Genomic DNA, 72089 nt, shown 5'->3' with positions numbered 1-72089 from the left:
GAAACCTGTTCTCTGCCATTCATAGGTTACAGGCTTGAGTAAAGAGAAAGAATACACTAAAATGAAGTCCCTAGTCAATAACAAATTCATTTAATGAATGTATGAAAACATCTGGCACAGCCTAACTTTGCATGAAGAAATGACAGCATGTGGTGAAACAGATCTGAGTTAGAAGATTGTGTACTTAAAGAAACAGAATGAGCAAGGCAACACAAAAACTTCATTTCTGTCAGAATGAGAATATCAATGTGATGGGCTATAACTAAAACATCAAGGTCTTCAGGTCACAAAAATATTCACTTCTTACAATTTTAGTTTGCAAAAATGAAGTTCAGTGATAACCCTATGACTGCAGCACTTAGTGAGAATAAATGTATTGTTTCAGTGTCCAAGCCTGGTGGCTGCAGTTTAATTCAGTCTTGGAGAAAGAAAATCCCCAAATCTGAAATGCAGACACTCCTACAATAATAATTTAAATAAACTGATAATGTAAAAGAAGTAGAGTAATCACACAAAGACTAAAGGAAAATGTTCTGCAAGAAAGGTGTTTCTATACCACACAAGACAGAGCACAATGAGAGAGACCATCTGAGAACTCAGAATTAGTTTCATTGTAGTAGCCTGATGTTAGCACTTAACCTGGACTTTCAGTGAGACACCATCCAGATGCTAGCCACAGTATTCTCTTCCTCTGAAAAAGTATTTTGGATATTCCTCAACTGTGGTTGCCAGTGATGTTAGAGGGTATGTAACAGAATCTTAAGAAGAGCAAAAGAGACAAAATAATAATCTATTTCAGTATCCTTCCTCCAACAGCACCCAAAAGCTGATATCTGGAGAGGACTGAAAGGAGCCAGCAAATGTATACTTGTCTAGAGCAGTGCTGTGGTCCCAGCCTCACTCCCAGCCTTTGGTCTTTTTTCCTGTAGGAAAGGTTTTTTGTTTAGCCTCTTTGCAGTCCATGCTACTTGACTCTCCCTGACAGTTCCCAGCCAGATGCTGGGATTTCTTGGATGCTTTTGAAATAACGAACCAAAGCAATTCCCAGCTTACCATATCAAGCCACTGCCAATTTCAGTTTCCCTAGGATGTTAGATTGTTTACTGTAGCAACTCAAAAGATATTGCCTGAGCAGCTTAGTGAAATCTGTCCAATCGATATCTGGACCCCATAGTTTAGGATTAATTGCCAACATAGTGTGGGTTACACATGTCCCACTGTGGAACTTCTTCATTTCATAAAGGGAAACAACTATGCTGCTATATCAGATGGCAGTATTGACACATAGATGCATGATGATTAAAAAAAAGAAAAAAAAAATACAATAACAGATAATAGCATTGATTTGCTACATCATTTTTAATGAAATATTAAGGATGTGATAATGTCTTGTGAGTGTGGTAGTTCAGCAAGAGCAATTCTGTGTGACAGACATAAAAATTAATATTTTATCAGCTATACACCAGCAAGAGTTTGAGATATTGCTCCTGGTTGCAGCTAAGAACTTTCCTTTACAATAAGGTATCATTGATACTGGCTGTGGAATACACTGTGGTGAAGGGAACATCATTTATTGTATGCAGTGGTGTTATATCATTTAAAAGGATTGTGATTGCTAGCAGGAGTAAAGACACCATTGAAATATTGCAAAAAAAATAATATCCATTAAAGTATTATAAAAAAAAAATCACAAAATTCCATAATCTTTGCCTTAGAAAAAAAATGCACATCTTTAAAAGAAATATATGGGTACTTACATAAACTTATTTTTCATTTTACCAATGAAATAAAAATATATCTAATAATATTATGATATCTAATAAAAAAATGACATAATAGAAACTTATCTAAGTAAAAAATGAGAATTTATTTAAGAGCATGCATAAATATCAAACTCTATTTAAGATGTTTTAAATTGTTTTTTGTATTCCTACTACCTAAATTTGCAATATGGTCACAGTCCATCTGGCCATGGGCAGCGCTGTCTCTGAAAACAGCAGTTGCCTCAGAAAGTAGTTCTCACCTCCTTACCCCAGGGTGAAGTATTTGCTCTCACATTATATTATTGAAAAGCCAGCTGGTCAAATTAAACAGGTGACAAATCACTTTTAGCAGAACAAATAAATCAATAAACAGAAGCAAAAATTTGATGAAGAATCAGTTTGATGAATAAAGCCAGTTTAGGAAGTTAAAGGGCACATAAATCACAAAATTGCTGCTGTTGGAAGGGACCTCAATAGATCATTGTGTCCAACCCCTCTGATAAAACAGGTACCTTACAATAGGTCACACAGGTAAGTGTGCAGACTGGTATTGAATAACTCCATAGAAGGAGACTCCACAACCTCTCTGGACAACCTGTTCCAGTTCTCCATCATCCTCACTGTAAAGAAGTTATTCTGCATGTTAGTACAGAACTTCCTATGTACAAGTTTTAGGTCATAGCTCTTTGTCCTATTGCTGTTCACTATCAAGAAGAGCCTGGCCTCATCCATTCATCTCCCATCTCCCTTTATATTTTTATCAACACTAACCAGATCTCCCCTCAGTCTTCATTTCTCCAGGCTGAATAGACCCTGATTACTCAGCTTTTCCTCACAAAGGAGATGCTCCAGGCCCTTTATCATCTCTGTGGCCCTCCACTGGACCCCTAGGAGACCCTTGCTTTTTTTGAACTGGGAAGCCCTCTGTAATGTCTTCAGAAAACATATTTTAGAACAACACTTCTCTGTACTTTAGTAAATTCTGCTTTAATTTATGGTAATAAAGATTCATAAGCGAATATCTTAAAACTGATATTTGAACTTATGAGTAGTGACAATTTTCTTTCTCAAAAGACAAACCACTGTTTCTCCCTTGACTTAATAATTGGTAATAATAAAATACTTTATAAGGACAAGAATCTGCATGAGACTGTCAGTAAAATAACTCATCTTCTCTCTTGACTCAACTGTGCATTTAAAAGTAGGTGTTTTTTCTTCATTTTTGTGCAGAATATCCTGTTACTTTCTATTATTTGATGTCACATACTGACAATATTAATTTCATATGGCTAAGGGAAAAGTGTTATGTCTGTGCAGTCAAAACAAACATCTGCTGTTATTTTATAAAATGTCCAACAGCCTGTGCCATTGTGTTATTTTATATAACAGTATTCTACTTTACCACTATGCTTTCATCACCATGATTCTCAGAATTTCCATTCTCATACACATGACCTTTGCAACTCACTCAAGAGAAAGCCGTGAATGAAAAAGTACTTTAATAAAAGGATAGCAGGATTACTCAGCAATTGTGTGGATGGTGTCATTTACCCTTTGGAGCAATGGCTATGAACTAAGAAGCAGAAATGAAGACTGACCTTCCTTAGGTGATTTTTTGATTATGAATCCAGAAGATGCAGTGCTTTTAATTCAGGATCTCAACAGGTGAAAACAGTCAGATAGTAGGAGACAGAAAAAGAGACTGAGCTGTTCTAAGGGTGGGTAAATAAATTATACAAATGGAATTAATATAGCTATTACTTTTTTTCTTACAAGCATCTTTAGCAAAACAGGCATCGCTTTGCACTTCTGCTTTCTCAAATGTAAAAAGTGAGAATTTGAGCTATTGTCAGTATTTTAGAATGCAGTCGGTAGAGTTATCTGGTCATGTGTAGTTTTCCTGCAGATGGAAAGGAGGAAAACTATCTGAGATGAAGTACTTCCCCAGATTGTCTGCGTAAATATTATTTACAAATTACTGACAAAAAACAGTGGGAGAATATTAAAAATATTAGGAAATACTGAACTGAAAATTGAAGCTCAATTCCTTCATACTGGAAAACTGATTTGCAGTAGTAGACAAAATGCCGATTTTTCTGGGGTCTTTTAAATATTGGGTATTAGCAAGATTACTTGTATTTTAAAAACAGCCATTATCTGCTTTAAACAGTAGAGAGATTAAATTTTGTTCTTATCTACATGTATTTTCCTTTAATGTTTTCGTTTTTAAAGATGCCAAGAAGTAAAAGAATCTACTGTGCGTCAGGCAAATTTCAGATAGATACCTATGATAACATAGATATATGTTATCTACTTACTCCATAGATTCCATCAGTGTTAAAACTTAAGATGCTTCTGTAATAGCATGTAATCAAAATAACATTATAATTACATTATTTAAGATATTTCTGAACATGTCAGTGAAATCTTAAAATTATGCTAAATCCAACATGATAAAAATACCTCTTTCATGACAGACTTTATAAATCTGCTTCCCAACAAGGCTTTCCAGATCCCCAGATAACAAAGTCTTTTGTAGCTGTAGTTGAGATATTCAGATTCAAGATCAAATGAAGGAATCAACCATTCCGAATGGCTGATTAATATTTTTCTGGTCCACACCTCAAACATCTCAAGTGTCAGGCTGAAGAGTCATACAACTATTCTCTTATCTAATGTGCAACCTTTCTCCTGCTCATACAAATGGTTTTGGCACTCCTAATGTACCTGAACAATACCACCCTTAATAAAAGCAAGGGTGTTTGGAGTTATGGTGGTTGCTTCCCTGCTGAACAGGTTCTCCACACCAACTGAAACAGTACATAATAGAGTACATGACTGACTAAAGAGGACATTCACATATTGGAAGTCTTAACTGGAAGCATTAAAAATAATTGATTGCTTAAATCCTGACATTTGCTTGGAATTTTCTTATCAAAATTATATGGTTAGTGATATTGCAAACTCTTGTAATTTGAAATGGAAATTACCTTGTAAAAAGGGCAGTGATAAGCAGGGTTTTTTGTTTGTTTGTTTGTTTATTTTGTTTTTATTAATGTTGATAGATATAGGCAGTGGATTATTTTTCTCTTTCTCGAATGTACCTGCAAAAATTAATTAGAAGGAAAATATCATCAAACACAGCCTAAAAACATTGGGGGAAAAAAAACAAAACAAATCCAAACAGAAAAAGCACAACACCTCAAGTACTGAAATACCAACTGAGGAGAATAAATAAATGTCTCATTGTGTGGCATTGAAGAAAATAATACTCTTCTCTTACTCAAAATATCCTTTATTCTAAGCTTATTCTAATATTCAGATCAGAGCTGGTTTTGACAGTCACAGAAAAATGGTGAATGAGATGGAATGAGTAAATGAAGAGGATGATGACTTTAACTGTTAAACAGAGATAGCAGTGGCATAATTACTGAACACCATGGGGGGAAAATATTAAATAGTGATAACAGAATGTTCATTCAAATTCAACTATAAAATAGTTTTAACAATTAAAAAAAAATAATCTTTATTTAAAAAAAAAAAAAAAGTCCTCTTTAAGCTGTCAGCACGATTATGAATTCTCTATCTAGTTGATCAGATAAAACTATCACATTATTGACAGTATTTTTTTTGCCTTTCTTACTGCAGTTATTTGAGCATACAGAATAAATCTTAGTTACAGAGAAGAAAAATAGATTTGGAATGTGTCAGACTGTTCTCTGAAAATAACACTAATTTACACATTTCTGCACCCCTTCATGAAATGAAGAAATAGAAAGCTTGGCTTTCTATTTTTTGTCATGATCAGTATCTACTCATGTTTCTTTGTTTTAGTAACAGGATGCTACTGGAACATTAATGTTCCTGAGATTGTATGGAGAAGCCATCCACAGTACAGAATTTAGATCCAAAAGCTATAAAATGAGTTTGCACTTCCTATATTGTACAGAAAAATATTCCCTTATATACATTTTCAGCAGAGATATATAATATAAATTATGCTTTGGACATTGAATTATTTGTCTACCATTCTCATATACAGGTTGAAATGACTTAGGTCTGCTGGTAACCTATGCTTTTATTCTAGGAGGAATGAAATCAGTATTTCTGAATGTGGTCCTGACTCAAAAACATAAAACACTGTAGAACTGCTTAACAATATATTTCATGATTATGTGCATTTTCTTTAAAGATTTTTACAGGGATTTATATAGCAGAAAAGAGGGTTTTTTTGTTGTTTAATATATCAGAAAGTGCCCTGGATTACTTTGCCTCCTCTTAGGTTTGTCAGAGCCATAACTGCTTCTACATTTCACTCTCTGATTACTTCAGTTGTTCCTGTTAGGTCTCCCACACAGAACTGTATAATGAGCAATAGACTAGACTTTATAATTTTACATTAAAAAACAGACAAACAACCAAACCAAACAACCAAACCAACCAAACAAAATGGTTCCAGCTAGGAATTACAGTACTCGCATCAGAGATGCATAAATGAATTACATGCAATTTTATTTATTTGTTTGTTTGTTTATTTATTTATTTTGTGAAATGTTATTCTTCTTAAATATAATCAGATATACATTAACCCCTACCAAAATCTATTGCTTGTATTAATTTTAACTATTGAAGCTGGTTGTGTTTTCTGGGCCTTGGTCACTTTGCACACCTTGTTAGCTTGAAGAACTCTTAAACTGAGCATGAGTCAAATGAGTTCAGTTAAGACTCCTTTAACATTATCCATAGATGGAATAAGTCTTTGTTAACTTGATATTTCACATGTATGTGAAACTCATTAAAGGATACTAAATTCAAAGATTTTTAGTCACTATAATATCACCATAATCCTTTCATTTTATGATCTGCTGATTACTTGCATTATGAGAAAAGAAAAAAAAATCCAGTGTTCTGGGCTCAGAAGATCAAGGCAAAACTTAATTAAAGTTGAATGGAGACTTGTAAAGAAAACATGTGAAGGAAATCTAGGAAAAAAAAAAAAAAAAAAGGAATATGTTGTTTCTTAATTATTCTTTGAGCAGTGTTTCCCTTTAAAGCTAAGCAAATCTGCTCTGTCTGTGTGAGTACTGGTGTGCTATAACTGGGTTAGAGGTAGCACACGCTAGGCAGTATAGCACTGTTTGATTTCAGATTATCATTGGCTGTATCCTAGTATAGAAATCACTCAGAATAAGAAAATGAGTGTACAAGTGTATGTATGTAAATCTGTGTGTAAACAGAGGAAGAGACCACAACAGGAGACTCACTGCTTGAGGCAGGTGAATCATAGCAATTGCTCCATTCATTCATGGTATGATTACCTGCAGATATCATGTAGCGGACAACTGTGGGCATGCTGATGTTCATGCAGACCACTGTGCTGCCATGAGTCATGCTGCAATATGCAAAATCATATAAGGTCACAAGGAAGAAAAGTATGCTTCTTGTCTGATCCAATGATGCATGCTTTAAGTAAAAGGTAAGTATTTAGGTTAAAAATTCTCTAGTTAAGATTTACTTTATCTGCACTTCTACATTTTATAACCTTCTCCCTCTGACAAAGACATAACAACTCATAAAATTCTACTAGTCACCAGAAATACCAACAGCAAAAAGTATATTCATCATTTGCTTCCTACTGGTCTGCAGTGCTTGAAGTATTTTGAAGCAGATCTCTAAAGAATTCATTTATTGATCCCAAATTTCTGTTACTAATGGAAATCTTTTTCATACACTATCTTTGCATGCTTGTAGTAACTGTACAGTTACTTAGCATTGTTAATGTCCTGATATGACTCTCAGATGAGAAAAATAAAAAGCAGAATTTATATACACTGTTAAACCACAGTGTCAAAACTTCCAGATGACATGGTATTTTTTTCTAGTTCTCAGATCTCTCCTTTTCTTTAAGCCCCTTGAAAACTACAAATTCAGTTCTAGAGACATTTTTGGCATTTTTTTCTTAGCATGTATTTAAGTTAGCAGAATGTGTTATTAATCATTTTTAATTGAACTTTTCTTAGATTTCACAGATCAGGTTAGAGAAGAGGTTGTATATTGTATCTATCAAACACCATGTTGTGTAATAAGCAGAGAAAAAGAATGAAAAAGAGTGAAATAGAAGGAGCAGGCATCCATGTGGCTTTCTGTCAGTACTAATGGAGCTGTGTCAGAAACCAGTTCACTCTTGCTAGTAAAATGCACAGCATCAGCCAAGAGTAAACAAACTTTCTGTTATGGCAAGAGGAAGCAAATGGCTGAATTGAATCAGATGGGAGGGGAAAAAAGTAAAGACAAAAACCTCTTTCAGCCAGGCTAAGACATGCAGTGTAGCATGTGATGTTACCCTGAACTTTGAACATAATGAAGTAATCCTAAGGAGTTGTTACAGCAGGAAAAGCAATCAATCAATCAATCAATCAAACAAACAAACAAACAAAAACACACACAAAAAAAAACCTCAATAAGATATTTTGATGCGCTTTGAGATATTTCACAAAAGGTTAAAACTGTTGAACATGACGTGAAGTATTTTAATAAATTGGAGTTTCAATGAAACACGTTTCAGCTGAAAGTTCAGACAAAAAAGTAACTGCTTCACATTACTCCTTATATGTTCTTATTGTCTTCTTTCTGTAAGAAACACTCCTTTACTTCGTATTTATTCATATATGAAAATATCTTGTATTTTGCCTCTTCTATTTCAGCACTGACTGTCTGGTAATAGATTCAAATATCTTCATTTCTTCTTGTTATCTGCATGCATAGCAATTAGATAGGAGCTCTTTCCTACCTCTGCATGTATTTAGATGTCTGCATGTTTTCAAGGCAAAGAATATACATACCCTTACTTAAATTTTGAATGTATTTTAGGCAACAAAATTTTTCTGATTTATTTTATTTTATTTTATTTTATTTTATTTATTTTATTTTATTTTCAGGCTCAATTAGATGTGATACAAAACATTTCATATTTGCTTGTGAAGTGTAATCTTCCACCGTCATAAAATACACTTTGAAACTGATGGATTTCATTTTTTTATTTGTGGATTGGTATCGTTAGAAAAACCTTTTTTTTTCTGAAAAAACAAACAAACAAACAAAAACAAATGGCTTGATTTAGAATCGTAGAGTCATACAACTGCTCAAGTTGGAAAAGACCTCAAAGATCATCAAGTCCAACCATGACCTAACCAGACCACCCTAACTCTAACAGCCCTCTGGAAAATCTCATCCCCGAGTACCACATCCAAATGGTTTTTAAACACATCCAGGGATGATGACTCACACCTCCCTGTGGAGCCTATTCCAGTGCTTAACTACCCTTTCTGCAAAGAAGTGTTTCCTGATATCCAACCTAAACTTACCTTGGTGCAACTTGAGGTTGGTCTTCATCCTGTCACCAGTGAGAAGACCAACCGCATTCTCTCTGTAAGCACCTTTCAGATATTGGAGGAGAGCACTAAGGTCTCCCCTCAGCCTCATCTTCCCCAGACTAAACAGCCCCAGTTCTCTCAGACCTCCTCATAGGCATATTCTCAAAGCCCTTCACAAGTCTTGTTGCTCTTCTTTGGGCCTGCTCCAGCACCTCAATGTCCTTTCTTACTGAAGTGCCCAAAACTGAACATAGTACTCGAGGTGAGGCCTCACCAGTGCCAAGTACAGGGGAAGGATGACTTCCTTGGTTCTGCTCACCGTATTATTCCCAATACAAACCAGGATGCCATTGGCCTTCATGGCCACGTCGACACACTGTTGGCTCATATTCAGCCAACTGTCCATCAGTACACCAAGGTCCCTTTCTATCAGGCAGCTTTCCAGCCTGTATGGTTGCCTGGGGTTGTTGTGGCCAAAATCCAGGACTGGGAGGAGTGGTCCTTGAGAGCAGCTCGGCTGAAAAAGACCTGGGGGTCCTGATGGACGAAAGACTCAACATGAGCCAGCAGTGCGCTCTGGCAGCCCGGAAAGCAAATGGGATCCTGGGCTCTATCAGGAGAGGGGTGGTCAGCAGGGATAGGGAGGTGATTGTCCCTCTCTACTCTGCTCTTGTGAGGCCCCATCTGGAGTACTGTGTCCAGGTGTGGAGCCCTTAGTACAAAAAAGACATGGAGATTTTGAAAAAGGTCCAGAGGAGGGCCACGAAGATGATCAGGGGGCTGGAGTACCTCCCCTATGAGGACAGGCTGAAGGAGTTGGGTTTGTTCAGCCTAGAGAAGAGAAGGTTGCGGGGTGACCTCATTGCAGCCTTTCAGTACCTGAAGGGAACTTACTCCCAGGAGGGGAGTAAACTCTTCAAAAAGGCTGATAATAGCAGGACTAGGGGAAATGGTTTTAAGTTAAAAGAGGGAAGATTTAGGTTGGATGTTAGGGGGAAGTTCTTTACTAGGAGAGTGGTTAGGTCCTGGAACAGGCTGCCCAGGGAGGTTGTGGATGCCCCGTCCTTGGAGGTGTTCAAGACCAGGTTGGACGGGGCCCTGGGCAACCTGATCTAGTAAAGGTGTATGTTTGGTGGCCCTGCTAGGCAGGGGGGTTGGAACTACATGATCCTTGAGGTCCCTTCCAACCTGGGTCATTCTGTGATTCTGTGACACTTGGTCCTTTTGAAACTCATACAGTTTATTTTGGCCCATTGATCCAGTCTATCCAAGTCCCCCTGTAGCGCCTTCCCCCTTCTGGCAGATCAACACTCCCTCCCAACTTGGTGTTGTCTGCAGACTTACTGAGGATGCACTCAATCCCCTCATCAAGATCATTAATAAAGATGTTAAGTAGAAGCAGCCCCAGTACTGAGCCCTGGTGGACATTGCTCGTGACTGGCTGCTGACTGGATTTAACTCCACCGACCACAACTCTTTGGGCCTGGCCATCCAGACAGCGTTTCACCCAGCAGAGCATATGCCCATCCAAACCATGGGCTGCCAGCTTCTCCACGAGGATGCTGTGGAGGACAGCATCAAAGGCCTTACTGAGCCTTTTGAACACTTTTTGAACAATTTTTTAAAAGTGTATCTTATGCTAACAGGTATTCTTGTCATTAGGAAATATATCTGTATGTTTGAAATCAGTGTAACACTCACACATAATACCTTGGCTTATGATTCTTAGCAATAAAAAGAATTGCAAAATTGAGTAGATTTACAGCCATATCTAGAAGTACCTGGCTGCTTTTGGAAGAGGAGGTTAAAGAATGGAAGATCCTGAATAGCCGTCAGTCTGGTAATGACTTTGGGTGAACTTTAGGTGAACTTTAAGGAAACACAAGAATTTCTTACTTACCTGTGCTATAATTAAGCCACTTTCAAATTTGTCTGCCCTTTACTATCACCCAACAATTGTTACAAGCCAATGGTAAGCAGATTTAGATGAGGATGACTCCATCCCTGGGAGCATTCAGAACCAAGCTGGATGTAGCTCTGAGAAGCGTGGTCTAGTAGTTGGCTAACCTGCACATAGCAGGGGGGTTGAAAGTAGATGACCATTATTGTCCTGTTCAACCCAGACCATTCTGTGATTCTGTGATTCTACAACTTACTACCTTGGCCCTAGGAAGTGGACATTATACTCTTTGGCACTATTGAATGAATGTACACTTCCAGAGCACAGGCTTAGGATCTTGAATGTGATATCTGAAAATATCTGTGAATGTGAATGTGATATCTGAAAAAAAGTTCTGGGCCTCCTTTCTGCTTTCTAATTTTTGAAGGATGACATATCCAACCTGATGGCACACATCCACTCCCCCAAAAAGACAGCTGGGTTCTGGTTCACTGGAGAATAAATGTGGAATAGAAAGGGACAGAACCTTCTTTGCTGTGTCCATTCTTCTGAGATTGCCTTGCTCTGTATTGCAGAATTGTAGCCCCTTGTGGTCCATTTTTCAGCATAGATGATAGTAGTTTTTCTACTTCGTAACTCAACACTCATCTTGCAGATGAAAAGAAAAAGAAATTGTGTATTATAAAATACATTTTTTTAAGTTGGAACATGAAATTTGTCCTTCTCCCTACATCCCAAATGATAAATGTTTCATTGGAATCTATCTTCATAATTAAAAAAAAAAAAAAAAAAAAGCCAGTAACAACAAACAAACAAAAACCAAACAAACAATAAAAAACAGGTATAGCAGTTTCTGTGATCAAAAATTTGTGCCTTTTTAAAATAATGAATGCCCAGTCATTTAAATATGTGGTTGAGTAATATTTTTATTTTACTGCCATCATGTCTTATTTCAAACATCACAAGTATGCCTTACTCTATGGGATACTCTCTATAATATCACCCTAAATTGATATGCCATCTACGAATTCTTTGTTTTTCAAATAACAAGGCAAGGTTATCTGCAGTATAAAAAAAGCATATATTTTCTCATGTAGAAATTGTTCAAATATAAAAAGTAGTTTGTGTTCATATGCTGAAGAATTTGAGCATACTTCTACCGAAGTGAAAGGAAAGCAATTTTAAAGTATTTCCATAATTTAGAGGCACTGCTCCACTTGAAATTGATAAAAATCATGCTTTGAAGTAACTTCTTTACTTTTGGAAATCATAACCAGGAGCAAAAAGCGATTGTCAGGAGAACAGCATTATATCCTAAGGGAAAAGATTCTAATCTATGTACCAAAGCATGCTAGCGTATTGTATAACTTTGCAGCTTGTTTCAGACAATTTTATTTCAGATTTCATTTTGCATAGATCTTCATCTCCTACAGCTTTCTTCTAGTACACAAGAAAAGAAATAAATGAATATTTAAATAATAAATGGTAAGGATCATACTTAGCCTAACAAAATGCAAAAGTGAATAATTTCTGCAATCTTGGATGTTATTACAATATTTTAAATGTGAGTTTTGCATAGCCAGAGGACATTTATGGCTCACAACTGTGAAGCTGGCAGGATATCATTCTTTCTGGTTACATACAACAGGCATAATGTGTTCAAATATATGCCCTAGAAACTAGCATTGGCTGTTTAATTAAGCCAGATAAATAAAAGAAAGCAAATCTATGAGTTAAGTAGATTTTTCTTATATTGTTTTTCTATCATACTACTGTGACCTATTTTTAAGTCATGCAAGTCTTACACAGAGACTGGTAGCACACAGTATTTCAACCACTCAATATGAACAAAATTAGCACTTTATTCTGATACCTTCTTTAGAAGACACTGTAATTATGAACGTTTTCCAGAGGAAAATGCTGAGATCCGAATTGGACACCATCCTCTCTAATGACCATTAGTTCTGACCATTCTCCTGGCCATGAAATATCACCAAGTGGTTCCTGATGTAGATCCTTACTGTACTTAGCTGCATGTTGTTAAAAAAGCCAGCCTTATTCCTCACAGCTATGGCATTAAAGATTTGTGAGAATTGGTGGATCTGACAAAGGGATACACACCTGTCTGCCCAACTCTTTCTCTCTCAGTGATGTACAACCTATTTATAGGTGGGCGTATGCATGTATATATACATATATGTATATATATTCACACATACATAAATGTATGCATACAAGTGTACATATATATGTATTCATTTTTATATACATAGAATGCATTCTAGCTTCCACAAAAAATAATTTTCTAAGTGTTAGCAGAAAGAAATACATACTAGTCCCTTAATTTAATTGTATTTAATTATAATTTTCAAATAATTATAATTTTTAAATATATTATATTCTTTCCTAGAATGATAAAGCTTTATCTTGCACAGACACCCAGAATTTTTCCAGACCTCATATTATGAATTTCCTTCTATTATGTTTCTTTTTATTTTTTTTTTCCTTTTACTTACTAATCTGTATTAAAAAACTAGAGCTAATTCTTTTCATGTTAGGCACTCCACACATAAATGATGCTGCTTCTCTGTACCTTATTTGTGCCATTCCAGTCAGTATTCTAGTTGTTGTGCATGTACATGTCTTCCAAAATGGCACAAAACTCAAGTTGTTACCATAACTCAGCAGAAAACCTACCTGCTGGCACTTTAATTAGCTTCTTTTTATAGCAAGACGTTCTATTCTCCCTTCACCTTATTCCAGCTTTTGATAAAATTTGTAAAAATCTTTCAGAAATGCATAATCCTCTTTAAAACAGTTAGGAAAATATTCAGACTAATTTAGTAGAACTTCAGTTCTATTTGATAAACAGGGCTGTAATCATCTGACCTCAATCTGAATAAATATTTCCCTTAATTAAAGACTAATATTTGATTATGTATAATTTGTTTGCATTTACAGGTAAAAGAATGGTAGTGTTATTTGCATATTTTCTCATTGGGATCCCTTAGGAAATCATTGATAAATTTTCATTTCTTTATAACAAAATCCATCTTTTTCAACAATGCTATCAGCACTACAAAGTAGACAAGTCTTGCTTTGCAAGGGCTTATGGTCCCTATTTGTCATGTCCAGGTAAGATTAGTGCATTTTAAAGATAAGAGACCAGGACAATCAGCTTTGTAACTGGTGCTTTCATGTGAATCCTGCATTAATTATCCCTTTGTAAGTATATACAATAAATTAATTACTTTGTACATGTTATTTTTGTGAACAAAACATATACTTGTAAATAAGTATTCTTTCTGTTAATTTGTATACCTTATCTGAATAAATATATCACGCTTTCCAAACTCTCCCAGCCTGTAACAGATGCTCAGTCCTGCAGCTAAAAATGTGGTTGGTTGTGTTTGCGTTTGAGTCTGGAGTTACTTGTTGCTCAAAGCAAGTCTGATGCACAAAGCTACAGGACTTCTAAGTACCACAACCGTCTGCCCTGAGGCACACATTCCTGCAATGCACATTCCTGCCTACTTCTACTCTGGGGAGCTAGATCCTGCCAGTTTATACCTGCAGTAATTTAGAGCCTTTGTTCACATGTGCTTACAGACTCATTGCCAAGGGTGGGGAGATTCTAATTGTTATTTACCATGGAAACGTTGTCATTGACTTCATTAAGCACATGATCAGTCTCTCCTTTCATAGTCCAGAACCCCATAAGATGGGCGAGGTCTTAAGGAAAGGATATTTACAGAGAACTAAAATCACAGTCTACTTATTTGTCTACTATTACTTATTAATTTCATTTCTACAATCCACACTGCTCTGTTTTATTGTACCATTCAGGATAAATCAACAGCCCCAGGAAAACAAACAATAATTCAGACTCAAAACTTGTAAATCACCACTTATAAATTGCATTGACTTTGGAGTCAAAAGCCCCATGTTGATGAATGTCTCTTATTTTGAAACTTTGTTCTTAAAGTGTCCTTTTAGAATGATTTTCAAAGTCCATTTCACAGAAAAGCTTCACTGAAGTTCTATGAATGCTTTGATACATCATTTGTATGGCAGTAAAAGGAAACCAAGTGGTAAAAGGAAACCAAGAGTGCTCAATAAATAACACGCTCTGCAATAATATTAATGAGACTGTTGCACATTTTGTGTTACATAAAGTACATAAAATCAGTATTAACTGTATTTTCAAGAAAATACTAATTGCTGATTTCTCATATTTATAAACATACTCAACAATAATAATATGAACAAGTTTTATGACTACATTGAATCACTGAAATCATTATATGATATCCACAAATACAACAAATACAAAGCAAAATAATATATGGAATCCAGAATAGTTAAAACAGACAATCTTTCTATAGCCTGTTATTTTTAAATCTGCGATTTTACCATCTAGCAGTAACAGATGCCATTCTTATCATTTTTTAATATATGCTCTTCATAAATTCTTTTAATATGGATTTAGTAAATGCATACAGTACATTTTTGAGTAAATGTACTGATGTTGACATTATTTGTCTCAAAACTGTTGATTCATATAACACAAATCTGTATTTTATTTGTGGGAGTTTCAGCACAGGCAGTGTGATTAAACTTGAATTACAGGCATACTGAAAGACAAATTCAAAGCATTTGTTCAAAAGGTAGTTAGAAAACTGATAAAAACAATTATAGCCTGCAAATATATATATTTATCTCTTATATGTATATACTTAAATATAGGGGGGAAGCTCATAGCTGTAGGAAAATCTAAGGAAGAGGACAGACAGTCAGGAAGCAGATGAAAAGACAGGATGATGTAAGAAACATTAGAATATCTACGAGACAGAATGATCAGTAGACAGGAATAGACCAGATGGGAAAGAATCAAATCAAGAATCAGGTCTCTGTGGTTAGAAACTTGAAATGAAGACTTATAAGTAGGCTTGCCCATCAAGTAGATTCAGACACAATAAAGATTTAAGATATCAACTGTAGACTGAAAAGGAATCAAACAGGAAAATATCACAATCACTTCCTAATGTCTGGCCAAACATCTTCCTGAAAAACATGGATAAATAGCAGATCTAGGAAATAATTCTGGAAGTGGAAACTCAATGAACTCAAGTTCTGCCAGCCCAGCAGTTCTTAGAGCAGAAACGTGACCGAAGTAGAATTCTAGCAGATTCCAGTTAGCCTTGCTTTTAGTATTTAAATCGGTATTTGGAGTTACAAACTCTGCAGGTGCAGATTTTTTGAAATCCAAATTTAAAGGAGATGCCAACTGATGGGAGGTATTTACAGGAAAAATACTCTTATCAACATACGGAGTCAATTCTAAGGTTGCAAGTAAGCCCAGGTATCCAAGAACAAAGCCGGTTCCACAGAGAATTTGTGTAGAAGAGTCTCAGATAATTACTCTGCTTGCAGTTAGTAAAGAAGAGAAAATTTAATAAATGGAGTGTTAAGGGATATAGAAAATAAATAATAGTATTCTAGGAGAAAGAATATATGAACAGTGATGACAGCTGAAGAGTTGCCAGAGCAGAAGTCAAAAATTTCAGTCAGTTAGAGGAAGATTACCTAATCCAGCTAGGAAACTGGCCAAATATCAGATAAGATAACATCTTTAAATTAATTCTAGGATCTTTGAAAGTAAAATGAGAGATTTAGTATTGCTAGTGTAAGACATGGAGCAGAGACAAAGTTAAAGATGATATAGAGTATTCTGGAAGATGCCACTGAAATCCTTACTTGAATGAAAAGAGAGAATAAGTAAAAAATATTTTTGGTTAAAGCCACATCTAGGGAAGAATTCAGAAATTTTTAAGTGACAGTGGAGAGTTTTTTGTTTTATAATAATGTCTAATTACCCTAATAATTGGATACTGATAAGAAGAAATTAATGTTACTCACAAAATAATTATTACAGAAGCCTATTTCATAGAGACTGAAACTGACGCTACTTTGGGGAGGAAATATTACTAGTAATAACAATATTTGCCAAGCAGGACATTTCTTTAATTACAAATAATTAAAGTAACAAAAATAATTGATGGCATACTACTTTGTTCTGGGGAATAGTGAAGTCATAAAGGAAAAAAATCAGGTTGAGTGATCATTACCTGGCTCACAATAGGAAATAGAATGGTTAAGTAATTCTGTGACTAACATTCCTGTTTTTAGGGGAGCCAGTAGAAATTAGGGAAAATTCTAGGGAAACTTGTGGACTTTCACTTTCAGGAAGTACAGAATCTGTTTAAATAAAATGTAAAATTTCCATATGCTCAAGCTTGCATGAGCCTTCAAAAAATGGATGGTGAAATTCTTGATTCAAAGAAATCTTCATGAGTGAACACAATTAAAATGGAGCAAAACTCAACAGTAACTCTTCAATTACTGAGTAGCTGAAAGAAGCAGAGGGAGAAAAAAGCTACATTATTTCTATCCCAGGCTACCAAAAGTAGTATACACTATCATAGACACATATCACGTAGTAAAGAGTTTTAAGATTTTTCTTAGCAACTAAAATAAACAAATATATTTAACTCAAGGATTGCAAATATGTCTGCATATAGTAGGATAAACAGAAAACACTCATTTGAGTTGAATCATATTAAGATTTATATTCAAATTTTGAAGACTGTGAAAAGAATGAAAATTGAAGCAGGAAGTTTCATGTAAGTTTACTAAGGATAATTTCCACAAATTATCTTCACATCTTTCTTTGATAAACAACTATATTTTTTTAACTACTGGAAATCTGAAATATATTACATATTTGCTCCAATATTGAAATCATACATACATTGTACCTATATCCATTTTATCTACTCCTAGTGGACACAGACCCTAGGTTCAGGTGGACCTTTGACCTGGTCCTGTGTCTAACTAGGAACAACATATATTATATCTGTTTTATGTTGTGTATTAGATACTTATTAGCTTTTAACAGAGGTGGAACAAATTTACTCACAAAGAACACTTTACAACACTGTAGTGAGCCATCATATACCTGCTGCTTTTAAAACCTAAGATACTATTTCTTCACTCTGTGCATGACTAATGTGAGCACATTATTCATGAGTGTTTTTTTTCATAATATCTACCATTCCTTTAAAAGATCTCAGTGTCATACACTCTGTTAGAAAGGGAGAAAGGGATAGCATTGCTCTCCCTTATAATAATACATTATTTTACATTAAATGCAGAGATAGAAAACTGTTCAAGAAATTTTGGCACAGGAACAAATGACAATGAATAGGCTGTTCAAAGAAGAACTCCAGTCATCACAAGAGAGAAGTTCTGGATCAATTTTCAGCAAGACGTGATGGTGAAATCTAAGTAGATTTAAGACTGAACATGATAAATTTAGGGATGAGTAATTTCCACTCTTGGCCACAAATAAAAATATATGAAACGGCATGAGTAAGGCATGAAGAAAATCTAGCATGGATTTCCTATTCACTCTTCAGTTGTTACACTGCAAGTACAGAATGACAGATTCTGTGGGTAGTAATGACTGGTAGGATTGCAGAGATGAGTGAAGCCTTGTGTTCGGCCTTGCCAGTCCTAAGATTAAGAAATACATTGGAATTTCTCAATCCAGCAGCTTTTAACCTGAGGTCGTATCATTAAAATTCATTTTCAAACTGATATATCTTGATGTCTCACTCAGACACCCAACACACAGCCCCAGACACTTTGTAGATTGTTTTAAATCACACTTTTCTTCAAGCAGTGTTCAAATTAATATGGGTTTAGCCCATACTGTCCTAGATTTTAGAATACATTTTTTATGGGGCTAGGATTTCATTCTGGTTCACCTCTTTTTAAAATGAAGAAAATAAATAAATACAGTAAAGAACAGTGAAAGTATATCTTTATAGCAGTCTACCTAGCCCAAATATAAGGAACAATCTTGAGAATCAGGTACTTTTTCGTTGTGTTGAGCATAAAATAACATTCAGAACTCAGTCTACATTATAAAGTTCAAAATATGGAATATAGTATGGTTCTACAAGCAAAACAAACAAACACCTTTATTTATAGGGTTATTATGTAATAAAGCAAAACAAGCAAACAAATGAACAAACTAACTAACAAAAAAATAAAACCAAACAGAAAACATTCTGCCATTTTATCACTTCATTCAAGATTTATATTCATGAACAGAACATCATTACACTCTCCTATGTATTTTATGTGACGCTTATGTATCTGTGGCCTAAAAATAATAATGATGCTTTCTATTAACTTCATTTAAAGTGTCTGAGGATATGTTAAGGTGAAATCATTAGACTTCTATTTATACATTTAATTTCCTGAATGCAGAGTTGCAACACAAACCTATACAGAAAGCTGGTGCAGAGAAAACAACTCAACAAAATGCTGACATCTTTTTCAATCTAATTACTCTCTTCCACCAGGCTTCACAATGTCACCTGTGACTGTTACATATTTTTCAGCCTTCTGGAGCAGAGGACTTATTCTTTTCTCCACATCCTGGGTGGCCATGCTAGAACACTGCACAAGTGTTCAAAACTTCTGAACTTCTTGGAAATGGCTTGTTATGGAGTATATTATGGTATTTATTCCTTATTGTCATAAAAATTATTTTATCATAAGTTCAATCTGTAAAGAAGTCTTTTGGGAATTTCTGAAAATAAACTCTCCTCTTTTGTCAGAATGTTATGTTCAGTTATTTGCATGTTATTCTGAATTACAGTAATTGAAATAATAGTTCTTACCTGCTTATCCTCAAAGTATCAGTTTTACAAATACACACTCAACAGTCTTCTGGAAAATGTGTCACCTTGAATGCCACATCTCATGGGAGGAAATCTCTTTGAACTCACAAAATTTTAATCAGTTTCACACTTTTTCTTCTGGTCTCAGTGAGTTTTGAGAATCAGAAGGTGTTTTCCATAGTATAATTTTATTGGTATAATTTTATGATTTTATAGGAAACACACACATGGATAATGAGAGAGTATAGCTTCTGAGATTCTCAGTATGTCACACAAATTAAACTAACACATGGAGTCATTCCTTAGTAAGCAGAATTAATGAATTCAATATCATTTTCAAAACCAAAATGCATGTCTATGGCAATGCATAAAATTTACATGACGCTTTGTGCTTAGCTGAATGATACTTTGAATTCTATTTCTGTTTTCTGTGAATGAAATGGAATACTTATTCAGCATAAGAAATGGTAGTCATCCTCTAGTTTCATTAATTATACCTATATATTCTAGTTAAGCAAACAGTAATAATAATAATAGTAATAAAAATGGATACACATTTGCAAAACTAGTCAAATGCTTAGTTCACAGTGTTCCTGGAAATGAATACTTCAATCTCTATATATACACCCAAGCCTTGCAATGCATTTATCCTCTCCCAAGACTATGGAGTGAAGTTCCTTCTTAATTGTCACCCAAACATGAATACAGGTGGGTAGTAAGCAGATTCATGCTCACTCTGTCCAAAGAGATAATTCATGTCTCAAGGCACGAGGAAAAGTTTTCCTTCAGAATTCATTAGTATTCCTTCTCATAGATGACCAAGAGCAGTTAGCATGATTCTGCAATAAGAAGTCAGGAGGACTTGTCAGTTGTTCTGCATTGTTTAGTAAGCGTTCTTCGACAGGCTCATTATGACAAAATGAGTGAAAATCAGCAAATTATGTAAAACTTTTGCACTGTGACATTTCTTGTAATCCTTCTGATACTGTTGGAAACAAAGTATTGCTTTCACAAATGGATCACCAGAGTTAGTAGTCGAACAGGATTACATTAAAACACAGACAAAAAGTTGAAAATGGCCATAAGGGATCTCAAATCACTAGACCATGAGGCTTTCAGAAAGACCTCTCCTGGGGAAAAAAAAAAAAAAAAAAAAAAAAGGAATAGCTTCTTGAGCATTGTAGCTAAGTCTTGTATATACAAGGGCAGCTCCAAAAGTAATGCCTCCAATATTATTCTGCTGACCCACAATGTCAGAGGCAGATAACGGTGGAACAGCAATTGAGCTTGAACCTTCCCTGTAATATCACATTGAATGTTGTTACTGTGTGACAGATGGCAGCAGAAGAACAGTCTGACAAAATGGTGTCTGACATGAAAGTGTGTTTGAAGCAAAGGTGTGTTACTGAATTCTGTGTGGAAAAAATGGCACCCACAGACATTAGTGGAAGCTTACTGAATGTTTATGGAGATGAAACAATGGATGTGAACACAGTGAGCCACGGAGTGATGCATTTCAGCAGTAATGACAGTGACTGTCAGTCATCTCTGCTAGTGCAGATTTCTTTAAGCATAGCATGCAAGCCCTTCAACTCTGGTGAAAATGCAGAGCTAATAGTGGTGACAATGTTGGACAACAGTGTTCTGTGGCTGAGAATTTTATCTATCAAACAGTGTTATTGTGCTCTTCATATCTGTTACAGTTTCCATGGAAATAAATAGGAAGCGTTACTCTTAGAAAGACCCACATATATGTTAAAAAGAAGTTCATATTTTATTTTTGTTCGGGATCTGTTTCATTGTTTTGCTACCATGCCTAATGTTTAGCACAACCTATTTTATTTTTTAACTTACTGTGCATTTGCTACGTGATTTATTAACTACTTAACCTACTTTTCAGTCCACTCAACCCCATTGTTTTTAAGTTTGCTGTCTTGAAATTTCATTTGTATACTATGACATAAATTCTTATAGCTATTATATCTATTGTTATATCTTCAAGAAAAGATGTGGCTAAGTGGTTGCTAGCTTTTTACATTGCTACCAACAATTTAGATATGATGATATATTTTACATTATCAGAGGTATAGAGAATGGCTCAATTACTGGAATTACATCTTCATTTTTCACATTTTCAGAAGTACCATAATCAACTTTGTTAGATAAAACTGTTAAAATACGATTTGATATGAGTCTTCTCAGTTGGGGTTGTGTATTTTTTTACCTGGAATGAATCTTGTGGTGCTATGAGTATTTGTGATTTGCATATCTTTCCAGTGTTCCGTTTAATTATTTAACATGATGGTATTGTTTCATGTTGGGAAGTATCTGTGACATTTTATTTCTCCAGTAGGGGACAGAAGGGCATATTTAATCTGGATGGATTTGTATGAGACCTCACAACTTCCAGGACTTCATTTCTATTGCTATTCCCCACTAAAATGAGGTAGACAGCTGGACTAGGTTGCTTGGACACTGAAGTCACCATCATGTCCAGCTGCTCATGTTGTGTAAAATTATGAGTGACACAGACTTCAGATCAGATTTAAATTTTAGGATGTTCCTCTGTCATGTTCTCTCATTTTAAGAAAGATAAGTTAGGCAATAAATCCAAGAATTTTCTCTCCTTTACATCAGTTCCCATTAATATATTCAGAAATGCACTTACCATCTGTTGGACCTGTTTTATTAGGCTGATTCAGTTGTCCCAAACTGGTGTTGCAGTACACCAGCCAGTTGTGAGTTACTGACAAGATATTAGTAAACAGTGTTTTCTAGAACTGACCTTGGCATTTACAAAAGGCATTTAAAAACAGTACCAACAAAGCTAAGTGTATTTTCTTGTTTGATTTCTATCAGAGTTTGAAAGTAGCATAGAATCAATATTCAGGTGGAACACAGTCCTCAGAACAACCAAGTTGATAACTACAAAACATTAGGATTGCTATTGACAGCATACCTGACTTACTGTACGTAACATCTGCATTCCTATTGTGCATCAGATCATAGTTTAAGATCTGTAAATATAAAGCACTGGTGTAAAGCAGTCTCCCAGAGACTCAGGTCATCGTGGTACAGATGGAACAGATTGGCATAGTGGATAATTACTTATGCATATCAGCTCACAATGTGCAATATCCTGAGTGGAATAGCTGAAGTGAAATTTCAGTAGTAACACAGAGCTAGAGAGAACATCAAGAAAATTGACAGCTTCAAAAGGTGTGAGATGCTGTGTTGTCTGATTTCATACTTAGTCCTCAAGTGAAAAGTGTCATTTACATGCACTGACGTTATCAACTATATCTACATACAAGAGACTCGTTTAACAAGAAGTGACATCTTTAACTGAAGCATCATGGAACAGATTTTACAGAGAAGTCTCAACAGTTTCAAACCACTAAATCATTCTGTCCTGGAAGTTCATGCCTTGGACCATGAATGAACTTTAGGGACGATTTAACCAGTTAACTCGTCTTTATTCTTATTTTGGCATGTGCAAGTCTACTTCATCTTAGCTTGAAGAATGTTGTTTTTTTTTACTTTCACCTTTTACAGAAGGACAATCTATCACAGTAATGAATACAAATACTTCAGAGCATAAGAGATTTTTAAAGATCTAGGTATGTTATTAATTAAGACTGCAGTGATTGAATAGTTAAAAGATGCATAAAAATATGATTTCTAAGCAATTTTATTTATTTATTGTTTTCTTTTTAGACTTGCTTACATCCAACAAAATGCAGTTTTACTGTAGGACATTTTTCATGCTGGCCTTTCTTGCTTCTCACTCAGACTCTTTCTGTCCTCACATCTCCTGAGTCGCCAGCACAGATAGAGCAGATGCATCAAGTTTGAACAGCAAATGAGGCATTCTCTCTATATGTGTAGTCACCTGGCTTACAGAATGATAGATTAGCCTACAATTTATCTCAACATTGTAAAGGGTTACTCTCAATATTTTCATCTATCAATGGCTTCTAGTGCTTAAAAACATGGCAAGAAAAAAATGGCAAGCTACTTTTGTATATTTTTGTCACTTATACACACTCACTTCTACAGTTTTGAAGATGGAAATATTTCCTCTTTCAAGATTGAATCAGAGTGAGATTTGAAGATGACTGTTTTAAGTTTCAGCAAACTTAATAACGAGATGAAAAATGTGATGGCAAGATCTGCAGCAAGAGTATCCTACTTAGAAGAGCTGCAGTAAAAGTGCCCTAGCCCATCTATTCAGAATGTAAGTTGTTGGGTTGCAGAAAGTCTGAAGAGGAAAATACTGCTGAACATTTACCCTTGTGATATTTAGCATTTGCTTATTAAAATGTTATTAGCAGAATTGCAGTTGCTGAAAGAAAAGGTAAGTAACTGATGATCTGTTTGATGGACATTAGAAATTGAACGATGCCTTTCTCACAGTAAAGTTAGTCATCAGATAATTGACAATATGATTACAGATCTGAGCTCATCATTAACTGTACACAGAATTCAAAAAGATCCAGGAATGACCTTTTTCTGCGGCAATAAGCTGATCATATGATAACGTTATCGGTTAATCTAAAAAAAAAAAAAAAAAAAAAAGCCTAATTCTTATCATGTGGTAGTAGGACATGTAAATTCTTCTGCTTATTGATGCTTAGTATAAAGAAGTTTGGTTTACATTTAGAACTTCTTTAAGGAAAGTTCATTATCACTGAGTTCCAAATAGTATCTGATCACAGGATGGTTTGAGTTGGAAGGGACCCTTAAAGGTCATCTCATCCAACTCCTCTGCAGTGAGCATGGATAGATACCTAAAGCTAGATCAGGTTACTCAGAGCTCCATCCAGCCTGACCTTGAACTCACTATGGATGAGGCATCCACCAACTCTAAGGCAACCTGTTCCAGTGCCTTGTCACACTCAAAGAAAAAAGACAAAACCAAAAATAACTTCTTAAATTTAATCAAACATATTGTAAATATATGTAGAATACAGAATACATTGTTTACAGAACCGTTTCTGCACACAACTCAAACACTGCTTCTGGAAATTCTTATTAAAACATACCACACAGTGACAAACTGCTTCTGATAATGAGGTAGAAATATGAACAGAAGTTTGCACCACACCTTTCTCAACTAAACATTCAGGTCAGCTAGAGAGACTGCAACAATGAAGAAATATCTCTCCATGATTCAGGCAGTGTAGGGAAGTTCTATTCAGTTCCAGCATGTGTTAAATTGTTGCAATTATTGTTGCACTAATTCACAGTGAACTCTAAAAGAGTTCATTCTCCATTCCATTGCGCCCTTCTTCAGCAGAGCAAACCTGCCTTCCTAGGCCAGCTGTGTGCCTCTAAGCAGTTTCCTTTCCATCCGTTATCATCTGTCTTCCTCCTAACCAGAACTGATGAACATTTTTTGAGAAAAATGCTTGCAAACAAGCAAAACAGAACAAGGCCAGTGGACAGACTTAGTGATAGGAAGCTTACAGGGTAAATAAAGATAAATGTCTCAATTTCACACCCCCACATTGCTGCTGTTTGTGGCAGCAATGAAAACTAGCACTACAAGACTTCTGCACCACCACGAGCAGCCCTTGTTGGTGCTATCTGTAGCGTGCATCCCAGCCTCCAGCCCGAAGATGGACCCACGGCAGCCGTTCTGCTGCCGTCCTTTCCCTGACTGCCTGCTCTTTCCTCAGATCTGCATCCCTCACTCTTCTGCACAACCACCTGGGGATCTCCTCCCGGCCCGTTCCCCTGTACCCTTACCCGAAGGCCCCTCGCAGCACACACATGAAGCACATGGGTACGGGTAGGCGAGTAGGCCCCGGCAACGCTGGCAAGCGGGCGGGTAGGTGGGGGGCGTCTCCCTTCTCCTCCGCCCCTCCCCGCCCGCCTCCAGCTCAGGAGATGCTGCTGCAGGCGGTGGAGGGGGGGGGGGGGGGGCTCCTCCCTGCGTCAGGAGGTGCGGCTCCCCCGGCCCACCACCGCCCTCCCCCTTTGCACTCCCCCCGCCGCTTTTATGTCTGTCTTTAAACACCGCCGCCGCAGCCAGGGTTGGGCACATGTGCGCGCCGTCACTGTCTCTCCGCTACTGAGCCCCGCGCGCGTTTAGCTCCGCTCACTGCTCCGTGAGGGCACACGGCTCCTTCTCGCTGTCGGTGGGTGGAGGAGGTAAGGCGGAGGCCCCGATGGCGCGGCGGAGAGCGGCGGGCGTGTCGGTCGTGCTCGTCCCCGGGTCTGTGCCGCCGGGCGGGGAGCGGAGCGGGGTGCCCTGCGCTCGACGCCCGCTTTCCTGCGGCCCCGCGAGCAGAGAGCCGGCCCCTCGGGAGACAATAGCGAGCGCCCACTGGAAGCCGCGCATGTGTTTGAACTCAGCGGTGGGTTGCAAAGATGTTAGGTGCGCTTTTCCTTTCCCTCTCTCGTTTTTTTTATTATTTTTTCTTTTTTTCTTTACTCTTAAAAGAGGATATACGTTCTTTTCGTACCACGAGTGACAAAAAAATTCATTCATTCATTCATCTCCCGCATGTGACGTACACCACTTTCAGCGCGAGTTTCAGTAGCAGAAGTGGGGCAGGGGGCGGCTGCATGGCAAGGTCCGCGGCGTTCCGCAAGCGGCTGCCTCCGGGTTTCTGCGGATGCGGGGCAGAGATGTGCCAGTCGTACCCATCATCTTCTTGTCCCCTCCGCAGCCCCTGACGCTGCAGGAGCCGGGCGGAGGAGGGCTCGGGCCTGGCTGCGCAGCGCTGCTGTCGCTGAGTATCGGGCGTCGCCCGCGGAGAGCAGCGCGGATCCTCCCAGCGCTCCCCGCATCCCGCATCCCTCGGCTGCGGTGGCCGGAGCAGAACGGCAGGCGCAGGACCGGCGCGCCCCGGTGTCAGCCATGTTTGGGTGGGTATGGTAATGAGGACCTTTTCTCAACCTCCATGCGTCTGGAGGGTATTTTCTTTTGGGGCTTGTAATGACTGCAGCCCTCTGCAAAATCCACAGCGTGACAGATTGATGCCCGCACTTCTCTTCCAAGTTTTAAAATCTCATCTCTTATTAAATCTTAAATTTCCCATGCTCACGTTTGCATTAGGGTAAACTGGGATTTAATTGCAATGCTTTGCTTTTGTTGTGGAAGTAAATGTGATGCCTGCTCCATCACACTGATTTGCAAGTTGAGATGTTGCAATGGAATTTACTCCGTTTCAGTAGTTTGTGCTTTGTTTTATTTTTAAAAGATACTGTAGCCAAGACCTCGTCCTTATCAGCCATTTTATTTTTGTCTGTGTGATATTGCTGTGTATCAAACTCACTGCCGTAGTATTGATTTCTAGGAGAACCTTAATTATTTTTAAACAGTAAGGCACCACAAATATGGCGCTGTTACATGCTGTAGAATGGAGATCCAAATCTGCTCTCCACTCCAAAGAAGAGTATAAATGAAGAAAACAAAAATTTCATTGACTTATCTGATGCAATGTTCATATGCACTGGATGTATTATCCATCTATTATTCTGCTTTCTCCACTTAATAGAAAACAATGCCAATATTTATTTCTTTATTTGTTTATTTATTTTAATCTATTGAGCATTGTGTTTTTCAGATACACATTATCAGTATCTTTTTAAAAAGGAAACTTTACCAAATATGTAGGTAGGTTATTTTTTTTTCTCTCTCTCTCTTGAATAATAAGAAATAAAAGAAATAAATTTACACCAAGACCTTATTAAGACAACATAAGAATTACAGCATGAGTCTGCATTTGCTTATCAAAAATTTCATTTGGCCTCAGTTAGGCACTTCAGATTCAAGAAGAAATATTTCCAATGGTTTTGATCTATAGATGAAAAACCAAGCAATTTAATTGCTATTTGGGTGTTCAACCAATTCTGAAATTCAAGAAGTGCTAAAGCATGTTAAAACTGCTTTTGTGGGCTAAGCTGTTTCCTGTTGACCTCCAGTGTCTTGTCATTCTTACAGCTTTTATTTTTTTTTCTTACAGGCGAGCGAGCAAAAAAGTAGTAGTGCAGATGAAGACCATATAGTTTGAATGATCTGTCAACTCTTTGGTCTGCCGTATATTGCAAAAGGCTGTATACACAAAAATTTTAGAATGTTGAATTTATCAGAAAAAATAAATAAATCACAGGTCATTCAGAAATATATTTTGGGGGATAACAGCAAGAAACATGCAATCAACTAATAAAAGCTAATCCTTTTGTTATAAATTGCTTTGCTAATGTACATTGGGGTAGTTGCTGTGGGGGTAGTATGGAATTAAATCTCTAGGGAAGGGTTTGTGGTAGAAATCTTCTCAAGAAGACAGAATTTCTTCTGTAAACCTCTAGTGCGCAACTAAGAACATCCACAGATTTATGTGTGCTCACCCATGTCCCCAGCTTGCTTTTCTCCACTACGCTTTTCCACTCACATCAAGGAATAATAATCTTGCTCCAAAATATAGGATATCTATTGAGGTGTTTTTTTTTTTTTTTGGAAGAACAGTTTAATCATAAACTATCTATATCAGCAAACAAAAAGTTGTAAAAGAGAATAATATTAGAAGCGGCTTTTCTATGTGATCTCTAAATTTTCAATTGGTTGTAGAAGAACTTTGACATATCAGCAGGTGGCATCCCAAAACTTCAGGAGCTCTCTTTTTCTTCAAGTAGCCTTGCCGTTATTACTCAGGAAATGTTCTAGGAAAACTTATCAGTGAATAATGATAACTGAACATTATTCTTTCAAACAGCTAGATATTGAAAACCTGAGAAGTTCATACAAAATAGGATGAAATATCAGTGGTAACTGGTAGAAGAGTTTTTAGAGAATGGGAATAATTGGGCTGTTTCCCAGAACCCTGCATTGAAACAGAAATCCTTGTTCTTATTCTTCACTCTGAGACTAGCAGTTCCTTATTTGCTGTATGGAAAAGATAAAAAAACAAGGCTGTATAATGCTGTGTACAGTAAGGCCTTGAATTTAGTTCATGGTACCAGTGGTCATTTTGGGAAAACTGACTTTTACTGCTGGCAAATGATATTACTATTTCATGTACCAGAAATGTGTACTGCAGCGCTAATGATTCAGCATACTCTTATGCTAAAATGGAGAAGGGGTGAGAAATTGGAATAGGGACTTTATAGTTTTGAATTTTCTATAATGGAGTTTCAATTAAATATTTTCTTTTTATATTCAGGGTTTTACTCTAACTTAATTTGAAAGCATGATTTATATCATTAATAAAACACTTTGTTTTGAGGAGAAGCAGCATTTCTGCTAACATATAGTTTACATATATATATACAGCTTATGTATAGAAAGCAGGGAAAAAAGTGAATATAACTTATTTATTTATTTATTTTCCCCAAGGACAACTTGATTTACTTATTGATCAGTTCAGATGCACAGAAGGAAAAATGTCTAATTTTCAATACTTGACTTCTTTAACTTAAATAACTGCAGTTCTTGAATTAATTATTTGAGATATTTTCATATCCTCTCCCATCTCAAAAGTGTGAGATAAGGTTTTATAAGAAAATCATGGTTGTGTTGTGGCTTATATGGTTAGTTTAGAAAACAGAGATTTTGTTTCACATTGCCAACCATTAAGACTATCACACTTTTCCAGTTAAAAGTTGTTACCTTCAGAACTGCAAGCATTACTTCATGCAACAAGCTGGAAGAGTGGTAGCTACTACATTTGATTCTTCAATAAACCAATCAGGATAAGTGATAGTTTTCTCCAGCTGAATAGGAAATTACAGAGAACATGCCCAGCAATTCTGTTAATTTCAGTGAGGTTGATTTGTGAGAAGAAAATACTGAGAAGCACATGAAAGCTGGTGATAAACTACTGTAGGACCAATAAAGTTCAGAGACTGTGTGAAGTGGAAAGAAATAAAATGTTGTTTAAGAGGCCTGGGTTGTAACCTTCTCTCTCAGATATTTTTCTTCACCCAGTGATGCTGAAGAAATTGAACAATTCTGAGAAGCAAATCTTACTTTTTCTGTTAAGATATTGTGTTTTTCTTCTGACTGTAGAAAACATTTTTCAGTAACTGGAGGAGACTAGTCTGGAAAGGAAATTGTTGGTGAATTCTTGATGCACAATAATAAGACCATTTTGTAGGAACTGAGAACAAATTTCCCAGTGATTCTAAGCAGACCCTGTGTCACTGAAGTATGTAACTACCCATATTTACATCAGGTCTGAATTTAATCTTGTGTATTTAAATACTTCTGCTATGGTCTAAATGATTTAACTTTACAGACACGAGAAACAAACGAACAAAAGAAGTGTAATGTATATTAGCATGTCTCAGAATCACTATGGAATGCAGATAAATGTAAGTTTCATTTTATAGAATATTTATTGTAATTGAGCTAGATAGCTTTTGAATCTACTGCACTCAACCAGATAGGACAAAGTGTTAGGTCATGTAATTTATACTGAAGAGCAGAATAATGACTCCTGGAGTGCATAGATGAAATAGACTTGACTGGGCAAAAAGACTGTGTTGCATATTCTTGTTTCCACCAGAAGTCATAATGCTACATTGCAACACTGATTCAGTTTGCTAAGTGCTTTCTGTAATTCTTGCTGAAATAATTATCTGTTCACAGATTCTCCAGCAATAACCATTCTTAGTGAGTTCAGTACTCCCACAAAACCTGCTTTGTTCCTATAGTATTCTTTTTCTCTCAGTTAAGTATCAGCTTAACTCCCCATCAGCTATTCTCCCCATCCTGTTGGCACCAGTTACCCAGTTCCTTATTGCAGACTCACCGCAGTCTTTGGCTCCTAAAATTTAGTCTTTCATTTTCTGTATTGTAGACTTCATATTTAAAGTACATTTTATTCATCTTCATCACTTTTGCATGTAGTTCTCATCCATTAATTTTGATGTGTGTTTCGATCAAGATCTTTTCTGAATTTCTGCTGTGGTGAGAATCCTGAATTTTTGTTCTGTGTGCTCTGCTGAATCATTCTGTTCAGGGTGGAGATTTTTTCAACAGGCGGTTTTGCTAAGCTTTTGGGACTCGGTGCACTTTGCTCTCACAATCTATACTCAAATCAGAGATTCAGGTAACATGAACTTGTTGTAGCTCTGTTTCACATTTTGCTACCTCCAGGGTAGCATGTTAGTATGTTGACTGCCTCATCAGAGAAGATCAATGGGCTCTAAAGAAATGAGCAGTAATATTTTTCTCCCTGCCTTTAATGACAAGCACTGAACTTAAAAGGGTATCCATTCTTTCTTTCTACCAATTTTTATGATGTTACAGCAGCATATTTTAACTTCTAAAGTTAGTTTGTATGAGCTTTCTTGATATCCTTTTATGAAGTACAGACACTTTTTTTTTTCCCTTCCTCATATTTAAAGTGCATTTTATGTGTTTCATCTTCATCTCTTTTTCATGTAGTTCTCATTCATGTAATTTGATGTGGGTTTTAATTGAGATCTTTTCTGAATTTCTGCTGTGGTGAGAACCCTGACTTTTTGTTCTGTGTCCTCTGCAAGAACTTCTTTAAGATGAGGGTGATGGAGCACTGGAACAGGCTGCCCAGGGGGGTTGTGGAGTCTCCTCTTGAGATTTTCAAGACCCGCCTGTATGCCTACCTGTGCGACCTGGTGTAGGGAACCTGCTTTGGCAGGGAGGTTGGACTCGATGATCTCTGGAGGTCTCTTCCCACCCCTACAGTTCTGTGATTCTTCTAGCTTAGACAAAGATCAAAGCCATTTTTTTAATCAAGTATTTGAGGATAATTGTCATTTGTTAAAATCTGATTGCAGATAATTCTACTGAGTTGCTATATTTTTATTACAGCTAACCCTAGTACAGTTCCTTTACTAGAGAATACATTTAAGAAAGATTAGGAGAAAACGTTATCAAGTAAAATGTTTCTGAATGGGTCTTTTTTGCTTTAGCTGACAAACTTGTCTCAAGTCCTGCTGCAAATGCCTGCAGTTTGGTCAGCTGAGACTGCCTTTCTTATCTCCCTGAGCCAGCATTATAAAATTTGGATTTGAACCTGAATTAGAAGTTGTATAGAAAGCTCAGATCTGCTGAGGAGCTAATTTAAGTCTGAATTCTGTGTTGCAAGGGATCGCTGTTGCTTAATCTGCTAATAATATGGCATTCTAGTCAGGTTGCTTTCCCTCTGTGTGCTGGTGTGTTAAGACTTGACTCTTATTCCTTGAAGGAAAATAACAGAATTCCCATTGTCTTAGAAGGAAGGCTTGATTCTGCAATTTTCTTGATATGGCAGAAAATAACTTTTATCTTTCACTGCCAGAAAGAAGTATAAATTTAAACATATCAAGGCCTATACTAGTAAGACGTCTTAAATATCTATTTAGGTTGATTTAGCAAATTATTTCCAAAAACTTTGTTTATGCCAACTCAGATTTTTAACGCTTCAGCAATTTCTGTTCTGTTAAATTCCCTCAAACAGTAGAGGAAAATATCAGGTCAATTTAAGATTAATTAGGACTTTAAAATGGTATTTTACATGAGAAAAAGGGTGGAATCTTTCTTTGTTGTGGAAAAGTCCATAGAAAAACGATGTTTTCCAGTACATATGATAAAATGTTTCCTTTATTGTTTTCATATGCACATGACATCAGTTAAGTTACAAAAAGGGTGAGTTATACTGCTCAGAAACAAGAATGATGTCAGCTATCTAATTTTATGAGGTAGATATAAAATAGGGGCTAAAAATAAAAAAAAAAAAAGCAACAACAAAAAATTATAAATTTTTATAAAATTTTAATAAAGCTACGTTGTATTGTATTTTTGACCTTTTACTTTTAAATCCACTGTGCTAGTAATGGTGTCATGTAGTAATATTTTACCATACATGGCAAGATTTAAGACTTAGAGTTTAACATTATGACAATAATACCTGAGTACCTGATACCAAATTCTGTAGTTTGTTGGTAAATGTGGTGGTTTTATTTATCTTAGAGAGTACCTTGGAGATACTTGGGGAAACAGTCTGTAATGCTTTATTACTACACAAGTCTATATAGAAGTCTACTACACAAGTCTATATAGCTAGAAATGGAATTCAAAGAGCAGTTTAACATAATTTGGCTTTATGTTTCTTATTTCTTGATTATAATGAAGAATTCCAGCTCTGTACTTGACAAGAGCAAATTTATTTGGGAACCTAAAATAGTATTTTATAGGTAGGAATTGTGTGGTACAAAACAAAGCTTGTTCAGTGATTCCTGATTATCCAGCTCTGCTAGTGAGTGATTTTTACCGCGTATCTTCTCATTCAGACTGGGAGCATTCATATCTGTTCTCTGCTTGGGCTGAATAGTTTGGAGTTTGCTTTCTGTGCAGGTTGATCAGAGAAAGAGGGTTTTGTGCAAGTCCCCTGGAGTGTGTTCTGAGAGGGCCCAGCACAACATCAGAGCCCTTGAGCAAATGAACTGAGACTGCATTTTGACTAAATGCACCTGATGGAAGTGTCTGCTGAAGTAGGACTGTGTTTGCTTTAGTGTAAACTTTTAGACAGAAAACAAGTTGTAAAGTCTGAATCCACCTGTGGATTTGTGATGTATCTTGAAGGACTTCAGCTATGTACTCTCTGCTGCAGTCTACCCAATGATACATATTCAGTTAGCAAACCAGTACTTTTGAAAATGAATGTTGTCCCACCAGCCTGCCTCCAGCATTTTCTCAGGCATTGCAAACCTGTGCTATGATATTACTATTGATAACAGCTGACTTAATGGAAGGTTAATGAAAGGGAGCTTAATATGATATTGTGCTAGGAATGACAATATTGGGCCCAGTGTATTTTGAAGTGTAGCAATGCAGTGTTTAATGCATGAGAGGACAGGCAGAATGATGCAATTTCTGTTGGCATTGACTCATCTGGGAGAGCAGTGGATAAATCATACCGCTACCCTGCAATTTATTATATGTAAAGTGCCTGTATAGATGTGACCTTTTAAAATATTTTAATAAGTACTGATAAATGGCTTTCTGTTTCTTACAATTAAAAAAGGATTCCCGTCATACATACAAATTTCAATTTAGACACACTTCTGCAACTTTTATATCAAGAACAAAGATAAAATTGTTTTACTTTAACTTTTTACTCCCCAGTGTTGTTACTAATTAATGGAACTGAGAAGCTGCATTAATTTACATCAGTGAAATGAAAGGAAAAGTAAGGAAAGTAGCAGATAAAGTAGCAGGTGCTGTGGTTTGTAATCTCGAAGCTTAATTAGGATTGCATAAATGCTTCAACTGATGTATTATTGGTATTTGAATCCTGTATCTACCTAAATGTCAGTCACAGCTACAGCTGGTGAAGACTGACTAGAATAGGATATGTTTGATATATTTGAAGAGTTTGCAACCTATAAGGTGAAATAGATGAAGTTGCTTTCCCCGTTACACTGTTCTGTACTCTCCTACTCTTACACTTACTTATTTTGAAGAGCTAGTTTCAGACAAAACAAAGTCTGCTACTAGCAACACCACATATTAGAAGGAAGATTAATAGAACCTTGAACCCTTCCACTATCAGCAGGGAGCTGTGAAGCAAATCACAAACCAGCTCGGGTGTGCTTAAAAACTGTGGGATGCATACCCATTGGTGAAGTTGGTGAGAAGAAGTAGTGACAGAGGGAAAGGGAAGGTGAGAAGGCAGTGACAAGAATCTAGGGAATGAATGGAAGGAGATTACAATGGAGTTCAGTAGGCAACTGGAGTGAAGTTCAGCTTCAAAATCCTAGGAAACTATCAAAAAGTTAATTATCCTGTCAGACCCAAGGCTGATAAAAGCACTTGTGCTCACAGAGTTTTTATTGCTGTTTTTGTGAGCGTCTCCTGGCTAAGCTATGGGCTGCATTCCAGTGGCTTAATTTCTTTCTTTGTGACCTGTCACTAGGCACTGAAGCACTCTTGAGGACTCAATTATTGTGCTGTCAGTCCAGTAATTCTATGAACAGTTCTCAGCTCTATGTGAGTTCCACACAGTACAGTACAATCTTCATCATACAGAACAGATATTGAAACAAGTTCATAAGCAAAATCAGAAAGTTTGCATGTAACCTCTAGGAATTTCTGATTCTCGTCAGTCAGGAGTTTTGATTAGATTCCATGTGGAAATTTAGTCCTGCTTTAGGGTTTTCAAGAAGCTTAACACATAATCTAAATCCCTTTTAAGACTCTTAATTGTGCAGACAGTTTTGTACATATCAGTTTTGTCCCATGTGAGTAGAAGAGAATTTCTGAGTTTTCTGAAAAAAATTTCTTATCCAAATTCCTACTTTCAGCATGACAGCTGCAAGGAAGTCCATCAGTCCTTATAAAAGATTCAGTGTGTTAAAGAAAGCATATATTAAATGCAGGTTTTTTGTTTTTTCTCTGTACATGAACATTTGAAACAGTAGGCTTTTTCAATGGGTTAGGTAACAGCTTCTCAAAAGTTTAATATATGTTTAGTTACTTTTTTTTTTTTTTTTTCCCCAAGAAAGTATCTAAAGCATTAAAGCTCAGAAGAGATGAAGCTCTCTCCTTTGAAAATATGATTGTGGTTATGTATTCCTAGATGAGGAATAAATAAGTATCCCTTCCTTTTAATGTGCCGAGTTTGTCCTACACATCAACATCTTAATTGCTGTATGACTTTCAGAAACGGTCCCCAAACAGTAATCTACTTTGTTTAAATTGTATTTTTAATAAACTCATCAGTTCCAGTACAGCTTCTGATTCAGGAAAGAATGGAACTGGTCTCCTAAATTCTATGCAAAGTGCATGTCCTGTTATGTCTAGTAAGAAGAATCTGATTATGCTTCCAGAGTGAAAATGAGCAATTAGCCTATAAGTCTTTAGGAAACAGATGAAAAAAACAATTAAAAAAATGACAACAACAACAAATTCCTCAGCAACTGAATGAAATGTATTTTGTATGAAAACTTAGGACCAAAACATGAATTTATGTATAACAATGTGAAAGCAATTTAATATCTCTTTCTTCTCTCTCTCTCTCTCTCTCTTTTTTTTTTTTTTTTTTTTTTTCTTCTTCTTCTCAGACCTTGCAAATAAGGAAAACTTGGTAAACCAGAGCATACGATTACTAAATTAAGTTCTGAATTGTGTAATAATATGCATATATATTTTCCTCCACAGATACTTTCAGTAGGACAAACATTCAGAAACAGAGAAGTCCTTACCTTTGATTCCCTGCTATCAAGGACTCAGGCAGCACCTTTATTCTATTTCTTCAAAATTTTTTGCCCAGCAGAGGGAGATCTTTCTTCAGCGCTTCTCCATCTGTCCCAGCTGAACTTTGCTCCTGTATTTTTCTCCTATTACAAATGCCTAAAAACAGCAAGGTAGTGAAAAGAGACCTAGATGATGAGGTCATTGAGTCAGTTAAGGACCTTCTCTCTAATGAAGACTCTTCAGATGAAGCCTTTAAGAAGAGTGAGCTGATGGTTGGTGATCAGGAGGAAAAAGATGTGGATGCTGAAGAAGGCTCAGATGTGGAAGATGAAAGACCTGCTTGGAATAGCAAACTCCAATATATTCTGGCACAAGTTGGATTTTCTGTAGGATTAGGGAATGTATGGCGATTCCCATATCTGTGTCAAAAAAATGGTGGAGGTAAGTTTTGGGATGGTGGTAGCTAAATGATTAAGGTTAGCACAGATACAGTAACACCTGCTGCAGCATATCAGATTTTTCTTCCGATTTCTACCAGACCTTTTGACAAAAAATCCACATTCTCTTTGTTTAGTGAGAGAAATATGCTAAAGTAAGTAGCAGATAATGATAAGATTCCATTTTCTTATTTCAAGGCAGAAAGTGTCTTAAAGCTCTTGGAACTTTACTAGTGGTTAACCAAAACCCTGTTAGGTCTTTCTGGAGGTGTTGCATTATTTAGGTCCTGGTTATTATTGTACTGTTGTTTATAGTACTTTGGGAATAAATCAAAGCATTAAATATTCTTCCACTTTAAAGACCAAAACAGTATTCAGTCTTTATTATTTAGCTTCAGACTCTTGCTTTTTGATTACCTAGTTCCTAGTTCTTTATTTACTTCCTGTAAATCAGTCAGTGATTTTTATTTTTTTTTATTTTTTTTATTTTTTAACTGATAAGATTAACTTGCATTATAAAATTTACATTAAGGGAGTATATCTGTTCTATGCTGCTACATAGTTCTATTTTCCTAAATATTTTACCTTTCACTTTAAACATTATTTATTAGCTGTTTATTCATGGTCTTGAATATAGAAGAAAGTAGGTGGCTAGAGATCTTCCTCTGGGATTAGCATTTTATCCTATGCTGTATTGTACTCTGCTATACTACATTAACGTTCATTCTGTTGTAGCTAGTTAGCTGAATTTGAAACAAAACATAGTTTTTATGACACAGAAACTAAATCCATGATATAAAACAGAAAATGAAGAAAACATTTGATTTATACTAGATTCCAAAGGTTGAATGGCAAAATTGATGCAAATGAGAAGTAGAGAATTTAGCCTAGAGTATAATCAGTGTATTATTCTCCATTTTCTCTTATTCATTTAAGAAGGTAAAAGGGGAGATTTTTACTTTTACACCTTCCATCTCCAGGATAAAGGGATGTAGCTGCAGCACTGCAAGTGTTAAGAGAATTTGAGGCCTCAGTGGTGTGCATTTACTTGGCTTAGAATGAGGGAGCACCCAAAGGAGTTTTAGGATCAGTGAGTAAGGGTCTGAAATTATTCAGAAGGACTTTGACTCCTGTTGCCATGTGCGCCCATGGTCCAAACCCCCTTTGTCCCAGGCCCCAACACCACCCCCCGCTAGGGCCAAGAAGCCACTGTGACTCAGCAAGAAAGATGGCAAAATGGCATTTATTAGGAATTATTAGCACCTTATATACCTTAATCACTTCATCTATGCCCCCTAGGGTGTACGTTTGAAATGCAAGCCCAAGACACATCACAAGGTAAGGGACTGAACAGGGGAGGTACTAACAACATCACAGCCCGAATCCTCGTTAATGACTACAACATCTCCCCCCTCCCAAATACAACAGGCTTCTGCCTCGTTAACGCTTACAACATATCCCCCTCCCCAAATACAACATTCTGCCCCCTTACAGCGTGACCACTAAAATCCTAATTATAGTCTATTGAAATGCTATAGTATTCTATATGCTAATGGAAATACTTAAGGAATCCTGTTTGAATTATCTGTCTAATTGGCTAAACCTTAACATGCTATGTATAACCTTAATATAAACTCTTAATATAACTAAACCTTAATAAACTCTATATAATATAATCAGTAGCATAAGGCACAACCGTGTTAGGAAAAGCAGCACCACAACTGGATGGAGCAAGTGATTGAATAGTCCTCTTGACATCAAGAACCATTCAAGAAGCAGTTCTCATCCATGATGTTTTCCATCCCTCTTCATTATTCTTAGGCATGATGTATCTTCTCTGTTTGGTGTACAATAGTCAAAGCCATCTTTCTTGCTGAGACACGGTGGCTTCTTGGCCCTAGCAGGGGGTGGCGTTGGGGCCTGGGACAAAGGGGGTTTGGACCATGGGCGCACATGGCAATAGTCTCCTTCACCACTATCCTCACCTGAGATCCACCTTCTCTCTGGTAGGCAAAACCCAGGCTCCACTACTGTGGCCTACAGATTAAAAAGCTCAAAGACTCACAGAAGTAATTTGCATAAGAAATGAGTATGCTGAATTTCAGGAATGTCAAGTTAGAAATAAAACAAAATGATATAGCAATTTAGCTGTAATTTTGTCTTTTAATTCATGCTACAAAAGTTACAAAACAAATTTTGTAATAATTCTGATGGAAAATTAACTACTCAGGGTAGACAGTATCATGTGCCTGTGAAAACTAGTGAAGTTTCAAGGAATTCACAGTGTTTTAAATCATCTGGGGATATAGCTAGTGTGAATAGAAGAAAAACAATAACATGGTAACAACTCTTAGTTTTTCAGACAATGGCATGTGTCTTGGTCTTTCAATATTTAATTATAGTCAGAATGAAGTTACATAAGACAGGAGTGCTGATGTTAACAGCTGCTACAACCGTGCAGGAGGGTTCTTGCTCATACTTCACTCAGTTTGCCCTTGCACCTGGCCTCAGTCCTACTTTCCTTCTTTTTAGTATCAGATTCTGTGGATTCAGTTGGAACCTGAAGCTATTCAATCAGTTTCTCTTACAATACATCCTAATCACAACATCTGGACTGTCTGAGTGAGAGAGGAGTTTCTGGAGTTCAGGATGTCCAAAAAGCAAATTGTTTAAGATAAGCTGGAAGAGGGGATCTAGAACACCTTAACCCAGTCATTAGCATGCTCACTCTTTTTTTTTATTTTTTTTCCTCCTTCTTTTTTTTTTGTTTCCATATTCTGCTCTCTGCTAGTGCACTTTATTCCTTAGTTGATTATGTTTTAATACTTCAACTTATCTCAAAGCTGGCATGAATCTTTCCTGCCTGTCTGTGTAGTCACGCTGTCTGTGTCCTGTTGTGGACAAGTGACCCTGGTCTTCATATTTATTCAAAGATAATGCCTTCTATTTATTTCCTTAGAAGCCACAACAGAGACAAAGAACACAATAACACTACTTGATAGAGCAGATTCTCAGGTACTAAACACCGTTTTTCAACGTAGACACTACCCTTAGATATGCATTTTCACCAGTGATGAACAAGATCCTGCCTGCCATACCCTTAAAAGTCTGTATGGTCATCCAAAACGTGGTTTGTGTTTCTGTCACCACAGCTAAGGCACACCATCCACCTACCACTGTTCTCACATCCACTGTGTGGCCTCTCTAAACTCTCAGCAAGCATTGGATAGTGTTAATGGGTGTCATTTTTTCCATATAGTAGAATTCAGTGACACACCTTTGCTTCATATGCAACAAAAACCACAAAACAAAAGATAAACAGATAAAAGATGTGACTAGCATGAGGAAATCTATAGCAAATTAATTACCATTACATTTTGAAAAGATTGACATGAGTGAAATCACATCAGAGGGTTTCACAATTAAGGAGTCTGGATTTTGTACTGAGATATCAACAGACTGAACAGTTTTATTCTGTGAGCTTATGAAAAACAAAGCAGCTATTCCTGAGAACTACTGAGGACATAATGTGTAAACTCCTAAAGACTCAGCAGTGACTGGATAATTTAGTCTCACTGACAAATTTTAGAGGAATGGGAACAAGGCAAATACTCTCTTGTATTTCCAACAGATAACATATTCAGCAGCTCTGCTACTTAGCTTTTTATCAATAATGTATAATCAATGGTTTGTGAACTCTTAATTTACACTGTAGCATCATGAGCATTCAGCTCATGAAATTTAGTCTTATCTTAGTGCAATGAAAATGTCTGATTTTTTATTTTGCAAGCTAAATTCTTCATTAGTGCTGATTGGCTAAGGGGATTTAAACACAGTTTTGTAAATCAGCACACATACTAAATCTGCGTAAGACTACTGAGAGGAACATCATCCAATCTGTAAGACAGGCTGTAAACATACTGATAAAACATAAAATCGTTATTATTAGAGTTTTCTTGATAAAAACAGTTTGTATTTTGTAATTGTGAATAAATTTACTTAAAGTAGAAAGAAAGTGATTTTAGAGTTGAAAGGTTTTTAAACTACAGAAAGGAGACCTGGGGATACTGAACAACGAAACTGTAACTACCAAAAAAATTATTCAGTTGACGAATGTGGCAGACAATATGAATGTAACTAATTTTAAGATGCTGTTCAAGGCCTGCATGTACAGTTCATTGTTCTAATTCAAATAAAAATGAACCTTATTCAATATTGCTACTCCAAGGACACATGCTTTCATGGACTGGCAAATAAAAGACATGCTGAACTGTTTCCATAGTGATTCTGTTTTATGATGAAGTAAAGATGTCTCTCAGATTATTGAAGTATGTCTTGTTTCAAGGGAAGGATCCAACAAAATACTTGTGCTGCGATACTGTGGAGTATGTGAGCTATAGGACACAGAAACATTTTGCAACTTTGATACAACCAGATTATATAACTGTGTATTTAAATCACATTGTATTTAAACCCAGATGTGCACCATTGTCCATTATGTCCTTAAACAGACGATCAGAAGGGAGCTCAGCAGGTTTGACTGATAAGAGTACTGGTGTTTCAGATCCCATGTACAAGCCCTTAAGTAAAGAGATGATATCCAGTGGCCATCCATATTGAATTACTGTGTTTTGTAACATATGATGTAGTGTGGATTTAACACCACATTCAATTAATTCATTTAGTTGAATCTGACTGATAACTCTCTGCTACTTACATTGATACTGCACCATAAAGCACCCACATCAGCCCAGTCTTTAAATATGTGCTTAACTTTGCAGCCTTGTGATTAAGGTTGTGGACTGGGAACAGAAGAGCTGGGTTCAGTTCCTGCTCTAGTGCAGTCATCCAGAGGGATACAGGGTAAGTCACTTAGGCCCCAATTTTTTTTTGAGATGTTTAGGCTTTTCTCTGCCTAGCCATGCAAAGCCTACTTAATTAAGTCATTAGGTATAATTTGCAGCAGTGTCACAGTATTTAAAAAAAAACAAAACAAAACACCCTATGTACAGTTGGTTTTCAATGATTGTACAACCACATTTTTAAAGCCAGTGAAGCCTAACCTTCCGTGTCTCATTTACAATGTGAATTATCATTGTAGTTCTCTTTCACAGAAATTTTGGAAGAATGAAGGTGATAAGAGTACTTAATAGTGTTATATGTCTTGTTTATTCTTTGATAGACCCCCTCATTTTGAAATATTGTTGTTATTCTTTTTCTCAGATTTTGTCAGATTTCCTTCTATCTCTTCTGTTTTGGTTTTTTTTGTTTGTTTGGTTTTTTTTTTTTAATTATTATTATTATTATTTTGCAGTAGGAAGTAAGTCCTTTGTGTTTGCAACATTATGTGCATATACAAGGTGAACCACAAGAGATGACAAATTGGGAATGTAGCTGTTTCTGCAGGACAAAAAATATTTCTATCACATGCTTAAGTAGATGGTATATGAAATAGGTAGATATACCATGATATTTGTCTCTATGAGGTAGCATTGTATTCTCTAAACTAGTACTTTATTCAGAGCCTTGTGTAGTTTTTGAACAAATGCTGCTCTAGTTCTTTCATGACATTACCATATTGCCCGAAAATAAAACTCAAGGAGCTGTTTCATTGCTAACAGTGGCCTACAGACTTGTAGGGTAAATAAGATCAGTATTTTTATTTTTCTTTTCCCTCAGTATATTTTTCTTATTTTTCTTGGGCTCAAGACTTCAGTTACCCTATTCTTAGAATCTTCTTAAATTCTTTACAACCAAAGGTGATGATATTCTAATGTCCTCTTTGTGCATGTTTCATGAATAGTTAAATAGGAAATAAACCTAAATAGGAGCAGATGGTACCATAAAATCCGATGCTTCCTGCACAGTTTATGGAAGTTTAACTTTTCTAAAATAAAGCCTATTCCCTGAGATAAGCCACCTGCTAAGTATATGTAAATTACGGTGTATTTTGATAGGCTCTTGAAAAAGCCCTAGAAAGTTGTCACTGGGTATGGAAACCTAAAGTAGTACTTAGCTAGAGTTGAGGATAAATCCAAAATTGGCTTTTGAACTGTGCTCAGCTTCTCTCTCATCACATAAGTGATTAGACTGATTAGATACTTTACTAGCCCCATCTCTGACCTGTTGCTTTGTAGCCTGCTTTGACATGCCTCATCTTTCCAGTGATTTTCTTTAGCTGTGCAGTGGTTGTGATTAAAAGACTTGGTCTGGGTGTCCAGCGCAGTACTCTATACTGCAGTGTAAGAGTCACACATTTGAAAATTAGGTACTGTGCTTCTAATTGCTGGTACATAGATTTTGTTTTAGCTGTAGTTCTATATATTCCTCATGACAAAGGGGAAATTCGGCTCTATACTGTCAGTGCACTTAGTGTGTGAGTAAATGTTGCTTGCAAGTTGTTCTGCTGAAATAGATGGAGATACATCATGAAGTTAGAATTGTATGTGACCACTCCCTGAAAATACAGCCTTGAAAAGAGGAAATGTTTCACTTACATATAAAAGATGAAGTAACAGTTGCATTCTCAGAAGTCATTAGCAGGATCTTGTGAGTAGTCCACGTGGGCTATCTGGTTCTCTGGTAAGTCCATCTTATTTCTACCTCATGTCTCTGGAATCTGCCTAGAGCCTGGTAGAAATGGGGCAAGACTGTTGTTTGCTTTGCTGTATAGGATCGCTGTTCTGCCCTTCCCAAGCATCTGAATTGTATGCGGAGAAAAACAAACAAACAACAACAACAACAAACACAAAACAAGAGTCTTTTGAAATTTCACTGAAGATTGGATGAAATTCAGTGTTGTAACAGTGAAACATGCTCTGTATTTCCTTTATAAATTCAGGCTTGCTGCTCTGTTACAAATCCAAGTTCAGAGTTAGGAAATGATGAGTCAGCTTCTGCAACAACAACAAAAAGTTGCTTATATGCCCAAATTTTCAAACAAGCAAAAGTAATGACTTGAACAACCAACTAGGTTAGGTAATGATTCACTTCTAGTAAAGTTTGCTTAGAAATGTTACAGTGCTTTAGGATGCTTTTCTGATGTTAGAAGATTTATGACCAACAACCAAGGAAAATCATTCTTTATATGCAATAGAAAACTGTTACTCTTCACTCACACTTACTTCTACTTTGTTCCTTCTGTAGGTGCCTATCTTGTGCCATACTTAATCTTGCTACTGATCATAGGGATTCCACTCTTTTTCTTGGAGCTTTCTGTGGGACAGAGAATCCGCCGAGGGAGTATTGGTGTATGGAATTATATCAGCCCTAAACTTGGAGGAATTGGGTTTGCAAGCTGTGTAGTAAGTTTTTTTTGTTTTGTTTTGTTTTTTTTTTTACCTTAATTCACTTCTGGTTTGTGTGATTTAGACTTTCTGTTTTCCTACAAGGAAAAACACTGACCTGTAGCTGGGCTATAAGGTCAATTTACACTGTTTAGGAACATCTTAAATTAGTACAGTAAAACTGTTTATATGGATGTACTTGTAAAACAAGTTAACTTGTATTTTGTGATTCTTTGGAGATTACGAACTTGGGAACAAATTAGACTTCTGAGGGGAAAAACAAGCCTGTGAAAATACATGTGTCATATGATAAATGCAGAGAAAAGCAAAAGTGTAAGAAGTCATGATTAAACAAAGTTTAGTAGAATAGTAGAATAACCCATTCAGTTCCTAGTCTGACTTATTTTAGTGAAAATTAAGTTGCATGTCTGACCCTCAGAAATCTACAAAGGTAATGTCAGCGAGTTTTTTTTTATTTTTGAATAAAAAAATGTAATTCATTAATCTAACCTTTTTTGATGTCTTTTTTTTTTTCTTTTTTTTTTCCTTTTTTTTTTCTTTTCTTTTCTTTCTTTTTTTTTTTTTTTCCTAATAGGTATGCTTCTTTGTGGCTCTGTACTACAATGTCATTATCGGATGGAGTCTGTTTTACTTTTCCCAGTCTTTTCAGCATCCATTACCATGGGACCAGTGTCCTCTTGTTAAAAATGCATCCCATACATGTAAGTCTGTTAGTGTTCTTTTTTATCACGCAAATATGAATCCACTCGGTAAGTAAATCCAAGTACTCCAGCTGAATTTCACTGGATTTCCATCAGGGCTTACTGGGAAAAATAACTAACTAACTAAATAATAATAATAAAAGAAATACATTGAGTTACTTTCTTAACTCTCTATTCTCATTTTGTCAGTCACATCAAGCTTGAGATTTTCAAACTAAAGAGAGAGAGAAAAAAAAAAAAGTACTTTAAACAGATATTTGTGGGAAAAATGTTATATGCAAATCCGGTATTACATTTTAATAAGAAAAAATACAACAAACTAATCGAAGACATTTGCAAAGGTTTTGGAAAAGAACATCACAGTCAACAGCATTTGCAATGAGTAATAAGATCAGTTTACTTAGTATGTCTCAGAAAAAAAAACATCAAACACAATTTCTCATAACTTCTTTTTGATTTTGATACTTCTTTTCAGGGTGAAAAATAAAGGTAGAAGAGATGTCTATCATTTTAGTATGGCATACATCCTGGCAACAAATAAGAGAGGTTGCACTACTAACAAAGCAGAAAATAGAAAAATGTAAACATCAATAAAATGCATATGGTTAAAGCACTTTTTTCTTTGTAGTTCAATAACAATAAGATTATTGATTTTTTTATTTGTTTTGTATTGTTGTTGTAATGTCTTGTATGGAAGTGTTATGCAATAGCATGAAAAGTTTCATATACTTTGATTTTGGTTATGATAATTGCACACATGGCATTTATCTTGTTATTGAAATATGAAATATTTATTTTCATTTATTTTTAAATCAGATTTTAAATTTTCATTTATTATATTTTGTATTCCTCTCCCCCTCCTTTAATGAATACCATAGCCATGGATATTTGAAAAGCTGTGCGATATTTTTAAATGGTCTTTGCAAGAGTTGCTTGCTTAAGTTGTTTGAAATAAATAAACAGTAATTGTGAATGTTGGCACTCATTTAAATCAGCTGTATTCCACAAGCATTGGACCACAAGACCACGTCTGAGCCACAGTTTTTTGTCTGTTTACATGTTCTTATCCTGCCCAAATGATAAGACAGATTTTTTCAGCCTCACTTCAGGAGAGGTCATTTAAACTAAGCTAAAACATAGAAAAGTATTACATTTGATATCATCCTGTCACTTCTGACAGTTTATTTTGGTGAAGATCTGATGCCTACTATATTTTTCTCTTGTTTTCTTTAATCACCTTCACTCAGGGCCTAGTTTCAAAAAAAAAAAAAAAAAAAAATTGTCAAATAAAAATAATTTATGAAAATGTCAAGCAAACACCCCCCCCCCCCCCTTTTTTTTTTAAGAATTATTTCTATTTCTTTGTATTATATACTGAAATGCAGAAAATTCCTTAAACTGATAAAATGAATAAGGCAGAACTGTAGTAGAGTAAAAATAAGTAACTGTTTGAATGCACAGGACCTTTCCTAAGAACACAGGTGTGTAGGAGCCTTTTTTTCTCTTTTCATCACTTTAATATTGCTGTGTTATTAACACAGAAATGTAATCTTATGGGTTAAAAATGAAATTCAAGTCTTTGCCTACAAAACTGGAAAATTATTTCTGCCTGGGACTTGTACTGATGATGTGCTGAGGAAGACCAAAACACCAAAAGAGTGTTTTAAAAGGTTATGTCCAGAACTTTCAATTGATAGTAGTTCTATTTTCTTTTACTCTTTGTGAATTCAGTTTCTCTGAAAGCATTGAAGACACGATTGCGAGTACTGGAAATTGAAATAACTTTGCAATGAACTGTTGGGAAAATACTTCTGTCCTGAACCAATCTTTACTTGCTTACATGTCTTGACAGTTGTGGAACCAGAGTGTGAAAAAAGTTCTGCGACAACCTATTACTGGTACAGAGAAGCACTGAATATTTCCAGCTCTCTGTCGGAGAGTGGGGGTTTAAATTGGAAGATGACTATCTGCCTGCTGGCAGCCTGGGTCATGGTATGCTTAGCCATGATCAAAGGCATTCAGTCTTCCGGCAAAGTGAGTATGCTGTTCACCTAAATGACAGAGTTTTGCTTTGAAACATTTAAGAGTTATTTCACTACGTTTTTGTTCACCTCGCCCTCTGTTCTCTCATAAAATATATAGGAGTAGGCTGGAAGCTGTGACTCACTCCACTATTTGTTTAATCTCTAGTCTCTTAGTAGTTAAGCATTAAAATGAACTGTAGTAATTTTCATGGGAACTGTAATTTAACAGGGACTGAGATCTGAAGAAAAATGATTTTGGTTCTCATCAACATAACTGTTGCAAGTAACTGCACCTTAGCCTTGTTGAACTGTTAATGCAGTGTGAGCTTGAGTGCTTCTGAATGTCTAGGGAATTAAGTTTCTGAGCATATCTGTAATGCTCAGCATGATTGCAGTTCACCTAGACCTTCAAAATTCCTTGTATTTGCTTTTTATTGCTACTGTCATGAGTATCCATGCTTCTGTCATTATCACAGCCAGGATTCTTGGTTGTTTCTTTGATTAATGACTGACCATCCCTTTGGATCTGAATATATCACTTTAACTTCTTTCCCATCCATCCAGCCAGACTGGGCAGTGAATGATTTGCTGAGATCTGTTCCTCCCAGAGGGATTTTCAGATGAGATTTACTGTTATTACTGTCACCTATTAATTATTTGCTAGTAGGTATTTTTGTGTTGAGCTGGAGCTGTCTTTGATCTCTTTGGTGTACTTTAATATATTTCAGTTACAGAAATGACTTTCAAGTTTAGCAATAGAATTGTTTTATTAAACTTTAAGGCAGAGAATAAATTTGATTTTCAGTGATGGAGAGTGAAAGATCATATTTGGTTACAAATTTTTTACTTCCTCTGATTATTAGATGAATGAGTCAATCACCATGCCAGAAATATGTTCTATTTGATGACACAGAAGCCCGGAAATGTTGACCTTCATATTAAACAGTAAAAAAAAAAAGCTTAATGTGTTGGGAATCATGCAGTGGTACACTTCTGGATTTTCAAGGCTCTGTGACATTTTCTCATCCAATAGTCAAAGCAATATTGGTTTATTGCTTTTATAGGTCAAACTAATGAGATCTTGAATGAGTTCCGCCGATCAGACAATATCCCCGGTGTTCCTTTTTATTTTTTTCTATGTATATATATATATATTTTTATGTGTGTGAATAAGCATTCCTTAGTGGTTTGACTCCACCTGTTGAATACTTTCCACTGACTGCTTCTTTTCTCTTTTTGTACTTAGAATGACTTTCTGTTCGTTCTCCATCTTTATCATATCATGTACTTGTATTAAAGTGCATTTGTAATGGGAAACATTTCTGAAACAGTTTCTGTCTTTCTCCTCATCTTATCCTTGACTTCTCAGAGTTTCCCTAGAAGGCTTACAATTTGTTATCAGTTAGTTAACATACTTGCAACTGTACTGTTTTCATACAGTATGGAATTTATTTGAGTACAGTCTTGTGATTTTGCTTAGTTTTTTCCAGGAGTGTGTTTTGTATATTTCTCTGTGAATGAATAGTTCTAAATTCAGCCATATGTACAAAAGATACTGAGTGTGAAACCATTGAAAATAATGTCGACTCATGTCATGTTAAATTTCTTTCTAATGTTTTTCAGATCATGTACTTTAGTTCCCTTTTTCCTTATGTGGTACTCTTGTGCTTTCTGGTCAGAGGACTGCTCCTTAACGGATCATGGGATGGAATTAGACACATGTTCACACCAAAGGTATGTTTATTTATTTATTTATTTATTTATTAAAGTGAATTTAAAGTTTCAGGGGCAATTTGACCATTTATGAGTGCCCTCAGATAAGAATATTTCCTTCATAAAAGATGAAAAATTTTTCTGTTTGCTTCAGTAGCAAAACTGGCATTGACCTCAGTGCCAAAGTATCAGTCCCTGAGGTCTATAAGGCTCCAAGTGTTTTAAATGTATGTGTGGAGTTACCTCCCTTACACGATAGTTTCCCAAACTCAGCTGCTTTTTCAGAGCTTTCAAACTGAAAGTGTTATGTAGGAATTAGGAGGTTTAGAAAACTTGATGAGTTGACCAAGGAATGAAAAGAGTAGTGCATTTTTAATCTTGTGATTCTCTGTAATTTAAATGCTTAATTCTGGGCTGTCACAGTGTTGACTACTACATAGATTTAAATAATTGATTTGTCATTTTTGAAAGGGTCTATTTATTTTAGAAATAAACTTCACTTGCTTTGCAGAGTTGTTGTTCTGTAGGAGCTTTCAGGCTGCTTAGGCAAATTTAGGGAAATCTGAGGAACAGAGAAAAGAAATGCTTATTGACTAAGAAGAGATCTATAGCAGAGATGGAATACAGACCTCTTGAATTTATAATCTGGTTCCTCTATGACAGTATTCTTTCTTTAACTAGAAATGTACCACTGCATACTAAAAAGGAATCAATACTGAAACTCCTCTTTAATATCCACCCTTCACCCTTTATTATTTCATCTTTCATGCAACATGAAGCTGCAGTTGATTCTCACTTTATAGTTTACTTCATTGTTTAATTATATGATTGTTTCAGATGTTAAGATAAACAATCTTTAAAGACTTTATCTGCCAATTTACAATTATTATTATCAAAATATTAGTTGTAGTAGATTAGACTACTCCTATAGCACCCTCTAGTGTAATGTCTCTAGCATGCCTCTGATACAAGTAGGTTGAAGTACACACAATAGCTACTTGAGCATTGAAATTATTAAAAAAAGTATATACATTTATCAGAAACAATTTTAGTATAATCAAACCCTTATTTTCAAATGTATTTTATTTTTGGGTGTGTACTTAGAAGACTGAGGAAGGTGTTTGTTATCTGCATACAACAATTGCAGATTTTTTCTCAGAAGATAGTCTTCTGTTGCTGGCATCTATTGATGCTTTTCAGTCTTACTGTTTTTAATAAGGTTTGAGTTGTAGAAAAGAAACAGTATTTGAAGAAGTAAGGTTTGTCATTGTTAAATGGACAGAGACACTGGGTCAACTCAAGAAGATGAAGTATTGAAGTATGCACTTCTTTTTTTTATGATTCAGAATTGAGGAGGATCTTAAATAGATATACTATGACTAATAACTTTAAACAAAGATGTTTCTTGAAGTGTGATCATCTGAAGAGCAATGGTTATGGAGTTAACATTTAAATTGAGGTACAGAGATTAGTTTTTCCTAGAACACATCACTCATTTAACTTCAGCTGGATGCTCTGAACTTCTTATAAGGGAGATTCTACTTGTTCACCATACAAATTCTGGTGGCCAAGTGTTTGTTTTATGTTACATTTTTGCTTTACATATTTGCATATAATAGAACTCCATATAAGCATGTGTATTTCATATTCAATTTGTTGCTTTTTGAATTTAAAAAAAAACAACAACAAAAATTCAGTGTACTTATTATTCAGTGCATTTATAAATGGGTTTGTGTTCCCAAAAGAAATCTTAATTCTAATGCCTGTCAGTACAACTACTGTAAAAATAAGGTGAGCAAGTACTATGAATTAAAAATGACAGGTATTTCCTCTGATTTCACAATGTAACTAGCTGCTATTTCAGTTATCACATAACTTCTGTATTATCTCATTATTGGGAACCTGCTGTATAGAGTATTTCACTTTAAGATTTATATTGTATAAATTAAATGGAAATTCTGGTCTGTAAGTGCATCCAACTTAAAGTGTTACACTCAGCTTTATCATAATGAAAGTATATCGGGGTACAGTGGGCTATTAGTATTTTACGATGTAGGTTGTCTTCATGTATTGTTTTGTTTTTTTTCAGTGGATTTCTTTGTGTGTGTGTGTGTGTGTGTGTGTGTGTGTAACAGAAATGCATGTTATAGCTGACATATATTGTATCTAATTTCAAACAGCTTGAAATAATGCTGGAGCCCAAGGTCTGGAGAGAAGCTGCTACTCAGGTGTTCTTTGCCTTAGGGCTTGGATTTGGTGGAGTCATTGCCTTTTCAAGCTACAACAAGAGAGACAACAACTGCCATTTTGATGCTGTACTGGTGTCCTTCATCAATTTTTTCACTTCTGTGCTGGCAACCTTGGTGGTGTTTGCAGTTCTGGGCTTCAAAGCCAATATCATAAATGAGAAATGTGTTATCCAGTATGAATATCAATTTTTTAATTATTATTTTTATGGTAAATTTCATTTATGAATGCACGTAGATCATCAAGTTTGATTTTTCTACTTTATTGTGTTTTACAGAAATTCAGAGAAGATCTTAACACTTTTGAAAGCTGGAAATCTGAGCCAAGATATGATTCCACATCATATAAATTTCTCAAGCATTACAGCAGAAGATTACAATTTAGTTTATGACATTATTCAGAAAGTTAAAGAAGAAGAGTTTAATTCTCTTGGTTTGAAATCTTGTCAAATTGAAGATGAGCTTGACAAGGTGAGAGAAATAAATACATCTTAAATAAAAATATTATGAAGAGGGAATATTTGCAAGCCTGAAATAGACTGAAATATACCTATCAGTATCAATATTCTTACCTATAGCAGTCTGTATGAAAGTATGATTCTGTTGAGGATCTCATCTATGCTCAGGTGAACACTTTTGGGTTTGACATCTTCACTGATTTCTAGAATGCTGAACTCCTGAAGAGATGATAAATTTTCGAAGTTCTGTTTGACTGCAGGCATTTTTCCAAATTCTAACTTGAGACGTATCTATTCAATGTCTCAATTATGTCTTTTAATGTCAAAATTATTTAATATTATTTTATATATATATCACTTCAGTGGAAACAAATATAGCTATTTACTTATTAGACATTTGTTTAATTAACATCATCCTGTTTTCAAATCTTTGTAATAAACTATATATTTAGAAAACATTTTTCTGACTTTATTACAAAGAGACTTTGAGTTTGAAGCACTGACCTGTGTGCAGTTGCACCAACATTGAAGCTAAGATATAAATTAGTGAATTAGGAATGAAAATGTTTTGTACTATTCCAGCCTTTTTAGTCTGAAACAAAGATACAGAAATGAAGTCCTTTATAAACTAATAGGAGGTACTACGGTGTATGTTGTAGCCATTTGATATAATAGCTCTGTGCAAAATTATCTGTAAAAGAGCAAAAAATTATGTTGTTAATAGAGCATGAAGTCAAAATGTCACTCTACTGTTTCTACTAAGACTACTGCCACTATCCATGAATTATAATGTGGATTTTTTTTCTGACAGGCCGTTCAAGGAACTGGTTTAGCTTTTATTGCCTTTACAGAAGCAATGACCCACTTTCCTGCTTCTCCTTTCTGGTCAGTCATGTTCTTCCTTATGTTGGTAAATTTGGGACTTGGAAGTATGTTTGGAACCATTGAAGGCATCATCACACCCATTGTTGATACTTTCAAAATTAGGAAAGAAATTCTTACTGGTGAGTTTCACAACCATTCTTTTTTTACCAAAACAGTATGCCAAAAATAGTAAGTCTTGGTTTTCTGATGTTAAACTTTTCAGTACTTACATTTAACAGATGAGAAAATCACTGTTCCAGACTGTATGTCCACACACATGCCTCTTAATATGTACGAGTAAAAACTTCTTCTGGATGCTATAAGAGCTGTAAAAGGGAACTTCAATTTAATAGAGAACTTCTGTTCAAACTTTCTTTACATTAAGTTCTTCTGAGCTCTTCTACAGTATTTTCCATCCAAGCCTGTCTCAGAAATAAAGGAAACAAAGCAAAAAGAAAGAATGAAAATATATTCCAAGTTACAATAAGTCATAACAATAAAAGCAAATTAAATCTTAATGTATTATGAAATGTTTATTATGTTAAAAATCCTCTCCATAAGAACATATTTTTCTCTGTTGAATGCGTAAAGGATCTCAAACAAGTTTGTTGGGTTTTTTTTTTTTCTCTTTTTAATGTCTAAATTATGTGAGTTATAAACTCTTCACATAGTTTTGATTATCTTGTAGCAGGTTTATTTTGTTTGTTTTATTTTAAGATAGAAAATCAGCATAAAATATGAAAAAGAGTTTCTGGAAATCTTCAGGAGAGTTGCAACTTGATCTGTTATGTACAAAATTGGATTTTTTAGGAACAAAAAGCAATAATATTTAAAAAAAAAACAACAAAAAAAAACCCCCAATCCTTTTGCTTTATCATTCTTTTCTGGATATATGGAAGAAAGAGTTAACTGCTGCCTGGTATAGCAGAATACTGTTTTTTTGTTGTTGTTGTTTTGTTGTTTTGTTTTTTTCCTAACTGTTGAGTATTAAGGTAGTATGTAACACATAATAATGCAAAACATGCTTTTTAAATTTTTATTTTATTTTAAATTAAAAATATTCACCAATTTTAATCAGCTTATTTTTTAGGGACAGCTAGTAACTAATGTGACATTTAGAAATCAGCTGTTTACCCTGGTATAATGGTGCATTTTGCAGTAACTCCTTGTTATGCCATATGAAAAAGAAATATTAAAGAACTGCTTTTCTCTGGTAGCATTTAATAATGTTATACATGTATGATCTTCAGTATTTAAGTCAGTTGTGCTCAAAGTATTACGATGTAGTGTAGTGTTTTTATAATTATAAAACTGGAATGCCTGGGTTAAGCTTCATACGGTATCATTGAGATTCAATAAAAATTATGCTTGCACTAGAGCTCATGTTTAGAAACCACAAATCATCAGATTTTATGGAAGTATGAATATACTTGCAACTTTTCACTATAGTTCTACTTCTCAGAGAAATCAACTAATGTGCTTAAAGTTATTGTGTGGAGTCAGTGTGTGTATATGCTGTTACCCATAGTGTACCTACCAGAGTGTAATTTTCAACTAAGGGTGCGGCTTTATTGTGCATAAGATGGTAAGACATAATGCGAGAACACAATGTAAAAAGGTTTTCTAAAATCACATACATACAGTTTTACTCAATTTATTTTTTTTTTTCTCTGAGTTGGTAATAAAAGTCAGTGTGATTAATGACAGTGACAATGGAGAGATTCTGCCTGTGTTGAAGAACGGTCATCTCACACCACAGTATTTAAGAAAAGCATCCTGATTTCCTTTCACTACTTTATTCAATAGCAAACAGTTGGAATTTGTACAATATACCATTAGCTTAAGTTCTCAGTGTGAGGAATAAAAGATACTTCAAGGAGAATTAGTCTTGCTAGAGCTCAGCATACAACTGATTTCATAGTTTATTGAATTTGACTTATTTTGTAGCTGCTTAAGCATTCAATCCCATTCTTGATGAAATTAGTTGGAAAAAATATATGTTTATTATGTAGGGGACTTAATGACTAAATAATATGATGCTCAGCTCACCAGTTTTCTTTGTTTTATTCTCATGGTCACATTAAGTGAAATGTTTAATGAGAAAAATCAATTGATTAATCTGTGCTGCTTAACAAGGGCTGCTCTAGTATGGCAGTTCCAATACTTACAATTTCATGACTTTTCTGTTGCATATGGAGTAGTTAGAGTTCTTTATATTCTCAAAATTTAGTCCAAAATAAGGAAAATGATCCAACTTTGATTAAACGAAATAATGCGTTAAATTACATCTTCACTATTTCAAACTCTCACCTCATTTCCTCTTTTTATGTGGAAAATTGTTATTACAACTCACATTTTTGTCCTTCATTCTAGTCATCTGCTGCTTGGTAGCATTTTTTATTGGCCTGGTCTTTGTACAGCGCTCTGGAAATTATTTTGTCACGATGTTTGATGACTACTCAGCTACTCTGCCCCTGCTTATTGTGGTCATTTTGGAGAACATTGCAGTTACCCGAATTTATGGAATAGAAAAGTAAGTTAAAGGAAATATATTTCCCTGTCCATATCACCATATCAAGAGTATTCATTACAATACTTATTACTGTTGTAATTCTATAGCACCAACTATTTGCTATGAACACATAAATTCAAAGATATCCTTCTTTCTAAGCTAAGTGTAAGATGAAATAGAAAAGCAAAACAAAATGAGCACAGCAGGAGTTAAGGATGAAAACAGGAATTTATTTTTGTGATTGTTTCTTGCTGGTCTGTGTGATTATAAAACTATTATTCTTGGTGTGGTAAAGGAGTCAAAGTGGGTCATTCTGGACTTGAATTGAGTCTTTAAAGAACAGGTTTGGAACAAAGCATAGTGAAACCTATAGAACAAATAGAGAAGAGAATGCAATAAAAGAATCAAAATTAGAGGTAGAAAGAAGGCTGGATGGGCAATTATCAGGAATTTATATATGTAAAGAACAGTAAGGACAGGATTTCAAGAGTCATAACAGTGATATAAGAAGAAAATCATTTCTCTAATGTTTCTACATCTTTTGACAGAAACTGAAAGAATGTGAGATTGGTGGCTTATAGAAAAAGATTAGTAGAGTGAAGAAGGTGATGAAAGACTTTGAAAATGAAGAGAACAGATTTATGTTCAATTAGGTGAAGAGCTGGGTAACATGGAAAGAAAAAACAATTTTAGAGGGCATAAACCATTTGTAAATTCAGCTTCATTTTAAGGGCGTATTTCACTGTGGTGTAAACAAAGAGTAGAATACCCCAAACTATGTGGTTGAAAATTTCTTTGAATGTTTATGTGACAGCAAGTTCACATATGTAACTGCTCTCAAAATGTATTTATTGCTATAAGGACTTTTTTCATGCACACATTTCAATAAGGATTAGGACCACAAGGGAATTAAAAGAGAATCAAGGCTTGTGCACACTCCAAAATAATTAGCTCTAAAAATATTCTCTTTTTCTACTGGCTCTGGGACATTGTATTCCATCAAGAATACAAAAATAGTTTTGTTCAGATCATAACTTGCAATTTTGAGGCACAAGGAGGCAGATGTAAAACTTCACAAACTTTTATTTCAGCTGTTAATACTATGCAAACCATAACTTATGTATAAAGATATTCTTTTACACTGCAATACACATATGGATTCAAAATTATTTTTGCAGAATCTGTAAGATATGTTATTTTCACATGTGCTTAGAAGTGATGACACATGCCTCAGCAAGCATTAAAAAGTTTTTTGTAAATTTCTGTAAACTATAGGTGAGTTTAAGCATCTTTCCAGTATGGTTTACAAGCTGCCCACGTGCTAAATTTAGCCTACTACATACTCCTATAAAGTCTTCTTTTGAGGAGGGGAGAGGAGGGCTAGTATCTTCTCTGGCCTGTCAGTTGCTCAAAAGCGTAGTCCTGCTGCTTTCTAATGCTCAGGTTGACAACAGGGCCAAGAAGGTGTAGGTGAATAGTAGCTATGGCTGGTGTTGGTCTGCTTTGGAAGCATCTGCTTTTTCTTCTACCTTCACAAAAACTGGAAAGGGTCATAGGCTATATCCATGACATCTGGCTTCATCTACAGCAGTAGGCGGTCTGGTCTGCCTCTGAAATCTCACCCTTTTCACTGCCTCGAGTACCTAAACTGCTCATGTAGTTTACCATTCATTGCAGAATAAGGCCATCTGTATGAGGCAGAAACAGAATTTTATGTTTGTCAGCCTCCATAAAAAAGACAGAAACAGAAAGAGAAGGATTCTTGTGTGAGTTGTGAGGTGAGGATGAGGGGCAGACTGATTTCTCAGCTCTTGTTTGCAGCCAGCTGTTGACATGGGATGGATGGCTAGATGTTCTTGGGAGAAGGAAGATGTCTCCCTTTGCATATGAATAGGGATTGTCCTCATTATCTTGCAACCTTTTCAACATGGATAAGGAGGTGCAGCTACCAAGACCATCCTCTCCTAAGCCATCTTTATGTATGTGATGAGTTTTCCAGCACTAATTTATCATTAAATGAGTTCAAATAATCTTGATATCAATTCTGTTTATAAAAAAAATTGGGTACCTCCATTGTCTGAACTGCTATTACACTTACCAAAGTCCTTAGGCAGCTACTTCATTGCAGAATTAGCATTCACTATTCAGAATTGAGAAGACTCAAGCACTAAGAATCTTTTCAGTAAAACATAATCTTTTGTAAAATGCAAGTTATATTTATGTATTTCCCATACCACTCATCCTTGTTAACAGAAGCAAATGGAAAGGAGCTTGGCTTTCCAATTCTGCTTTGATGTTTACTTCTACATGAAAGATTATTCTTCAGAAAATACATGGTAACGCACAGTATCATTTCAACTCACAAAGTGAGCCTGTGTTTCAAGGGAATAATTATAAATGTGATCCAATTGGTTAGTAAAATTACAAATATTTCACCATTTCTCTCTGCTCACCAAACATTGTTTTATTTAATGCACTTTAAGATGCCTCTAGTCTGAATTTTCTCTTCAGCAATCCAACATTGTGACTTGGATGAGACATTAAACTTGGAACCTAAACTTTTATTGACTAGAAGGGCATCAGACTCTATTTTAATGTATTAGTTACAGTGTATTATGTCTCAGTCTTCAGAGTTCAATAGCTAGTTTGCAGAGTCATTACACTGTGGAGTAATTTTTTGCTCAACTTTCCAGAACTGGTAATAAAGTTCTATTTTTTCAGGCCATCCAGTCAGCTACAGTACAGACATTTGTATACATACGTTTTATCAACTTGTCTATTCTTTCTAATTAAATGCTACCATTTATAGCATTTGAAACCTCTGTGGACAGAGTAACAGTGATCTTTTATTTCCTTCACAGGTTCATGGAGGATCTGAAAGATATGCTTGGATTTTCTCCAAGCCAGTATTATTACTACATGTGGAAGTACGTTTCACCTTTAGTACTGTTATGTTTGCTGGTAGCTAGTATTGTCCAAATGGGATTAAGTCCTCCTGGCTACAATGCATGGATTGAAGATACGGTATGTATATACTAGATGTCATCACAATCATAGTAATCAGATAAGAAGTATTTTGGAAGTATGTGGAGAAAACAAAAAAGCCACAAAAGTTTTCAATTATAAATTTAGTATCAGTATAAATAATGATATAGTGATTAACAATCTTTTAAATGTTGAAGTCATTCTTTTACATTAAAATATAACCACTTGACATAAATTTGTGCTTTTTTATATAAGTTTTAGTTTGTTGGTGCATGTTGGAGATGTTTTTAAGGGCAAGAGAAGTTGTTCACTTTCACTGAATTTGATATTATTGCAGAAAATTGTTGGTGACAGCACTGAAAAAATCATTTCAGATAGCCCATCGATTTTTTACATGGAACTAAATATTGAGATTAGCAGTGCATCTTTTCCTTTTTGGAGACAGGTAGTACCTGCTGTGCCTTATGTGGAACGTGGATTTTAATCTATACCATGATTGTCTTAAGCAAGTCCAATAAGTAGACTTTTGAATTCAGCATGCCTCCATATTGTGGGCTTGGGTTGCTCCTTTCCCTTCAAAAAATTAAATACTAATTATGTTGTTAGACAAACTGAGATTGTTGTCCATGCTTGGAGTAGAGAGGCATGCTTGTGGGGTAGAGTCACTGGCCCAGTAAATGAGTTACAGTTTACATGAAGTTTAGACAAAGCAGAACAATTCCATGAGATGATCTGAAACAGTCCTTGTCTACTCCAGCTGTTAGCATACCAAACAAAGGTTTAATTTGCAGGCATAGTTACAGATACCACTGCACACTGCTCTTCTGTTTTAAAGGATCAGGGAACTACAGGCAAATGTAGGAGAAGGCTGAATATGATTTGGGATCCACTTTAGTGCTGAGCATTTCAGAAACTTTGGGATGGCAGTTTGGCCCTGCTTCCTGGCAGGAAAATACCAGTCATCCATTCCAAGATTGTTCACCTTCAAAAACTGCAGTGATGCCTACACTGTGGATGCAAGATGACAAGTAGATGAGCACATATTTGAAAACTTCAGGCCTTAATGAGAACTGCAAATATGTTCTTTATAAAGTAAAAATGTATATGACCTTTTTCTCTTTGCATTCTTAGGCTACTGAAGAGTTCCACAGCTATCCAACATGGGGAATGATTGTCTGTATATCTCTGATTGTATTAGCCATACTGCCAGTCCCGATAGTCTTAATAGTGCGCCGCTGCAACCTTATTGATGACAGCTCTGGTAGCTTGGCATCTGTATCCTACAAAAGAGGCCGGATAATAAAGGAGCCTGTTAATCTGGAGGGAGATAATACAAGTCTAATTCATGGGAAGAGTCCAAGTGAAGTGCCATCTCCAAATTTTGGGAAAAACATATATCGAAAACAGACTGGATCACCAACTCTGGACACTGCTCCAAATGGACGCTATGGTATCGGATACTTAATGGCAGATATGCCTGATATGCCAGAATCTGACTTGTAATTGCAGAAAAAAGAAAATTCTCTGTTTGTTTCTCCTCTGATCATGGCTCCCCTAGGAGAGGCAGTCATATTCACATACTAAGGTACAATCTCAGGTGCTCCATAGTGACAGTCTTCAAGTCAATGTTATGACTGTCTGTACAGGCTGAGAAAACTCCCTTTGGATTAATTCTCTGAGTTTCATTTGCACTGAAAATAATAAATGGAAAATCAGTGGCAGCCTACTTCTGCCAGTGTAGCTGAGAATTGTTGTTGTTTTTTTTTTTTTTTCTGTTTGGTTTTTTTTTTTTTTTTTTTTTTTTTTTTTTAATTAATTTCCAATTTTAAAGCTTTCTATCACTGAAGCCCAGGTCCCACTCAAATAATGTAATATTTCTGAGGTAATATCACTGAAAATATATATTTTTTTCTGCTTCCAGATTAACACCCCAGTATTAAAAGTGAGCTCTGAAGAAGTTCACCAAACTTATGTTTGTGTACACATTTGTATATACCTTATGTAGATATGCTGTACTTATTTTGTTAGCAATGATAATTACCTAGGCTATTAGCTGAGTAAAAAACCTGCAAACTATTTTCTTATGTAATATCTGTATAGAGCAATAGTATTAGAAAAATCAAGGAGTAGACTTAAGGGAAGGCAAGAAAAGATTCCCTGTGTACTGGGGACTGCATAAACTGTATTAGCATACGAGGGCTGTTAAGAAAGCAATGCCTCCTATTCTATTATATTGGCTGATGACATCAGAAGTGGATGTTGGTGGTATGGCTGTAGTGGTTGAACCTTCCCACCAGTAATCCATTACATTTTGTTACCATATGACAGATAGCTGCTGAGGGGCAGTCTAACAATGACATCTGACGTGGAAGTGCATATGAAGTGAAGGTGTGTCACTGAAGTCCTTCATGGGAAAAAAAAAAAAAAATGGCTTGTATTGACCTTCATCAGAGCTTGCTGAACATTTATGGAGACCAAACAATGGATATAAGGATATGAGCACACTGAGGATGTGGGTGGTGTGTTTCAGGAATGGTGACAGTGACGTGAAAGGAAAGCCAGGTTTTGGATGGCCATGCACAAATATCATATCACAAAAAGAAGAGCGTAGATTACAACTAGGGAACTGCGTATGGAACTGAATATTAGCTCTAATGTGCTGGAAACGATGGCAGCAATATTGAAATATCACAAAGTTTTCACCAGATAAGTTCCACAAATGGTCACAGCAGAAAAACAAAAAAACAACAACAAAAAACCCAACCACCCAAAAAAACACTGTATTTAAATTTGTCAGGACCAAGGCTGAAGGTGACAGTGTCTTGGATCACATCACTACTGGTGATAAAATGTGGAATTGCTACTATAAGCTGGAGTCAAAGCAGCAGTCTATGGAACAGTGACATATAGCTTCATCAAAGAGAAAGTTTAAGACACAGCCTTCAACAGGTTAAGTGATGTGCACTGTCTTTTCTGATGGGAAAACAGTGATCCTTCTGGAATTCCTGGAACCCAGACAAACTGTAAATCCTGACCACTACATAATGACTCTGACTAAGCTGAAGTTTGCTTCCAAGGTCAGGACAGGAGAAGTTAACCTTTCTCTTGCAACGCAATAATGCCAGGCCCCACAACATTTTGAATACCACAGAGCACATTGCCAGTGTTGAATGGACCATCCCACCATACTCACTGCATAGTACAGATTTGGTGCCTTCTGACTTCCATCTTTTTAGGCTGATGAAATGGGGACTGTATGGGCAACAGTTTCCTAGAAATGATGATCACAGCAGCTGTGAAACAGTAAGCCATCTTCATTGGTACAGATTTTAACAAGCGTGGTACACAGGCTCTTGTTCATCGCTGGTGAAAATGCATAGCTAACATTGGTGACTATGTTCAAAAACAGTGTTCTGTAGCTCAGAATTTGCGCTGTCAATCAGATAGAGTTCTCTTTGCATCTGTTGTTGTTTCTGTGGAAATAAATAGGAGGCATTACTTTCAGAGCAACCTACGTATTTTGTGTAAAATATTTGTTTTTTCAGTGTGAAAACAATGTAAGAGTGAGTCACTCCAAGAATCTTAAGGATTGTGCAGATTCTGCATTTTTTTCTATACTGTGTGCCTAAAAAAGACCTTGATATTTATTGTGGTTATGAGATTACATATATATTATATTTATATAATATACTTGTAAATATGTATATTACTCTGTATGTAATCAAAAGTTGAAGCAAGATGGCTTTTTTTAATTAGTCTTCTTCTGTTCTTGCTTGTTTTATGCCAATAATTTTTTTCAGTCAGTAATTGCTAAGAACTGTATGCCACTACATTTTAACCTATGAATAAAGAAATTGACAAGGTATTTGTCTGTAATTTGCTTTGCCAATTATTAGAACATAGCACTGCTGAGACAATACCAGGCTAGGCTATCTGTAAGAACAACACCAATGGGAGGTGACTGAAGAAACTGAAAACAAAAATAGTAAGTGAGATTGCTCTCTTGTTATTAAACTACTGGACACGGACAAGGAATACAGCAGTCTGATGTATCACTGTGAACTGACATGATAGCAGATCGATAGTTTATTCCTTACCTCAGAAATCTTTGAAATTAGATGTAAATTCTGACTTCACTACCTATAACGAGCAGAGGACAGAACTTAGTTGCATTTTTCAGCATTGAATCAATAAACAAATTACTTCATTTGAGATAAATGCACATCTCTGAATCATAAACAGATAAGGATTTCTACTGCCTTATTTTTCATCTCTACGGCCTATAAGTTTCTGAGAGCAAAAGCTGAAACAGATTTTGTACATAGGTCTGAGTATTCTCTATCACATATTGCCTACCTCTTGACCTTTGGCAGGGTCTGGTTCAGAGAGCTCTCTTCACTGCTAGTGGCCCTGGAGATCTCTTCTTTTTTATTTTGTCTTTAGGATAATAAACCTGGATAACATTCTGCCTCTAAGCTGGAATGTCTTTTTGAAGAAGTCTCTAATAATTAAAATAGTAGGAATATTAGACTTAGTTCAGAGACTTTTAATTAAGAATAATAAAAGATACCTTAAATTACTATGCTTTTTATTTATTTATTTTTAACATTAGTCAAAAACTGTGCACATAAAGTAGTTTTTAATCTACACGGCAGTTTTTAGAAATGCAGGAAACTTGATGAACGCTTTTAAATGTTTAGTTATATTTTGTGGTTTCGGGGGAGAGAGTGTGTGTGTGGGGGGGGTGGGGTGGGGTGGGGGGGAAATTGGGGAGGAAATGAGGAAATGAAACATTTCAGCTGTTATTTACTTCTGTTGCCACTGGATGGTGCTCGCATTTCATATCTGTTGGAAAAATGGCACACGCATGAGTTTTTAAAAGGGGAGAATGCCATCCTCTTACTCCCTACCTTTGAGAATTACCATGGGGCCTTTGTCTCTTTCTAAAAGTCAGTACTTCACAAATCTTCTGTATCTTCAAATGGTTTCATGGGGTTTTTCAGGTTTTTGTTTGTTTGTTTGTTTTTTAATATCCAGGAATGAAAGATAAAACAAATTTTTAATGCTAGCAAAAACAGCACCATATCCCAGTGCCTAGTCTGAGTCTTGGAAGCAGGCAGCTCTGTGTTCCATTCTAAGTGCTGAAAGGCACAATATGGTAGCTGAAAACAAGGGGGAAGCAAGGGACACTGAGAAGGGACATCAGCTGATGGAGTGACTTGAACCAGTAACTTTTTCAAGAAAACTAGTACTGAGTTATCTAGTTATGTTATGTTTTAGCAGCAGTGCTACTTTTATGTCTTGGGCAGCTGTTTAAACTTTTTGGGAGTGAGGGTATAAAAGATACCTCACTCACTCTGACAGAAACCCTGTGCCTTTTGTCTCTGCTGTATCTTCATAACTTAATGCTGTGCAAACAAAAGTAGTATCTAAAACACTTATGTCTACAAATCAGCTTCAGTAGATAACTTGGCTGTCTGCCTTTTCCCAGTTAAGTACCTAGAATGGCAATGTGTGCTCCTATGCCATGATATTTATGTTGTTAACACAAATAAGGCATTCAGTGAAAAAATAGATGTCTTTTGATTTACTTCCTTATATAAATATATATATACATCTGTATGCGTGTGTGTGTGTTCACATATGTACATATATACATCCTTGTATGTGTGTGTATATATATAATATAAGTACATGAGAAGCTCTCTCATACCTAATTGAAAATAGAAAAATTGCTTTTAAGCGAGTCTAGTTGGTTTTCAGATTTTTTTATTCAAGCAAAAACGAAATACACACAAAGGAAAAGTCAGATTTGCAGTTCAAAGGACAAAAATTAAAAAGTGAAAAAGAAGAAATGAAATGAGAAGGAACAGTAATTGAATTTATTAAAAAAAAAATGAATACAAGAAAAATGGAAAAGATACTGCTGAAGTAAGGATAATTCAATGACCACACAAGTGTAAATTAAACGGGCAGTAAAAAACCGGAAATATAATGGAAAAGAAAGAAAACAAAACATTCAGAAAGAAAACAGGATTTGATGGCTATGTGGATTAGGATGCAATCTTGTCTGGTAGTTACAGCCTACAGTTAGATGCAGTTGTTGAAGAGATATACGAATCAAAGTTATTTGAAAGCATATTAGTGTATGAGAGGAGAGAGATGAGAAGCAAAACAGGACAGGAGAAGAAAGATTGGGGATATGTAAGAATCCATTTCCCTTTACGTACAGAAGTGTCTTTGACATACTTATCCACTTTTCATAAAGCATTTTGAGATGGTCTAGGGAAAGATGCCAAAGACATGTAGCTGTAAGGATAGGAAACAGCAGACTTAGCTGCATTAAATTGGTTTCAAATCACTCAAGAAATATATTGATTAGAATCTGGTAATAAATAAGGAATTGCTTACCCCTTTCTGAGGATCAAGGCTTGCTGAACTCTCCAAAGGAGACAGTTTCCAATTAGAGATACTTCCCTTACAGCTGCTAGGCCTCAATTGAGGTTAGGGAGAGACAGATCCTGAGTCCACACCTTCCAGTCACACAGGTGAACTGCTTCACTTGTGCTCCCAGGGCCGGCTATGTCCTTTCACCAGGTGCTCAATCACTGGTTCACGCCATGACTTAACAGATCCCATATAGCAGCCTTCCAAAATTATTTTGGAGACATGGCTATCAGGGTAAAATAGCAAAAAAACTGTATGATAAAGTTTGTTGTGAAAAACAATTACTTAAAAGCACAGAAAACTCATTGTATGAGGATATGAGGGTGCAAGGTGAAGAAATATGAGAGTTTGTGACTAAAATCTCTGATTTGGAGGCTGCAGTGTTACTGAGACTTAACATTAAAATCAATCTCCTGAGCATTTTCCTACTGTCAAGGATATGAATAGACCTAGTCATTACACATAGACTTGAAATTAGCCAAAACTCAGAACATCTAAATGATACGTGTTTTACTGCATAGCCCCTGGAATGGAAACCAAATACCTAGTCTCCAGATGCAATGCGTCTGGTCAGTAAAGTGTTCCAGAATTATAGATCTATAAATGAGCAACATTTCCTGTGGGGACTTAACTGTGACAGAAACCCTTGTTCTCAAAAAATGAGAAACTAAATCAAGCTAGAAAAACTGCCAGATCTAACAGGTGAGAAACATTTATGTCTGTGGTTCTTAGTGGAAACTTAACATTCAGCTAAAAAGTATATTTTAAATTGTAAATAGGGCTTGATAACATCTTAATCATGTTGACATGAATGGTATCCCTCTCTTTAGACAGAAAAAAAAAACCATAATCATGCTTACATGACTAGTATATACATGCTGGTATACACATGCTCATGAATATGTCCATATGCATACAAATTTATCTAAATTCAGCTACTTTCCTGGGAGAAAAGCAAAAGAGGAATAAAGTGATAAGTTAAGAATCTTTAGTCATCAAGAAGATTTATTTTCAAACAAGTTTAGGATTATTCCATGAAGAGATTTACAAATGGCAAACAGCTAAGTCATAGTGGCCCTAGATAAAGAGTGGGCTTCTGAATTCCAGAAATGAGAGGATTTTTGAGACACATTTAGAAGCTTCATGAAAAAGGTAAAATATTCTCTAGACATCAGACTCTCTAGGGTCAATTTAATAAGGCCTCCATATACATTGTAGAAATACCAGCATGAGGTTAGCATCTCACACAACTTAATCCTCACACAGTTAGAGGCTTCTTCTGATTTTCTTGATTCCTCTCTGCTGACCCAGGATTTATCAGGTTTTTCCCATATTCACCACAAATGCTGCACAAAATGTTGTGTTGGCGCAATGGATTTGGTAGTATGGAGACAAAGAAAAAGTGCTGAGAGCAGAAATTGCTAAACCTGCACTGTCACTAAAGAGATATAAGACATTTCAGTTTTAACCTTTAAAATATGCCATTCTATTTATGAAAACTTTGATGTGAACAAGAAAAAAATAGCAATAATATCCAGAGCAATAATAGCTCTGTATGAGTTTGATGTAATTGATTATTGTCAGGTAGCTGAAAATTACAAAACATGACATACAGATATGTATGATTGTATATCAATATAAAAGAGCTGGTTACTCTGATGTTTTCACAGTCATAGAAAAATAACAGGGTGGACTGCCTTTTGTTTCTGCTTTTGGGTAATTTTTTTTCTGCTGTTCTGTCTTTTCCCTTTTGCACAGTCACCAAACATCAGAAGACACTAGCAGTTTGGTGAAGTACCTAGAATTTGCAAAGCCCCATTAAAGAATATATCACACACACATAAATTATACTGTGATTATATGCACTGAATTTCTTAATTATCTTTGCAGTCTGAATACAGATTTGAGTCTATGCTGCTATGCTTGACTGGAAATGTTTGTGCTAATACTGCACAGATTAAAATGAATCTAGTCTGGATCACACACAGCCTGTGTACACTTACTGCATCTCTCTGGGATCTAATTCTCATTGTCTGAAATGCATCAATTTCAAGCATTTTGTCTGAGGGTTCTGTGATAACAAAAAGTAAAATGATGTGATACTGAATAAATCTAGCTCTTTGATGATGATGAGGAAGAGGCGGTTTTATCTTCCCACTCTCATTCTTTCCAACTTTGCCATTTATCAGACCTTCACAGAACAGAACCAAATCATTATCTCAACAGAACTTTTCAATTTTCATTTCACTTCATTTTCTTTGGGAAGTGAATTGAATTCATTCAGCATGGGATGAAATGAGTGAAAGCAAGAGGAAGGAGTGGACAGCTGGAGTGGAATATGAGATGGAGCTCTTTCTTCTGTTAATACCTAAATTAATGTAGCAGCACACTCTGTGACATTTACCCAAAACAAGCGTATGAGTTGATAATCTAGATTTTGCCCTAGAAAAAACAAAACAAAACAAAACAAAACAAAACAAAAACAGATCCACTGTATTGTTAATAAACCCATATTCTGTGTACATAAACTTTCAATGCATGTATTACTAAATGAGTTTAAAAGTTTATTCTTTTTGAGGAAGGTTAATAATCTTCCAGAATAAATTGTGAGGAAAATGTTAGTGCCTTATTGTACTTTGCATTTAATGAGAAAAGTATCATGTCAGTCATTTACATTTTAACCTTGCCTGCTTGCTGCTGTTGAAATGACTCAGTACATTTTCTTGTATTAATGTGTGCTTGATTGTGCTGCTGACCTCTCATTATCACTGTTGTAACACTGAATGGTGAATTTTATTTTACATAATATCATTGTCTAACTATTGGAACTCATTCCTTCAGATTCAATGCAAATATGTCTAAATCCTAAATCAGATCTTAGATATGACTCCTAACACAATTCCAAATTTTTATTAAGTTTTGACTGTTGTCTGGGGAAAATACTAGAAACTCAGCATGTGGTGTAACTGATTTTCAGAGGGTATGTCTGAAAATGAAGAAAGATGTATTATGAAAATATAACACTTCAGTGTCCGTACTGGATCTTTGCATAGTTATTCATATACTACAAAATGTGGAGAAGATATGATTTGAAGACGTAACGTCAGGAATAAAGGCAGAAGGGTTTGTGGCTATGGTTGACTCATCGGTTTCTTCAGATGTAAGTGTTTAAGAAAAATGGCAAGTATCATATTGTTCTTATAGACATGAGTATACACCATCTTAGCAACTGCAGGAGGATTTAATGTGTGGAAGATTTCTCTGTTATCATTACAGATTGAATCAGCTTCTCCGGAATATGTTTTCTGTGGAAAGTACACAAACAGAAACTCATTGAGACTGAGATATGGTGATCATATTAGGCAATGAGACATCTTACACTAGTGATGTTAAAAATATTCAGAAAAAATCATGCTGAGCCCATTAGATTTATATTATGTAAAATAATGCAATATCTTGACTGGTACTCAAAATATACTTCAACTCCCCAGTAGAAAACATCAACAAATATAAGGTGAACTGTGGGATAAAAATATGGAAATTAAAATGCAGAGGAGAAATGGGGATCAAGTATGAATATCTCAGTAACATAGACATTAAAATAATCTGTTTTATTTTGGTTGCTAAAGAGGAAAACATCCAAGGTTTTTAACCTGTCTGCATACCAGAAATGGAGGTCATTTTGTAAGGACAACTTCCTTGGAACAAGAAAACAGAAGACAAGATAGAGGGCAAAATTTTACTCTTTGCTCTGCTTTTGTACAGGTTTTCACACACTACATGCATGAAGTACGGTTCTTTGGATCTTCTTTCATCAAATGCAGTCTTGCAGGGGACGAACAGACCTATACAGTTATTTAATCATAATGCTGGCATGTCCTAGGACCTGGCTAGGGTGCAAAATCCATTGTGGAATGCAGTATAATGCCAAAAATGCTCCCCACCACACACATGCATTAAGACTCTGTATTGCAACAGCCTGATCTAATAAAGTACTGTAATTTACCATTCACAGTGTGCTTTAACAGATAGTGCTCTAGGTAAGCAGACAGTGGGAATTACATGTATTTCTTTCAAGACAGCCAGGAGAAATGCTCAGTTTGAGACTTCATTGCTACTCTTACATGTGAGTGGAACAAAAGCCAAAGTTACTTGGTCATATCTCAAATATTTTGAATACTGCTACAGCTTTTATGAGAGAAGTAACTATCATGGAGTTACATCACTCTCATCCCCCAACTTGCACCTCCCTAACCTCAGATGATTTACAGTGACTGTAGAAAAAGGGAGAAAAATGTAAAAACAACATCATGAAATTTCAGACCTATTCCTCTAGGCTGTCTTTTAAAATAAAATAAAATAAAAATTATTAAATATTTTAATTGACAAAATACATCAGGAAACCCCTAGAAGACTGAGAAAATAACTAATTATTAATTCAGTTTTTGTTCATTTGATTTTAAGAAGGTGAGTCAGGAGGTATTCAATAAACCAAACAAATGAACATCTTATTTGTTTAATGACAAGTCTCAGAGGGAAAATGTCATGTTCTTATGTACACATCTACCATGAAGAAAGTACTGAAAGTGGGACAGGAGAGTTAAGCTTCAAATCTCTGTTTATTCAGTGGGTGTCATACAGTTTAACCCTGGAAAACGCGTCCCTATGCAACCATTAAGGATGAAGATCTTGGTTTTTTAATCTTTCATGTAGTATGCATCCTGGATTGCATATCATGTATTTGAGCCAAACTGTGCAGCATTTGCTAGTATCTTTTTCATTTTCAGAGCTCTGGTCCCTAATTTAGGTTGACAGTCTAGTCTTGAACTAATGCAGCTGTATCGTCAACAGTCTTACAAAGTATTCATCTGTGTTGGCAAGTACTTCCTTTCTGTTTGGAGGAGCCTATTCAACTCACTGGTAGATGCAATTAAGACAAAATTATTTGAGTGGTGAAAACAAAGAAGCAAACAAAAAAACACTGGTCAATACTCTGTGTTATATGGGAGGAAAAAAGACTCTGATTTATAGATGTTTGCATTTAACTTTTCATTTCTACCTTCTATAACAAGGTAGGAACAGAAATAAGCATGGGATTTGAGCCCAAAGAGTCTGGATTTTTTTATCAAAGTTGTGATATTTTTATATTCTAATAGGATCTTCATGTTTTGTATCGATGTAAAAACCTCCAGATCAGCTTGGACGAAGATTCCTCTGGTGTAGATAGTGTTGTCCAGTTTCAATGAGAAGCCTTTCCTTCCAAACAAATACACTAGCCCAAGAGAGGGCCAAATAGTAGCTTGCAGGAGATTACATACCACTGTCAGCCATGTCACAATGAGTGCTATAAGCACATGAAAACTACAGTGCAGTGCAAAGGGGTTTGTACAACCTACAAAAAATTTACTGGTTTCTGGGTTTGTGACTAGATAATCTCTGACAATTTAAGACTAGGATATGCAACAATTGTTTATAGATGTCCAATCTGCTAGTTTTATGATTTTGTTCCCCTCTTTTTTTTTCTTTTTTTTTTTTTTTTTTCTGTTTTAATAAGGATATGGAAAAATAAATGTTTTGTTACTTATATACATTAACCATATTATGTGTTTTATAATAAGCCCAAGAAAATTCCTCTTAACTCAATGCAGTCCAGGCAAGCCAAAAAGATGGACAACTGGGGTAGATAATTCTAGAACGCAAGAGGGATTTAGATTATGAGGTTGGATCACACTCATTTGAAAGGAGAAGGAATTGACATTTTTCATCTGAAGCCCAGGAAATAAATGTGTTCTTACTTTAAAAGATGGTTAGCAGTGTATAGGTGACACTGAATATACTGGTACAATTACACATGGCTAACATGGGGATGGCTAGTGCTACAGCCCTTGGTCTGCATGTTTCCCCTAGGTTTCATTTCCTGGGATTCCCCTAGAAATCATTTCACATTCTTTTCTAATTAGCTAGTTAGGATAGAAATCCTCTTTGTAAGGGCAGGAGACATTGATATACTGTTCTAACTTTCTACCACTATCGCCACATCAAGAGACTGGGTGGAGAATGTCTTCAAAGAAGTCTTGAGAGAAGGATTATATTGTGAGAGTGGAGAGACACCAGAAAAGGTTGCTCAGAGAGGTTGTGGATGACCCCTCCTTGCAGGCACTCAAGGACAGGCTGGATGGGACTTTGAGCAACCTGGTCTAGTAGGACGTGTCTCTAACAGGAGGGCTTGAACCGGATGATCTTAAAAGTCCTTCCCAACCCAAACCATTCTTTGATTCTATGATTCTATGAGAGTGGACTAGGAAAACCATGTAGCAAGTAATTGCAATAAAAATAAAAATGGTTTGATTTGAAGAATAATAATATTATGCTTCTTCATAGGCAGAAAGAAACAGGTAAATTTTTAGATTTCAGTCAAACACTTGTTCATAAATTCAAAATGAAACAACAAAAACTGAAATTAACAGATCTGTAAACAGAAGTATATTCATTTCTTATAAGTTAAGTTATTCAGGAACAAGTTGTTCTAATTTTCCTCCTTCACTGTATACAGGTATAGTAGCTGTCCCAAGTTTTGCTGCAAAGAGCACCAATTCCAATCTTTTCAACATATATGACAAAGCACTACACAGCTCTTGGGAAACAGAGGAGAAAAAACTATAGGTATTAATACAGATAAGCCAGTCAAACTTCATGAAAACCGTCTCTCTCAGTGTCAGAGATGCCTCAGATTTGTCTGTGATACTGATCTGTTTTCTCCTTTATGGCAATATGGAATATTATATTCTGGAATGTGTCTTCCCATTACTTTTTCAAGTATAGTCATAAATGTTCATCCAGACATTCAACACAGTATAGTGCATAATATTTCAGCTTTATGGAAATAGGCTTGAGATAATAAAGTATAATATGGATTGGACGTAACAATGTGTTATGTTACTGAGTACAGAATGAGATCCTGAAAAGCATCCATCAGGAGCATTAGTTGGAGATCTCAAGCAGTTTAGCACTACAGTTTGACACTGCTACTCCAGATCTGATTCAGTCAACAACACATAGATTTGAGGGGAAAATCAAAGAAAGTTGGTTTTTATCTGAGGACAACAGAAAGAAAAAAACAAAACAAAACAAAACAAAACAAAACAAAACAAAAGCAAGTTTCAAGGAGTTTAAGGGATTTGGTAAACATTTTGCAAGATAAGCAGATAATCTTAATAAGATAAGATTAGTTGTTTGGAAATTCATTGTGGATGAAAGATGCTTATTTGGGACTGAATTTTCCATGAAAATATTCTTTTTTTTTTTTTTTTTTTTTTTTTCCCAGCCTGGTAAAAATATTTTCAGGAATCAGGGTGAGAGCATTATGCCTTGAAACCTCATGTTAAGGTCTGATTTTATTTGTAATTGGATGATATAGTTATCTTTTAAGAAAAATTTTGCCACCTGTAATAATGCCAGCATAATACTTTTGTATTCATTGAAGTAGCATTCCCACATCTATTGCACTTGCAGATGCTGTGATATTGGTTGGAGCAGACCTTCTCAGACAACCACAAGCCATTTTAGGCCTGACTTTCTTAGGGCTATTTATTATATCATGGGGAATTGTAAGTACTCAGCTCTTAACCAAATCAAAGCAGTTTTTTTCTCCACAGTGTTGTGGCTAATCATCAGACTCTGGCAGGTTTTACATGGTCATAAAAATGACGTTATTTTTGTCAGCTGGAATTCTTTGATGCTCATGGGAATGAGGTGTTTTGTTGATAGTTTTCTTCAGTCCACTGCAGAAACTGTCGGTGATGGGAAGGTCAGCCAATCCAAGACACTTGCCAGAGCTGTGGATTTCATGGGACTAAATTTCATTTGAAAGAAAGCTTTTCTTGTCGTCATAAAATGTGTTTGTTCTTCAGAATGATTTCATCCTAACTGATAGGCTTGGACTTCAAATAAAAGTATGAGTGTAATAGTAATATCCCTATAGACGACTTGTCAAATGACCACCCACACAAAATAAGAAGAGATAGAAGTCATGGCTCAAATTCGCCATGAACCATAGAAGATATTGCAGCCTGTCATTTCTGCTGCCTGTTTGTTTAAACAGTTTCTTTGAATCAGATTTCTGGTCTTTGGAAATATTGTACTCATGGGCACGAAGAGATAGAGAATACTCATGTAGCTGTTGAAAATTTACTGTATTGTTAAATAAGTTAAAGAGGAAAAAATTACAACTAGTACTATAGTTTGTCACTCTGTCAAGTAAGAATGGACTACAGGTACTTCTCAAAATGCAGAAAAAGTCAGTTATCAATAGATCATCAATAGGTTTTACTCCATAAATAGAAAATGAATTTAATTTTAAGATATGAAAGGAGACATGTTTCTAAAGGTGAACAAAAGCATAAAGTGTAAAGAGATTTCATTCTCTTTATTGCTTC

General features: G+C 35.7%; 1 protein-coding gene and 2 long non-coding RNA genes across 6 annotated transcripts; 2 read left to right on the top strand and 1 right to left on the bottom strand.

Moving 5' to 3' along the window:
- Positions 1 to 23462: 23462 nt before the first annotated feature.
- LOC146762356 (uncharacterized) lies at positions 23463 to 25698 on the bottom strand. The gene is made up of 2 exons (XR_014942848.1): positions 25541 to 25698; positions 23463 to 25173 (listed from the first exon to the last, which is right to left on the bottom strand). It is a non-coding gene; the product is annotated as an uncharacterized LOC146762356 (long non-coding RNA).
- Positions 25699 to 25799: 101 nt separating this feature from the next.
- On the top strand, positions 25800 to 61072 carry SLC6A15 (solute carrier family 6 member 15). 3 transcript variants are annotated; one of them, XM_085537882.1, is made up of 13 exons: positions 25800 to 25945; positions 35925 to 36401; positions 41179 to 41260; positions 43544 to 43701; positions 44279 to 44405; positions 46258 to 46439; positions 48053 to 48163; positions 50323 to 50564; positions 50667 to 50859; positions 51658 to 51850; positions 54084 to 54243; positions 57084 to 57246; positions 58339 to 61072. In XM_085537882.1, the coding sequence occupies exons 6-13, from the start codon at positions 46365 to 46367 to the stop codon at positions 58708 to 58710; spliced, it is 1509 nt and encodes a 502-aa protein (XP_085394008.1). In that variant the 5' UTR covers positions 25800 to 25945; positions 35925 to 36401; positions 41179 to 41260; positions 43544 to 43701; positions 44279 to 44405; positions 46258 to 46364; the 3' UTR covers positions 58711 to 61072. The 3 variants fall into 3 exon arrangements, with proteins under 3 accessions (XP_085394008.1, XP_015713178.2, XP_085394012.1); XM_015857692.3 differs by lacking the exon at positions 41179 to 41260; XM_085537886.1 differs by lacking the exons at positions 41179 to 41260; positions 50323 to 50564.
- LOC146762355 (uncharacterized) lies at positions 26082 to 27991 on the top strand. 2 transcript variants are annotated; one of them, XR_014942845.1, is made up of 4 exons: positions 26082 to 26171; positions 26467 to 26665; positions 27367 to 27416; positions 27766 to 27991. It is a non-coding gene; the product is annotated as an uncharacterized LOC146762355 (long non-coding RNA). The 2 variants fall into 2 exon arrangements; XR_014942839.1 differs by lacking the exon at positions 27367 to 27416.
- Positions 61073 to 72089: the final 11017 nt, after the last annotated feature.

The sequence above is a fragment of the Coturnix japonica genome, chromosome 1, assembly GCF_054131305.1.
Source record: "Coturnix japonica strain WE chromosome 1, WE-NBRP24, whole genome shotgun sequence".
In the NCBI taxonomy this organism is placed as follows: Eukaryota; Metazoa; Chordata; class Aves; order Galliformes; family Phasianidae; genus Coturnix; species Coturnix japonica.
Note: the sequence above shows the minus strand (reverse complement) of the source record. Positions and strands in the feature narration are given on the sequence as shown.

Bases quoted from the DNA above. Each gene is read 5' to 3' on its own strand.
- SLC6A15 (XM_015857692.3), top strand. From the start codon at position 36,113: ATGCCTAAAAACAGCAAGGTAGTGAAAAGAGACCTAGATGATGAGGTC. The intron at 51,851-54,083 runs GTGAGTTTCACA...CCTTCATTCTAG, and splicing joins TAGGAAAGAAATTCTTACTG to TCATCTGCTGCTTGGTAGCA. The intron at 54,244-57,083 runs GTAAGTTAAAGG...TTTCCTTCACAG, and splicing joins CGAATTTATGGAATAGAAAA to GTTCATGGAGGATCTGAAAG.